A 72089-nucleotide genomic window follows, 5' to 3' on the forward strand; every position below is an offset into this window, starting at 1 on the left:
TATCGAAACAGATTCTAGATGGTGAATCCGCAACGGCGACGGTTCGATTTACACCTTATTATTCTAGAGGCGGACTTTGACTCTTTACAAGGATGGCACCCAAATTTGAATATATGTTGAAGGAGATGATCCAATTTTCTTAATGTTTGGAGATAATGATGAAATTAAGATCACCACATAAAAAATTTTATGGAAAGATCCTCAACAATCATAATGAGTATAGAGCCAACGTGCTGATAATGTGTTATAAACGAGAGAAAATATAGAAGAGAAATAAATTTTATTCATGTGTAAATATCACTATTACATCTTAAAATCGACAATATCATAAGTATATTATTTAATCCTTATATGATGAGATGTTTTTTTTGAACAGCAAGCACAAAATGAAACATTAAAACAAACAGGAAAGGGAGCCTACAACAGGAAGCTGTAGATCACCCAAAGTTATAGCAAAAAAACCTTCACACACAAAGCTAAACTATTACAATAGAAAGAGGAGATTTAATCCAATCAATCCAAGTAAACTCCTTGAGTGTAGATCTGCTCTTTATCCAACTGTAGAGATTTGTTTTAATATCTTCCACCACACTCTCCTTTGACAAACACCTGTTATTGAATCTACACTCATTTCTTTGTTTCCATATGAACCAAAAAGACGCGAAAATAATGGCTTTCAAGAACCTCCTTTCCGAACTGGCCTGCGGCTGATCCGCCACTTCAACGAGCTGCGCAACTGAATTAAGGCCCGTAACATCCTAACCGCATCATAAAAAGACCGCTCTCCAAACCTTCTTTGCTCTTTTACATATAATGAGATATAGTGGGAAAAACATTTGTCTTTAAACAATAAGTTTCATAACAACTTTTTTTATATTATATTTATTTTCTATAAAAGAAGCTTTTAACCGGCTCTACAACCACAGGTTTTTTTTCCCTTGATGCTGCCACCTCGAAAGCACTATTAGTCGGGCAAAACAATATAATTTTCTTATCAATCTAGAAAAGAAATAATATTCTTCTTTTCATTAAAAAAATTTGTTGACCAAGTGATGAAGATAATGTATTACTTGTCTTGTTTCATAGTTTCATAAAATAGGTACTAAAAATGTGTACAATTTTGAATTTGAAGAATCAAAGTCTGGTCAAAATCTTCTAAGACCTTAATATATCCCAACATTCACATTCACCAATTTTGAATTTGAAGAATCAAAGTCTGGTCAAAATCTTCTAAGACCTTAATATATCCCAACATTCACATTCACCGCACCAAATCCAAGCTGAAATTTCATGATTATATATCTAGTAAATATGCTTAGAAGCTTCGTTACGGTTGACTGATGTTATAACATATTTATGATTCTTAGTAATTTAATTTATTAAATGAATATATAAAGCCTCTTTGACCTAAGTGGATAAACACCAAACACGTTGGACCTACCTCTTTTTTAACTAACGCAGTTGAAGTTGTACAACTGTACAAGGTGCACTAAAAATAGGAAATGCTAAAACTTTGGGATTTGTTTCATATACCCATTCTCGTAAATATATGTATTTTTTTTTCTGTAAACTACATTTTACAAAAAAGTAAAAATTTACTTTGCAATGATTTTCTATATTTATTCCATAAGATCGCATGAAAACTAGGACTCTAAAATTATAGATTAGGGTTGTAAATGAATCGAACGAACAAAAACAAGGAATTGTTCATGTTAATTTGTTAAGGGAATAATGTGTTCACAAACGGTTTGCGAACATTTACCGAACGAGATTTTATGTCCGTGTTTATTTATTAAGGAAATGAATGTGTTCACGAACGGTTAACACAAAGGCCTAGTGATTGAAACCGATGTATTCATCAATGTGAATAATGAAAGTCTGTAAATGAATTGAACAAACACAAACAAAGGCATGTTCGTGTTTTATCGTTTAACTTTAAACGAACATGAACATTTAATCAAATAAATATATATGTTCACATTCCTTTATTTTAAAAAAAATGAACATTTGTATTTGTTTATGTTTGTTTGTTTAAATTCTAAACAAGCATAACTAAACAAAGATAAATGAACATATTTATCAACAAATGTAAATGAACACAAACAAACATAAACGAATATAAATGAAAACACTTATATTAACAAATATATAAAGCATTTAAGTAGAAGACTCATCCCGATAATATGTAATTATTTTCTATTAATACATAAACGAACACATATAAACAAACATAAATGAACATAAATAACTAAATAAACATAAACGAATGTTCATGAACATAAATGAACGAACATAACATGTGTTAATGTTCGTTTGTTTAATTAAACAAACATAATATTTTTTTCACGTTCGTTCGTTTATTAAATAAACGAACATAAATGAACTTTTCGTCGAACGGTTCACGTACAGTTTACCGAACGTTCGTTTCGTTTACAAGTCTACTTTAGATACTTTTATAGTTAAAGAAAATCAATTATATACCGAAGTTCATAATATATATATATGGGAATGTTAATGTATAAACAAAAAAACGTGCTAAATGTGCGAATCAAGTAATGTAATTATATATATATATATATGTATGTATGTATGTCACACCCCGACCAAAGGCGGCGGAACATGCCGAGGTGTAACGATTGTCCATAAGCACATGACACTAATTAAAGTGGCAGTATTTAATAAACTCATTTCATTTCACAACATCGAAAATGTCACATAACAATTATCCATAAAATAACCATAAACAAGATATCACAAAATATGGCAAATTGATATTGTTCATTTTTACTAATATCCTAAGGTCTTTGATGTCGTTTTCTTCACAATCATAAATCAACCAAGATGCAAACCTGCAACATTTCATAAAATAAAGTTTGTCAACACAAAGGTCGGTGAGCAATTCATAAGTTTAATCATATTAGTATATAATAAAGATAGCCACAAAACTTGCATACGAAACGATAAATAAAAGTGGTAATTTGGATAAATAGATATCGCTAAACACATTAGCGACACCTAGCTATAAGGGGATGCCAAATAGTCTAGGATTTTATAGTTATCGTTAATTGCATTACGTTAACGACACCATGCTATAATGGGATGCCAAATAGTCTAGGATTTTATAGTTCCACCAACAAAAAGCGATAAACACATAGGCATATAAGCATAGAACACCAAATCGAGCAATTATTTAGGTAAAGTATACAACTACGTTTGTGGTTTAAGATTCAAATATAAAGCATTTTGTTGAATAAGTATGAAATGTCACCCCCAAAATAAAAGATGGAAAATGGGGTATGAAGTACTCACCTTCAAGTCGTAAACTTGAAAGATGATAATTTGGAGATTTGTCGGAACGACGAGTTTAACGCACAATGCCTAAAAAGAAAAGAAGTCTTGAATTTAGAAAGGTTGTCTTGAAGGTCTTTAAACAAAATAAATGTTGAGAAATGTAAATAATTAAAGTTCAAGGTTTAAAATGTGACTATTTAAGAATTTATAATAATAACCCTTTAAAAATGTAAGTTTGCTCGAAACCGGGTTAAAGTATCTAACCTTAATATTTACTCAACCTATGTTAAGTAATAAGGTGGGTAAAATGCAAGAAAAATGCAAATCCCTTTGGAATAAAGATACTAAAACGGGTTTTTTTTATCGAGTGTTCGGGTTGTCGGTTCGGGTCTTGATAATTGGTCAAACCCAAAGTCAACTTTCCAAAATATTGAATGTTATGAGATAACTCAATAAAATTTAATAAGACTTAACCAAGTATGTAGTTCCATTGTTTTAGAACTAACAACGCACGTTAAGCGAGTGTTCGGTTTTGTCGGTCCAAACTTTGTTATGAGATCAAGTTGGATCCAACATTTCCAAGTACTTAAGAAAATATTTAAAAATCAATTTGTAACTATTTTTAAAGAAATATACAAGTCTTGATGGCTAAAAAAAACACACTTGTGTGTCTTAAGCGAGCAAGAATCGGTTTGGTTCGGTTTCCATCTTACAACAAGTTCATAGATGGTTTCCACATGTCCAAACACTAAATAACTTGTATAATAATGTACAAATAAAAAAATACCAAAAGTTAACAATAAAGTCTTTAAACAAAAGTTCGGTTTTCGGTTCGGATCGTGTTTCGGGTTAAGACCGAGGTAAGATTCTACAAACCCATAACCATAGAATTTGTAAAAATGATTTTAGAAACTTAGATCTAACACTAAGTATGTTTAAACAAACAAAACTAGTAACAAAGTTCGGTTTACGGTTTAGAGCTATTTACGGTTAAACCGAAGCATAGACTCTTAAAAACCCATAACCATGGAACTTGTAAACATGACCAACAAACTAAAATAAGCAAGATTAATATGTATGAACAAGTTATATAGATGTATATATATCAAGGACACGAAGTCCTCCATGAAGCCTTGCCTTATGGGGTCCGAAACCTCACCGACCGGAATCGGAGAAGTAACTACAAAAGGTAAACAAGGGGTGTATATTATATATATGTTGCACAACCATAAACAAGTATTAATAAGGCTACATAAACTAATTAAGATGAAAGACCAAAATCCTTCAAGAACACTTAAGAAGGTAACCTTGAATCTTTGATGTTTGAGAGAGTTTTTTTTTTTTGGAGTTGTAGCAAGGGAAAATGAAGAGGAAAGGTGGTGTATATATAGGGTAATGTTGATGGTCAAATATGGGTGTGAGACACAAGAGTTTTCATGCAAAATGGATCAAGACAAAAACACAAAACAACAAAAAAATAAATAAATAAATAAATAAATAAATAATAAATAAATAAAAATAAAAATAAAAATAGGATGTTTTCAAGACCCAACAAGTGTGAAACAATATTGTAACATAAATCCATCATTTTGATTATAACATAAGCTTCGGTTTACAAATCGGGTCGGTTTACATAATAAACAAATACAAAACGAATACAAACAAGACCCGAAATTGACGAATGTCACAGTATCCCCTACTTTAGGAAATTTCGTCCCGAAATTAAGACGAAGACGATGCTGCGAACAAATGTGGATACTTCTCTTTCATTTTGTCTTCTCGCTCCCAAGTGAATTCCGCGCCACGCCGTGATTCCCATCGAACTTTGACTAACCGAATACGGCTACGCTTGGTTCTCTTCTCGTTGCGATCCATGATCTCAATGGGTCGTTCAACCAAGACCATCGACTCATCGACATGTACTTCGTCGAGAGGTATATGGAGATTACCCTCGGCTAAGCACTTTTTAAGATTTGAAACATGAAATGTCGGATGAACACCGATAAGTTCTTCCGGTAGTTCGAGTCGATAAGCTACTTTTCCAACACGCTCAAGGATTTTAAAAGTACCAACGAAACGAGGAGCTAGTTTACTCTTCTTTCCGAAACGGGCTACCCCCTTCTAAAGGGATACTTTTAGAAGGACAAGATCGCTAACATTAAATTCGATCGGTTTTCGCCGTTTGTCGGCGTAACTCTTTTGACGACTTCTAGCGGCTAGGAGGTTCTTACGGATTCGATCAATAACGTCGGTGGCTTCTTGAACCATTTCGGGTCCCGTGATTTGAGCTTCATCGACTTCGTTCCAACTTATCGGAGAACGACATTTACGACCGTAAAGAGCTTCGAAAGGAGCCATCTCAATGCTCGAATGGTAGCTATTGTTATAAGAAAACTCAATGAACGGAATGTGAGAATCCCACTTCCCACCGAAATCAAGAACACATGCTCGTAGCATATCCTCGAGAGTTTGTATTGTACGTTCGGATTGACTGTCCGTTTGAGGATGATAAGCGGTGCTAAGATCGAGACGTGTTCCCAAAACTTCTTGAAGTGAACGCCAAAAATGAGAGGTATAACGAGCATCACGGTCAGAGATAATAGTCAACGGTAAACCGTGTCGGCACACGATTTCTCGAACATAGATTTGAGCAAGCTGCTCGACAGAATACTTCTCGCGGATCGGAATGAAATGAGCAGATTTGGTCAAACGATCGATGATTACCCAAATGCTATCGTTGCCCTTTTGGGTGTTGGGTAATTTAGTGATAAAGTCCATAGCAATGTCTTCCCATTTCCAAACGGGAATCGGTGGTTGCTCGAGTAGACCAAAAGGTCTTTGATGTTCGGCTTTAACTTTTGAGCAAGTAAGACATTTAGATACGAATAACGCTACGTCCTTTTTCATACCTGGCCACCAAAAGGTAGCACGAAGATCAAAATACATCTTATCCGCACCGGGATGAACGGAATACCGCGAATTGTGAGCTTCGTCGAGTATACAAGTACGAAGGTCATCGTGATTTGGAATCCACAAATGATTGAGAAAGTACAAAAGACCATCGGTTTGGTTTCGAGTTGAAGTTCGGCTCCACATGACATTTTGTCATACATGTTACCTTCTTCAACGGAGGTACGTTGAGCTTGGAAGATTCGAATTTGAAGATCGGTTTGAATGACAACGCTTAGAAGCAGAACGGATTTAACATTAACCTTTCGACTTAGGGCGTCGGCGACAACATTCGCTTTACCGGGATGGTAACGAATTTCGCAATCGTAATCACTAAGTAATTCGGCCCATCGTCGTTGTCTCATATTGAGATCTTTTTGGTCAAAAATGTGTTGAAGGCTTTTATGATCGGTAAAAACCACACATTTCGTACCATAAAGGTAATGTCTCCAGATTTTGAGAGCGAAAACAACGGCACCAAGTTCGAGATCATGAGTCACCTAAAGTTGCCTTGATGCGTAAGCGATGACTTGACCTCGTTGCATGAGGACACAACCAAGACCTTGATGAGAGGCATCGCAAAATATCACGAAATCGCCGTTTCCATCGGGAAGGGTTAAAATGGGAGCATTGCAAAGCATGTCCTTGAGAGTACAAAAGGCTTTTTCTTGCTTCGAACCCCAATCAAATTGTTTTCCTTTATGAGTGAGGGAGGTAAGAGGCAAAGAGATCTTGGAAAAGTTTCGAATGAAACATCGATAATATCCGGCTAAACCGAGGAAGGATCGAATTTCCGTGGGAGTCATTGGAGTTTTCCAATCCTTAACGGCCTCAATTTTAGCGGGATCAACATGAATACCTTTGTTGTTTACGATATGTCCCAAAAATTGAACTTGCTCCAGCCAAAATTCGCATTTGGAGAACTTGGCATAAAGTCGTACGTTTCTAAGAAGTTCGAGAATGGAACGCAAATGATGCTCATGTTCGGCTTTGGATTTGGAAAAGATGAGAATGTCATCAATAAAGACAATAACGAATTTATCGAGGAATGGTTTGCAAACGCGGTTCATGAGGTCCATAAACACCGCAGGTGCATTTGTTAACCCGAAGGGCATAACCAAAAATTCGAAATGTCCATATCGAGTACGGAAAGCGGTTTTTGGAATGTCTTCTTCGCGAACACGCAATTGATGATAACCTGATTGAAGATCGATTTTGGAGAAGCAAGTTGCGCCTTGAAGTTGGTCGAATAGGTCGTCGATTCGTGGCAAGGGATAACGATTTTTAATGGTGAGTTTGTTAAGTTCCCTATAATCGATGCACATACGAAACGAACCATCCTTCTTTTTCACGAAGATAACAGGAGCGCCCCAAGGAGAAGAGTTAGGACGAATGAAACCTTTATTGGAAAGTTCTTCGAGTTGGTTTGATAATTCTTGCATTTCTGATGGGGCTAAACGGTAAGGAGCCTTGGCCACAGGCATCGCGCTGGGCACAAGATCGATTCGAAATTCAATCGGACGAACGGGTGGAAGGCCGGTGACATCGTCGGGAAAGACATCGAGGAAATCACAAACAATAGAAATATCTTGGATTTTCCTTTCCTTTTTGTCTTTTTTCGCCAAGAGAGCCAGGAGCGGAGCATACTTTTGGCGTAAGTATTTTTGCGATTGAGAGCACGACATGAGATTAAGCCTTCTCGAAGTAGCTTTTCCGAAGACCTTAAGGATTTTACCGTTAACAAGCGGAATGCGAATGAATTTATCGAAGCAAACAACTTCGGCACGGTGCAAAGATAACCAATCCATGCCTACTATGACATCGAAACTTCCCATTTGCATCGAGATGAGATCGATGGAGAATTTATGGTTAGCAAGAACGAGAGTACAATTGCAGACGACGGAATTTATGGTGATGGAGTTCCCATTGGCGACTTCAACAGAAAACGACCGAGAAAGCTTGGTTCGAGACACGGTAATTTTTGACTCAAATTTCAAAGAAATGAAACTTCTATCAGCACCCGTATAAAATAAAATGGAAGCCAAATGTTGGTTCACTAAAAACATACCGTTCACAACATCGTTTGCCGCTTGAGCTTGATTAACATTCATCATGAAAGCTCGTCCTTGATTGCCTTGGTTGACTTGAGGTGCTTGCGGTGGTGGAGGAGGTGGTGCTTGTATGGCTTGGATGGGTTGGATGAGTGGTGCATTGTGTTGGGAAAGTTGAGGTTGGTAGGTTTGAACTTGGTAAGCTTGAGTTTGGTAGTAAGGTGCGGTCATGGTTTGGTTAGTAAGGATGAGGCGAGGACAATTGTTGCGGAAATGGTTAGGGTCACCGCAATTGTAGCAAGCTCGGGGTTGTTGAGGTTGGTTTGGTGGGTAATGTGCATATCGGTGTTGAGTATTTTGGGGAAAAGTTCTTGGTTGGTTTGGTTGGTTTGGTTGGTTAGGTTGGGTTCGTTGTGCGGATCGGCATGTGGTGTTGAGATGACCAAGTCGGTTACAAATGGTACAATGGCGACAAGGCATGTTTGGTGGGTGATGGAGTTGGCAAATGTTGCATAGTGGGGCGGTATCGGTATAGGGTTTTCGGGTTTGGGGTGGAATTTGGGTTTGTTGTTGAGGTTGGGGTTGGGTAACGGCATAGTTTCGGTAGTTGGTTTTGGGTTTCTTGTTTTTGTTATTGTTGTGACGGGAAGAGTTGGAGTAGTTAATGGCTTGTGGTACGGGTTCAACCTTGGCTTGTGGTGCGGGCTCAGGTTTGGCTTTTTCGTTTGGTTTCTTGAGGGTTAGGGTACCCGCTTTCACATGATTCTCCGATAGCGCACCGGCTAGAGTAATGGCATCCTCAAGATTCACGGGTTTGCTACTCATGACTGAGTCCCGGATTTGCATAGGTAAACCCCCAATATATTTGTCAAGCTCACGCTCAGCCCGGGTAACCAAATGAGGGACGAGAATGCTCAATTCGTGGAAATGGAGTGAGTAAGCGGCGTTATCACCACTATATTGCTTGAGGTTCCAAAATTCCTCCTCAAGCTTTTGATGTTCGTGTTTGGGACAAAACTTCTTCATCATGAGTGCCTTGAGGTCGGACCATGGAAGATCCATAGCCGTTTCCGACCCTTGGAGATGCATGACACTACCCCACCATGTTAGAGCGGTTTTTCTAAACATGCTTGAAGCGAATTTTGTCTTTTTCGCTTCGGGGCACTCGCTATATCTAAACACATTCTCCATAGACTCGAACCATTGCAACAAGGTAGTCGCACAGTTCGTACCCCAGAATTCGGTTGGGTTGGCACTAGTAAATTGCTTATATGGGTAGGATACGGGTTTGGGTTCAACGGGTGCAACAACGGGTGGAGGAGGTTGGGTAGCTTGGAATTGAGTTACAAGTTCGGGAATCACAGCGGCCATTTGCTTGATGATAAAAGCAGCCATACGTCGGTTGGTGCTCTTGCGCGGTCTTAGTGGAGGCATGCTAAAAGATTATAAAGAAATGGAATAAGTTTTAGGTAAAAAAGAAATGGATATGAGAGTGTATAAAATAAGAATAAGGTGAAGTTAATTTTCTTTTTGATTGTGAATCCTAGAGTTAGTGAGGAGTAGATGTTAGTGTTAGATAAAATATAAATCTTTGTATATAAACAACAAACTGGAAACAATCGTAAATGATTTTGAGATTTTGAGGGGTTAAAGCTTAAAAATTTGAGATTTTGAGGTTTATAGAGTCGGAAAATCGTACATGAACCACCATGATTTGATATTCCAACTCAAAAAAAAAAATTTATAAAACACAACGTTGGAGTCTAAACATGTGCACGAATCACCGCAATTTTTTTTTCATGTTTTCGACTCAAATAACGATAATAACACCATAAATCAGGATACAACGTCATGTCAAAGCACTAGTCCACGAATCACCGTAGTTCTATTGTTTTGACACCGAAAAATTAGGATGGCGACCGGAACGCTCGCATTCGACTACTTAAAGTATTGACATGTATAACATGATTTGTGGCCTAGAAAACGAGCACTATAATCCCACCATTCCAGGTAAGTAAATCACCTTCGATTCTTGGAATCTTTTTGTTAAATGGTCGTTTTATAATGTCTCGCTTCCTATGAGGGCTACGAACCCGATATAAATGCAACCTTTAAGGGATTATAAACAACGGGATCCAAGTTGATCTTGTAATCCATAAAACACAATGAAAATCTACTTTTTGCGTTTTAAGGTAAGGATACCTTGGAAGTACTAGGAAAGTGTGTGTATGTGAACATTTGGGATATTGGTGAATTTTAAACAAGTTTATAAAGAATATGCGATATGAACAATCAAAATAGAGTAAACACGTATGAGCACACGTATAGGACCCTAAGCATAACAATACTAGGTCATTACGTCTAACCACCTATCCTATTGTAATGGCTCTGATACCAATCTGTCACACCCCGACCAAAAGCGGCGGAACATGCCGAGGTGTAACGATTGTCCATAAGCACATGACACTAATTAAAGTGGCAGTATTTAATAAACTCATTTCATTTCACAACATCGAAAATGTCACATAACAATTATCCATAAAATAACCATAAACAAGATATCACAAAATATGGCAAATTGATATTGTTCATTTTTACTAATATCCTAAGGTCTTTGATGTCGTTTTCTTCACAATCATAAATCAACCAAGATGCAAACCTGCAACATTTCATAAAATAAAGTTTGTCAACACAAAGGTCGGTGAGCAATTCATAAGTTTAATCATATTAGTATATAATAAAGATAGCCACAAAACTTGCATACGAAACGATAAATAAAAGTGGTAATTTGGATAAATAGATATCGCTAAACACATTAGCGACACCTAGCTATAAGGGGATGCCAAATAGTCTAGGATTTTATAGTTATCGTTAATTGCATTACGTTAACGACACCTTGCTATAAGGGGATGCCAAATAGTCTAGGATTTTATAGTTCCACCAACAAAAAGCGATAAACACATAGGCATATAAGCATAGAACACCAAATCGAGCAATTATTTAGGTAAAGTATACAACTACGTTTGTGGTTTAAGATTCAAATATAAAGCATTTTGTTGAATAAGTATGAAATGTCACCCCCAAAATAAAAGATGGAAAATGGGGTATGAAGTACTCACCTTCAAGTCGTAAACTTGAAAGATGATAATTTGGAGATTTGTCGGAACGACGAGTTTAACGCACAATGCCTAAAAAGAAAAGAAGTCTTGAATTTAGAAAGGTTGTCTTGAAGGTCTTTAAACAAAATAAATGTTGAGAAATGTAAATAATTAAAGTTCAAGGTTTAAAATGTGACTATTTAAGAATTTATAATAATAACCCTTTAAAATGTAAGTTTGCTCGAAACCGGGTTAAAGTATCTAACCTTAATATTTACTCAACCTATGTTAAGTAATAAGGTGGGTAAAATGCAAGAAAAATGCAAATCCCTTTGGAATAAAGATACTAAAACGGGTTTTTTTTATCGAGTGTTCGGGTTGTCGGTTCGGGTCTTGATAATTGGTCAAACCCAAAGTCAACTTTCCAAAATATTGAATGTTATGAGATAACTCAATAAAATTTAATAAGACTTGACCAAGTATGTAGTTCCATTGTTTTAGAACTAACAACGCACGTTAAGCGAGTGTTCGGTTTTGTCGGTCCAAACTTTGTTATGAGATCAAGTTGGATCCAACATTTCCAAGTACTTAAGAAAATATTTAAAAATCAATTTGTAACTATTTTTAAAGAAATATACAAGTCTTGATGGCTAAAAAAAACACACTTGTGTGTCTTAAGCGAGCAAGAATCGGTTTGGTTCGGTTTCCATCTTACAACAAGTTCATAGATGGTTTCCACATGTCCAAACACTAAATAACTTGTATAATAATGTACAAATAAAAAAAATACCAAAAGTTAACAATAAAGTCTTTAAACAAAAGTTCGGTTTTCGGTTCGGATCGTGTTTCGGGTTAAGACCGAGGTAAGATTCTACAAACCCATAACCATAGAATTTGTAAAAATGATTTTAGAAACTTAGATCTAACACTAAGTATGTTTAAACAAACAAAACTAGTAACAAAGTTCGGTTTACGGTTTAGAGCTATTTACGGTTAAACCGAAGCATAGACTCTTAAAAACCCATAACCATGGAACTTGTAAACATGACCAACAAACTAAAATAAGCAAGATTAATATGTATGAACAAGTTATGTAGATGTATATATATCAAGGACACGAAGTCCTCCATGAAGCCTTGCCTTATGGGGTCCGAAACCTCACCGACCGGAATCGGAGAAGTAACTACCAAAGGTAAACAAGGGGTGTATATTATATATATGTTGCACAACCATAAACAAGTATTAATAAGGCTACATAAACTAATTAAGATGAAAGACCAAAATCCTTCAAGAACACTTAAGAAGATAACCTTGAATCTTTGATGTTTGAGAGAGTTTTTTTTTTTTTTTTTTGGAGTTGTAGCAAGGGAAAATGAAGAGGAAAGGTGGTGTATATATAGGGTAATGTTGGTGGCCAAATATGGGTGTGAGACACAAGAGTTTTCATGCAAAATTGATCAAGACAAAAACACAAAACAACAAAAAAATAAATAAATAAATAAATAAATAAAAATAAAAATAGGATGTTTTCAAGACCCAACAAGTGTGAAACAATATTGTAACATAAATCCATCATTTTGATTATAACATAAGCTTCGGTTTACAAACCGGGTCGGTTTACATAATAAACAAATACAAAAACGAATATAAAAAAGACCCGAAATTGACGAATGTCACAATATATGTATGTATGTATGTATTAAAGTAGTGTAATTATACTATGTTGTATATATAATTACACTACTTGATTTACACAGTTAACACGCTAATTTAATTTGTATTTTATCCAAACCAAATATATATATATATATATATATATATATATATATATATTAGATTAAAATAAATACCTATTTGAGTTGTGAAAACTATAGAAACTCATTCTCAACCACATGTTTTAAATTAAAGTTTGAATCTTGTGTTTCACAATTAAAGTTAATAAAAAATATAAAAATAAATATAACTTTCTCTCTCTCCTGAAAGCATATATAAAAGTTAGTAAAAAATATTAAAAAATAGCAAAATAATTTTTTTTATTTTTTGATATTTTTTATTAAATGTAACAACATATATTACAAGTGTAAAAAAAAACAATGTCACGTGGGGTTTTTAATAGGTTTTCATTATATACTTCTCCTATGCATGTATATATATATATATAGGTGTGTGTGTATGTGTTTGTGGTGTAAGAGAGAGATCAAATGAAACTTTCCTTAAACAGAAAACTTAAAAAGTCTTAAAAAAATATTTTTAAATTTTTTTCAAAATTTTTTTGTAGTTTCTTTTTTTTTTTCATTATTCTTATATGTTGATATTGTTCAAAAAAAAAACTTCGTCGGTGTTGTGTGTCAAACCACAACCTAAGGCGGAAATGTCGGGGCGTGATCCGATTGCTCACAGCTCGAAGATACCATCATAATATAAATGTGACAATATCTAATTAATTATTTTATTTCAATTATAAACATAATATCCAAATACAATAAACAATTTAATTGGACAAATATAAGCTTAAATAAATGTTAACTTGATTGCATCATAAGGTCTTGTCTACATGTCCAAACTTCAATTTTCAATGCAAACAACTTGCATATGCGTATAAAATGAAGTTTTGTCAATATAAAGTTGAGTGAGAATATCACCAGTTTTAACACAGCAATATAAATAAGCATGACATGATAAGTGCAGTAAATATAATCAAAACACAAACAAGTATGTAGACCGTTGCCAAGCGTATCGGGCGTTGGTCACCAGCAGGAACACCCGCTATATGATTGATTGAATAGTAATCCCAATATACGAATGATTGAATGGTAACACTAAGTAAGCAAGTAGCACGTATGTTTTATTAAGTCACTCACAATAACACGTATGCATTTGTTTGAATATATATATATATAGTATGAAATACGGATAGGTACGCATATGCCCCCAAAACGTTTAGAAAAGTTGTAAAATAGGGGAATGATAAAACTCACCTGATCGAATAAGCCAAACGAGAATGAATACGACAAGTAAGTAATAAGTACACTCTTCGAGAGTTACCGACAAGAATCCTAATTAAATGATATTATGAGTGAATTATAATGATATAATATGTATAACGAATTTAGGATTTCGATGTGGATAGAGTTACAATTGTGATTGATACATTATGGATTGAACGATTGATCCTACAGATTATTATTATTACAAAAACAATATTATTAGTTACCATTCAACTATAAGAATCATTGTTTGTCATAAACTCGGATTTACGAATAATCAGTTTAAATAAATATGAGTTAAGATATTTTATAATGACAAACGTTTAATTATATATTTATCATGAAATTTATATTCTTGTAAATTTTAATGAAGATCTAATGATATAAATATAGATAACACGTTCAATACGTTTGTTATACTCACACATATATATATATATATATATATATATATAATAAATTTATGAAAACGTTTAACGACGAGAAACATCAATATTGGTGTTAGATTTTAATAAAATAATTGTTGGTTTATTATTAATAAGATACACACACACACACACATATATATACACGAAAACTTGTAACGAAATTATTTGACACGAAACTTTTAACTTTAGGATGTCGGTTTAAATAAAATATTGTTTATTTAGTATTAAATATTAATTATAATATATTATAAATAATTAAAACAAGTTAAAACCATCAAATAAAAAAATACCAAAAAATTTGGCCGGCTGGGACTCGAACCTGCGCCTATTGTCGATTCAACGTATTACACACACACACTAGCCAACTGTGCTAGGGTGTTAGTTGGTTAAGTTTTGTAAGCTGTTTTATATATACAGTAATTAATTAAACCCAAATCTGATTATGAACCCTAGATTATCAATTGACCAATCCATCATCCGTTTGTTGAATTAATGTTAGGGTTATTGATCAGCACATCAAGACGAATTCAAAGATATAATTAATTACCTAGTTTAAAGATTAATCACGGGTTTAATCGCACCCACAGTGTCGGCCTATACGATGACGAACGAGGTATTAACAGAATTCAAGGATCCAATTAACCATAGGGGTTCGATTTGCAATGGGATTAGAGAGGTACAGATGTGATGAATTGAATTATTATCAATCCTAGGTTATATAATCGGTTTTAGTATAGGTCGGTTCATAGAATATGTCAATACGCATTATGTTTGATCTTGTTTCCTAATTAACGATGACGGTTAGGCCGCAAATAGTAAGAATAATCCCAAACATGATTCGATTCCTAGTTTAGGTCGATAATTGTGGCTCAAGTAATCTAAACGGGTCACGGTTATGGTTAAACAAGTCATGGGTTAACGAGTTACGATCTGGTTAAATGAGTTATAAAAAGGATATGTAAAAATTGCATTTTAGTTCTTGGAGATTTGTGGTGGAAACAATAAGGGATTATAATTAGTTTTGGGCTATAAATGTATATTTTCCAAAGTTATATATATATATATATATATTAAATAAATATAAATTGTATAGAAATTACTCGATAAACGTGAAAATTTTCAGTGTTAAAATTTCCCGAATCATAAAATGAGTCGGGTAAAAGCTATAAATTCGTTCGTGGAAAACTAAGTTGTTACATTGTGCATGTGTGCAATAACATGTATTGCATATATGTATATATGTAAGAGTGTACAACACTTTTGCATATATTTGATACACACAATTGTATATATGCAATATAAGATTAATGCACATATCAAATAGACACTACTACGCATGTGTAATACAACACTAATGCACATGTGCAATACATCGACTTTGAATTTTTTTTTAATATTTGTTTGCATATTATACAACACTACTGTACATATGCAATACATAAATATTGAATTTATATAATTAAACACTATTGAACATAAAACCACACAATATTGCATATGTGTAATACAAAAATCTTGCATAGTAATACATAAGTGCACTACATTTTTTCATTTTTTTTTCATTTTTTTTATGAAGAGTAATAAAATATAAGAAGAATGGAAGAAACAAAAATTTGAAAATATTTTTTATTTTTAATTAAAAATAATTATTTAGGAGTTTTAGGTTTTCTCTTTAAGGAAGAATTTTCTCTTGATCCTCTCTCTCTCTCTCTCTCTATGTATGTGTGTGTATATATATATATATATGAGGTGGTTGATGCGAGAAGTGATTTTATAGCGAGAAGTGCTAGAAATGAATCTGAGTCATTGATTATGTTTAATATATGGTGCATAATGATAATGGCATTCTTGTAATAAATAAGCAGCTCATTTATAAAACTTTTAATAAAAAGGATAGTTTGGTTATATTCTACCAAAATAAACGTCTCAATTACTGAGTTCCCTAAACGTTTGCTGATAACGATTTAGCCTTAAATTAACATAATATTCCTGTCCTAATATTTGAATACCAAGATTTGACTTCATTTTCTTATTTTTTATTTTGTTTCAAATAATAAAATACATAGTAATATACAGGTTTAGATTATTTACATATTGAAATACATAGTACTATGTAGATTCAAATCATTTTGTTGTTTTTTCTTTTGGTTCAAATCATTTTCTTGTTTTTTCTTTTGATTCAAATTATTTACGTAGTTCGAGACAATTTTCATATTGAAGACACCTACGGGTTTCAAATTATATTATATACAGAATATTGTATGGGTTCATATATGATATGTTCTATGTAGGTGATATCACGAATGTGTATGTGAAAATTTTACAAGTGTAGCTTATAAGCATTATCCGTTATTTATTATGTGTAGTTTAATGTAAAAAATATAAAAACTTATTTTGTACTATGTGGGTTCATATATTACTGTGCACGTGGTATTTCGAATTGTGTATGTGCGAATTATATCGTGTGTGGGTTCATATATGTACTGTGTAGGTGGCATTTAGATTTTGGGTATGTGTAAATTTTATTGTATGTAGCATCATTTATGTACTGTGTAAGTTCATATATGTACTGTGTAGATGGTATTTTGAATTGTGTATATGTAAATTTTATCGTGTGTAGGTTCATAGATGTACTTTGTAGGTGGTATTTCGAACGATTTATGTGTAAATGTTAGCGTGTGTAGGTTCATACATATACCGTGTAGGTTTTACAAATTATTTATGTGTAAATTTTATCGTATATAGGATCATTTATGTACTGTGCAGATGGTTTCACAAATTCGGTTTAAAGTTGAAAATCTAACTAGATTTGGCAATTTTAGAAATTTATGATGAATGAATTAATCATAGATTAAAACTAAAAAGAACAAACAATTTAAAAGAAAACGTAGTTAGTTATTTAGTTATATTTCTAGATTAATTGGAATTGGAATAGATCAATTACTTTATATTAAATTGAACTAGTTAAATTATAAAAATAATTATATTAAAAACAAAAATTTGTGTAACTTATCCCAAATATTTGTTACTTGCAATATATGGAAAACACTTTGCACTGAAATACCCATTCAATAAAAATAAATCATAAATAAAAGAAAAATTATGATTTGTTGTAATGAGTTCTTGCACTTCTCGAACTAAGAAACACTTCTGAAATGAATCTAGTCATATATATATATATGTGTGTGTGTGTGTATGTATTAAAGAGATATGACCCAAACTTGTTCCAATAAGCCCACAAGACCCACTTGATCTGATAGAGCCGGGTAAATTCTGTTTGTATTATGTTTTGCTATGTGGCAAGTCTTGTACAATATGACAAAGGGAACGCTCTATTCCCTCGGTTTGTTAAACCTGAATCGGAACCACACCATGACGTGATAGTAACACCAAACCCTAATATGCATGCATAAGATCATCATGAAGTTATGCATTCATTCACTCACTCATATTGTCACTCTAACTTTTACTTATACTTTTCTGATTTCGTTCCCTCTTAGAGAACTCACACGTACTTATGTTCCGCAGGAGGGTAGCTAGAATGCGAATTCCCTTCTTATAGATAGGTTAATGGTGATTGATATGCGGAGTTAGCTGATCAAGTGTTTTCGTTTAGAAATTAACCTGAAGAACGTCATTGGTGGAGGTGATTACAAGAATATCATCCTATTAATTGGTAATTCCCTCTTCATTGGTGCCGTCTATGTTTGAACAGGCTAAGAAATTTTTCATCTCTTCAAGGTATTAATCATGAGGCCAACACAAATCAATCTAATTAAAATCACAAACATCCCGACGACTCAAATCCTTTTAGTCATGGTAATCACTACAACTTTGCATCAAGTTTTCACACTAATACTACCACACAACACCTCAAGTCGGCATGTGCCATTATTGGAAAAATAAGTTGAAAAATTATAGCCACTGCCACCATCACTTCAACAAAATATGTTGGTAATTTTCATCAATATAGGTCCGTCACTTGTTGGTGACCAGGTTGGAGTTATGGAATTCATTAATGATATAACTGGTTTATGGGGTTGCAATTAAGGTTTTTTGTATTTGGTAATTACTTGTTGGCTAAGATTGGGTCCTCTATAAATACATAACCATGATAGGGTTATTGTAATTGAGTTTTGAGCTAATTTCTTGATTATAATAATATAAGAGATTTACCCTAAATATCATGTGTTCGTTTGTGTCTCTATTATCAATTCGTTCTTCAATTGGTATCAAGAGCTAATTCCAATACACACACACACACACACACACACACACATATATATATATATGGGAGATTTCAAATGAGAACCACTTTGAGTTTTAAGAACTCGAAAGAACTTAATGCAACAATTTTTTTTGAATTTTTTTTACACATGCGTAATATATATAGGTTACATATACGTAAACAAAATTACATATTTTTTTACGCACCGAGTTGACTTTTTACAAATGTGTAACGGACGTAAAAATTAGTGTAATAACTTACATCTTTATTCTCTCTTTTACTTTGACTTTTTAATCAGATTTAATCTCAATCACATAATCCAATCCATTTAATTAAATGTGTGGCCAAGAATTGAGTTCTCAAGTTCTTAAAACTCAACATGGTTCTCAAAATATCCCTCCCCTATATATATATATATATATAAACCCCACCGTTGATCTCAAAACTGTTGGGTTTGAAGACGTGGTGGGACGCTTAAAAGTATACGAGGAGCGAATTCGAGAAGAAGACATGCATTCAAAACCCAAGGAAAGCTTTTGCTTCATAGGTCTGAATCCTCAAGTAGTCTGTATAATGATCGTGAGTCCACTCATGGAGGTCGTGGACGCGGAGGAGGGCGATGACGAGGTGGTCGCGGGTCGGGTCAAAACTGCGGTCATCACGTAAACTCCACGAACCCGAAAAACCCATGAACAAAAGGGCAAAAATAGGAACCTCTCAAAGGTTCAATGTTATTGATGTGATGAGACACGTTGTCCACATGTGCCTCAACCGAAAATAGAAAGTTCAAGCCAAAGCAAAGTTAGCTGAAGAGTCCGAGACAAGAGATCCTGCACTGTTTATAATGAAGAGTGTTCAGGAAACGATTTTCTTAAATGAAAAGATTGTTACACCCAGAAACTACGAGTCTAAAGATGGTGATGAATGGTACTTGGACAACAGCGCGAGTAACCACATGACGGGTAACAAGTCTTTCTTTTTTGAACTTAACAATCGTGTCATGGGAAAGGTTAAATTTGGAGACGACTCCTATGTTGATATAAGCAGGAATAGGTCGATTTTATTTGAGGCTAAAAGTGGTGAACATCGCTTTCTTACGGAGGTTTATTTTATACTGAGTCTTCGAAGCAATATTATTAGTCCCAGTCAAGCCTCAGAACACGGATGTGATATTCATATAAAATAAAACTACCTTATGATGCATGATCGACAAGGTAGGTTGTTGATGAAGGTGAATCATTCCCCTAATCGGCTATACTGGATATAATTAAAGATTGGTAAACCGGTTAGTTTACTAATTAGCCAAATTAAAGAAACAAGTTGGTTGTGGCATACTAGGCTTGGCCACTTGAACTTTGTGTAAGACCCCGAAACTTGGGAGTCCCATAGTTGATCATCATACCAAAAGATTCTTATGTAAAGGTCAAAATCGGTTTCAATTTATTAAAACAAGTATAGAGTTACATGCAACGGAAAACATTCAAGTATAAAAACCCCAAAACCGGGAAACACGCACAAAATCAAATTCGTAATTCTTGCAATAAAAGAAAAAAATAAAATTGTTTATTTTATTAATTTCTTCGACTAGATTCCTTTGACCATTCGGGTAGCCTCGAGCACGCCCAAGCGGTATCCCCCGACTCCTCAACCTGAAAATCAATTTAACATACACACAAATTCAGCTTAAGCTGAGTGAGTTCATGTTTTTATAAACAACATTTATAAATTAGTTTAAATTTATAAATATAAAAATAGTGGAGAAAATAATAAATAGATAAACAATTCTCCTCGGTCAAACACACAAATACGAGCCTCCTCACCATGAGTCTTCCTCGAGTAATATATTTGACCCGGTCGCGGTAAGACAAGCATAAACACGTAACACGAACCTCGTTACCCCAAGTCGAAACTCAAATAATATATTTGACTCAGTCACAGTTTAACAAAACCTAAACACGTGATACGGGCCTCCTCACCACGAGTCTACCTCGAGTAATATATTTGACTCGATTATGGTTCAGCAAGACGGTGGGCCTCCTCACCCCGAGTCACGAAACACAAAGTTAAGTACTCAAGTAATATATTTGACCGCCTTAAAATAAACATGCAACACGGGCCTCCTCACCACGAGTCTTCCTCGAGTAATATATTTGACGCGGTCACACTTTATCAAAAACATGCACATCAATAGACACGTCTACATACATCTTAACCAATCAATCAACTAAAAAACATCATTAAGCATAGCCTTTAGTATATAATTTCGAGAATATATAATTATAGAAGAGTCTAATAATACCCTCAAGCATAGGCTATCAATAATAGATAGTTTTCAGAAATATATAATTATAGACGAGTCTAATAATGTCCTCAAGCATAGGCTATCAATAATATATAGTTTTCAGAAATATATAATTATAGACGAGTCTAATAATGTCCTCAAACATAGGCTATCAGTAATATATAGTTTTCAGAAATATATAATTATAGACGAGTCTAAAAATGTCCTCAAGTATAGGCTATCAATAATATATAGTTTTCAGAAATATATAATTATAAACGAGTCTAATGATATCCTCAAGCATAGACTATAAATAATCTATAATTTTTAGAAATATATAATTATAGACAAGTCTAAATAATAATCTCAAACATAGACTATAAATAATATATTATTTTAGAAATATACAATTATAAGTAAGTTTATGCAATATTATCCAAATAGTTAAACGAGTAAAATCGTAGTAAGGTGTGTATGCTAGCCCAAAAGGTAAAAGATTAAAAAGGGGCATCATGAAAATCACCTGACACACGTCGCACAAGTACCAACGAGCCAGAGAATCTCTAAGTAATTCCACAAATCAAAAGCCTGTCGGGTTACACACAACAATTACCAACTAAATCGTACCAACTCGTTTATTCTACGGGACGTTCTAGCATGTTTTAATTGACCCGAAGCCTCACCCATATTAATTTCAATCACATCAGCACCGAGGCCTTTAATTTACCAAAACCACCCTTAAATAAAACCGGGTTCAAAAAGGGTTTCCGAACTACACATGGTTTACGTTAATTGTGTGGAATTCGTGCGTTATCAAGCCGTTTAAGTAATTACCAACCAAATCAGACCAGCTTAGATAAAATTTGCTGTTATTATAGTTCGTAAGTCCACACGACACTACACAAGCTGAATGGGCCGGTAATTCCCTTGTATAACGCACAAATTACCGATAGAATTCGCGTTCTACCGAACCGTTTGAGCAATTACCAACCAACTCAGCCCCGTATAGATAAAATATAATATTATTACAGCCAATAAGTCCCTACGACACTACACGAGCTGAATGGGTCGGATATTCCCTTGCACAACGCACGAATTACCGTTTAAGTGAGAATTCGCGCTCTACCGAACCGTTCGAGCAATCACCAACCAATTCAGCCATGTTTTATTAAAAGTTAATATTTTCATAGCCGTTTATCATATTAATACTACACAATCTGAATTAGTTGTTAATTCCCTCAAACAACATGTAAAACGCAACAATTAACAATTTAAACGATCGAAATCCTAGTTTCCGAACTATTAACAATTGACCAACCTAACCAATTCCAATGACCATGAAATTTTAGTATGTTGTAAGTGACATACCTAGGGAGTTATTAGAACAAGAAACTTCAATTATTAAGCCCAGGGAATAGCCTAAACATTTAGCCACCGGTTTTTGACCTAGACAAAGAATTGATCAATAACGAGCAATAGCAACGAGTTATAGATAAAAAAGACGTTCCTCAGGGTAGTATAAACCTGGAATTGATTGAAAATAGCTTGGGGATGGCTGGACTAATGAAAAAAATGTGATGGGAGGGCTGCTTCTGAATTCCGATCGCAGACAAGAGGTAGGCGGCCATGGATTATAACAAGTTTGGGGAATTTGCACAATCAACCCTCATATTTTCTAAATGATATAAATTGTTCCTAAAGTTTATTAAATGGGCTTTTAAAAAGTACCAAGAGGCCCTTCAAGTTGGAAGATCAAATCCGGAATATTTTACAAACTCTACAAACGTGCATGCCGTTAAACGAAAATTAGCGGGTGTTACATACTAATCTAGTCCTTCAAATTCTCAGAGGTGATGTCTAGAGCAAAAAAAAAAAATAAAAAAAGGATAAATGGACTTTTAAAATGCACTACAAGGCCCCTAAATTAAAAAGATGAAACCCCGTCCTTTAAACAAACTTTTATAAACACTCAAGCTGATTACTGAAATTTCCGGGCGTTACACTTTGAGGTAATGAAGCTAATGGCTAGGAGGGAGATGGTTGAAGGGATGCAACTGATGGCTAGGCGGTCAGAATTTTTGCAACGCTTATTTTCGGTGGCTAGACGGTCGGTGTTTTTGTAACCGGTGGCTAGGTAGTCGGAGTTTTTACAACCTTTTATTTCCGGTGGGTGGTCGGAATTTTTACTCTATTTATTTTCAGTGGCTAGCTTGAGGTGAGACCGTCTTAGCGGTGGCAAATGGTAGTTTTGAAATTTGCGACGGTATTAGTGGTGACAATAGGTTATTAGTGATTGCACGAATGCAGGTAATTATATCGGTGGACATTAACTATTTGTTCTTTATTTTATTTTAATCGGATAATTAATCAATTTTGTTTTTCAGCCTAAACGGGAATCTGTAAAACCTTACTTTTCAATCTATCATTCACATCTCGATCGCAGAACACTCACTTTGCCACTGTATTACTAGGAGCTCTAATTCTGCGACTTATTAACCCCAGCGATCCTGCGATCAGATCTTCCGTTAATTAACTGTATCTTCGAATTCTCAGTCAGATCTTCGTCTTCTCAACTCCAGTAATCAATTGTCTTCAATTTGTTGATTTCACTCTAACATTTCATTTATGTGACCTAATTTCATTTCGAAGTTGCCTGTGAAGGACCTTCGGTCGACGATTTATCTCCGGTGTGGGACCTCCGGCCGACGACTGTTGCCCTATCTACTTCGGCTCCTTATCTGCGGACCTTACGGCCAATGGTACTGCCGTATGCTATTATCCGTTTATATTGCAATGTGTTTTGGTAAATTCAAACCTAGGTGGTTCATTTGCGTGCTTGAGTAGAAATTAGGTAAACATTTGGATGATTTTGATTGATTTGGTGTTATGCAGATGACATTTGTTGATTAAATGCTTATTACATCACTAATTGTGATAATGGTGCATCTAATCTCCTATAACATACCTAATTATTTAAAACTTTTTTATGTCACTTTAATTGCTTTGTAGAACTGTTCTTCCTTTTTGCACTTTCTTCTTCTTGATCTCTTTTCTTCAAATTGATGTTCAATTTAAAGGATCTTAAAGAGAAATATGTTATGTACATATGAAAGTTTAGAGGAAAAGGGGCGAGAAAATAGGCTGCAAAGACTTCAATTTATAGGCATAACACAACATCCGAACAAGCGTAGGACCTTCCACGGTTGCTTGGATGGTCGATCTATCGACCATGCAGGCTCAGTCTACCTTTATTGGATAATGTGTTTTGTGAGCGTTGTACTTAGTCTTGTCCACTTTTGCAAGACATATTGTAGGGATCTAGACTTGTATTTGAGTTTCCATTGAAATCAAATAATCTGATTGCTTTTCACAAAATTTTATAATCATTTATGTGGGTGTACACTTTTCTGGGTTACGTAGGTGTGTTATTTCCTGTTTGGTCAAAGCCTACTTTTGTTTTCGATGATATGTATACAACTCTACAATACATGTGTTTTTTTCTTTTGAATATCAAATCTTTGAGATTTTTTGATAACTCATTTAATTAATTAAAAACTCTGGCTAAGACATATTAAAAATCTTTTTATGTTTTTATAATACTTAAGTTATTTTAATTTTCATAAAAAAAATCTCTAAGATCGATCGCAATACTTATGTTGTTCATTCATTTTATGTAGTTCTTGCATTTCTTGATCTTTATGTGAACACTTGAATGTGATGATCATTTCTTTTTTATGTAGTAATTGTCTTCGTTTGTTGTTTTAACTTAAGTTGTTTCTTTAATTGTTTAGCTAGGGACATATATTCAACAATAAACGTGTAACATTACAAATCATTTTAATCTAGATCGTTATCAAACCCAAAGGATTAATTGAAGTTTAAAAAATTGTTCTTCAAATACTAACAATGATCTACGCTCCATATTAATTAATTGTTCGTATAATCCCTGCCTAAATTGTTCGTATAATCCCTGCCTAAACAACAATCGACTATATTTTAAGTATATGCATGGAGGTTGTCATTTAGAATTATAATACCAACTAAGTAGCAACCCATCACGTTGCAGCGATGGACACAAATTTTGGTATTAGCTAGGTTCGTACCGTACATACATTAAACCCAAAACACAAATTGGTAAACACCTAGAATAGTAGTGATAGTCGTATAACATATGATATAAAAATTTTACATATATAAAACAACGCTTATTTGGTCGGTAAAACACAATCGTTGCATTTGGTCAGTATCAGCTATGCTTGTTACGTTTCGGAGCTAAACCCAAAAAATAGTTCTGTCAAGTTAATATTTTTAAAACAAAAACATTGGCGTTACGACGACAACTTGATGCGAATTCTATCAGTATCAATTAGGTTTATTACGTGTACGAGAACTAAATCTAAAAATAATTTTGTCATATTAAAAAAAATAAACAAATAAAACATCATTAAAAACCTAATTAAAAAAAGCTAATACATAGATGGATAACTAAAAAAATAGCCAAAAAAAGAAAAAAAAAAAGAAAGAAACAACTGCTACAAAATAGGGATTTGAACTTAGGTTGATTAATTAGTACATTAAGAATTAGGAAGCATTCCATCAACTATCAAGCCAAGTTATCAATTTGAATAAATCTTGAAAGTAATTACATAAATAGTCAAAACCATAGCCATAAAAAACTTAGTGGCACCAAAGTTTTCAATTATACTAATTTACGGTGGTTGATTCTATGTCCAGTTTCTTTAATAGAATGTATTAATGATGGATTTTTTATGATAATGGCCATACTCCGACAAACACATGAAAATCCTAGGTACTGATAATTCCATCCTTGGTCGTAGACGCATTAACGATGACATCCATGGCCCCTGCCGACAATCATCTCGCATGAGTGGGTGAGAATTCATTTATGATAATGGCCATACTCCGACAAATACATGAAAATCCTAGGTACTGATAATTCCATTCTAGATCGTAGACGTATTAACGATGAAATCCATGGCCCCCGTCGACAATCATATGAAAAAATTGAGTGAGAATCTAACCGGAAATCTAATTCAATATTAGAAATGCATTACCAAGAAAACGTCCTCCAGTAATGCTTTTGCATCAAACTTCCAACATTTAGAAATATAGTGTTGTTTTTGAAAATATTTTTTTTAGCTTTTCGTTTTTAATTGCCAGTGGAATTGTGTCAAAAACTGACCGTTGGTGATACTCATTATTTAGTAAACTAGGGTCGAATTTTTTAAGGTAAGAATATTTTGAGATTTCTATGGTGACAGTTAAAATACAGAGTCACAAATTGTGAAAAGTAAGAGTGATTTCTAGCCTTTAAATTGTTGAGATAAAAAAAACCAGTGTTTTGAAATCCGGACCGGACCGGCCGGTCGGACCGGGACCCGCTAAGCATACCGGGCCGGTTGCACTATTTGACCCGTTTTCTAATAGCCCGGCCGGTTTTTGCGGTTAGCGGCCGGACCGGACCCGGTGGCCCGCCGGGTAAACCTGTAAATACAGTTTTTTTTTTTTGTTTTTATCAAAATCCATGTGAAATCCAGCCAAACTATTCGATATCTTAATCGTTGTCTACCTTCGGTCGGACCCTCTGGCCGGCCATGACTCTGTTATGATAATGGCATGCACCGCATGCATATTTTTTAGGATTGACCCTCGAAAATGCGATAGTTAAGAGTAGGTATACAGAATAAGCGATGGTTTTAAAACTTGAATGGTTGAGTGCAACTGGTAAACTGTTGTGGCTAGCCTGAAAATTATGCGGCTGCTGTTGTGTAACTGTAAAGAAACAGTAACCATAGTGGTAGGGTTATAGCATGGGTTAATAAGCATTTCATTTAGTTAGGTTGGGTGGGCTTTTGTTGGCCCAAATAGCATTGTCTAGAACATGAGTAAAAAAGAAAAGTAAAACTCTAATATTACTCTTACTATTAAATAGAATATTTAATTATATATATTAATTATTTATGACGTCATCCGGGTCAAATACCGGTCCGCCCTCCCGGGTCGGTCCGACCTTTGACCCGGTCAGGAGTCCGGGTCGACGTCCGGGCCGGGTCTGAAAACATTGAAAATAACCCTTAAAAATTTCAAAAAAAATAATAACTCAAAAAATAAATTAAAAATAACAACTTGAAATATAAATTAAAAATGAAGAAAAAAATAAAATGTATACTTAACTTTAGAGTTTAGTTTAAATTTTAGGTTTTAGATTTTTTATTGATAGGTTATGATCATTTATAAGATTACTCCAACTCGTATTTTTATTTCTTATAAAGGTGGCATATATAAATCTCTCTTCCCATTCATTTGAATTTCTTCCATATTAAAAAAAACTTGTAATAATTTTCAAAGTTGACAAATTATTAATTAATAAAAGTCATTTAGAACAATCACATAGTTTTACCTTTACTTTTCCTATTAAGTTGGTCAAACACTTTTCACGCTCGCTTTTGTCAAGTTTTGAAACTTCAAAAAACATATTTCTAAAGATGTTTTATAATATAAAATTAAGTTAATTAACCATGTTAATCAAATATATTGCGTTAACAAATTATTTTGAAAATGATTTTTAGACGTGTTTTACCTGCCAATGCAATAATACAATTGGCATCCAAACTTCTTATAAATAGCTTTGAATATCTCATCTCTTTGGCATATTCATACATTCACGCAAAACAAGAAACTTTAAACAATCTCAAGTTGTTGATAAACAAATTGATAAGTGTGTTAAATCATCGTGTAACAACTTAACATGATAGTCTATAGATCATGGAGAATGATCACGACTGCTGTCATTACCTGTTTTCTCTTACTTGATGTAGGTTTCGCCCAAATAGGTATATATGCACGACAATCTGTGTTCCCAATCAAACGGATTTTTTCATTATCAATCTGCTGTCAATTTGAACTAGTTGGTTATTAGAGCGGATTTTAAAATTATTTTTATCTTTTGTTTTTCTTCCAAAATCTCAATTGCTAAATCATCTACTTATTTCAATCTTCATACTTTGTTATATATATATATATATATATATATATATATATATATATATATATATATATATATATATATATAGACAACCCAATCATGGCTGGTTGGATTACCGCTACTTTAGATAATAAAACAACAATATACAGCATTCAATATTGGTGTTCATGTTTTCTTTTAAAATACTACTTAGTTTCATTTGTACCTTTCTAAGATCAAGAAGAAATTATTAACTTAATTTTGTGTTTGCTTATATCATACAGCTCCAAACTATACCTTCATGCATGAAGCAACAGAAGCCCCTAGGGTTTCATTCTTTGACTACATCGTCATCGGAGGAGGTACTGCTGGAATCCCAATCGCCACCGCCCTATCCGCCAACTACTCAGTTTTATTACTAGAGCGCGGTGGCTCACCTTACAACGATGCCAACATCACCAATCTAATGAATTTCGGTCGCTACTTCTTTGACACATCTCCAGATTCACCTTCTGTACAGTTCATAGTTGAAGGTGTTGTGAATGCACTACCTCGTGTCTTGGGTGGCGGCACATCGATTAATGCTGGGTTTTACTCTCGTGGTGAAGACCAGTTCAACACAGAGGCGAAACTAACTGATGCAGATTTAATTGAAGACTCTTACCAATGGGTAGAAAATAGTATAGTACATGATTTGCCTTTGGACAATTGGCAATCGGCTTTAAAAGCTGGTCTTTTGGAAGCTGAGGTCACACCGGACAATGGGAATAGTTATGATCACATCATTGGTACTAAAGAGGGTGGTTCTATTTTCGACCAAAATGGAACGCGGCATACGGCTGCTGATCTGCTGCAATATGCAAATCCAGAAAGGTTGTCTCTTTACCTACACGCAAATGTTCACAAAGTCTTATTTAAGCATAAAGGTACACATTAGATCATGTCGTGGTATCTATACAAATAGCTCGTGGCTAGAATATTAATTGTTGTAATGTAACATTATAAATAATTACTCATTTCTTACTTGTTAACCTTGTATAGGAAGCGCAAAACCAAAGGCTTATGGGGTAGTGTTTGAAGATAGGTTGGGGAAAAAGCATGTGGCATATCTGAAAGGCAGAAAGCAAGACGAAATCATACTTGCTGCAGGGGCTCTCGGAAGCCCACAACTTCTAATGTTAAGTGGCATTGGTCCGAAAGACCAGCTTGATGCCCTTAACATCAGAGTTGTTCTTGAACAACCTTTTGTTGGCCAAGATATGGCGGATAATCCACAAAATTCACTTTTCATCCCATCTCCAATTGCTGTTTCGCCATCTATAATCCAAGTTGTGGGTATTACTCCATTTGGTAGCTATATTGAGGAAGCGGGTGGCTTTAATTTCATCTTCGCTAATCTTTCCGACTACCAGGGCTTTACGTATGAGGTATCATTATTAATTTGAATATATAGAGTAAATAGAACATGTCTGGAAAGTGAAAACTATAATAAAAAAAATAATCATTTGTAGAACTCATGACAAAGTGGACTTTTTTACCTATTTCTTGCAGAAAGGGGGATTTATATTTGAAAAAATTAACGGCCCTTTATCAAAGGGTGATTTAAAGATTGTAACTCGTAATCCATCTGACCTCCCATCATTAACATTCAACTACTTTAGCGAACCCGAAGACTTGGAGAAATGCGTCGGTGGGCTCGAAACCATTCTAAAAGCAGTTGATTCAGAAGCATTTTCAAACTACAAGTTTGCCAATATGACTGACCAAGATATTCTTGATCTTAACATGAAACTACCCTATAACTTGATTCCACATGGTAATACAAGTATCTCCTTAGAACAACACTGCAAGGACACTATAAGAACTATATGGCATTATCATGGTGGATGCCTTATCGGGCAGGTAGTTGACGATGACTATAAGGTTATTGGGGTCGATTCTCTTCGTGTCATTGATGGATCAACTTTACTCAACTCTCCCGGAACTAATCCTCAAGCTAGTCTATTGATGCTTGGGAGGTGTGTTATTTTGAAAATTGAAACATATATTATTGATACAATGTTTCTTAATTACCAAACTATTACATTATCGTTATCTGGTTTTTATTTAACGCAGGTACATGGGAGTTACAATACTAGGCCAAAGACTCGCAAGGGAAAAGCCATATGCGGATTGGTGATCTATTTATGAGTTATTTGGTGTTTATGGTTTTCATATAGTTTTTTGCCAGTGTTAATGTATTCTCATTCCTTTGATCAGAGTTGTTTTAGATTTCAATAATGTAACATAAAGATTAATAAAGTTATATGGAATAAATGTTGATGTTTATAAATTTATAATTGAGATAATGGGGTTAGTACCTAACTAATTTTGAGTACTGAGTAGAACCTTGTTAATAGAAGATGTTTAATTTAGTATAACTTGGAAGTGCTTTATAATTAATAAATGCTATTTATAGATCATATACAAAACAAACCTCTACTTTTTATTAAAAAGTGGAAGTTTGTTTAAGGCGTTGAATAACGCAATTGGTCCGGGTAAGAGTACATCATGATAACGTTAAGCCATGACCCATGGAAAAGAACAAATTATGGTCACCATTACAAATAAAAAACTATTTAATGGCATACAGCAAGTGTCACAAGAATCCAAATAAGTGCCACTAAAAAACTTTATTGGAATGAGTGACACACAAAAAATTGTCAATATAAGCGCTATCACTAAAGCCTTTTAGTGACATTTTTTTCGTCTGCCACACAAACTTTTGAGCTTTTAGTGACAGTTTTTTTGTGTGACATTAAAAAATTTTGGACTTTTAGTGGCATTTTTTTCGTCTACCACTACAAATCTTTAGACTTTTAGTGGCATTTTTTTCACCTGACACTAAAAACCTTTGGACTTTTGTGACACTTTTTTCGTCTGCCACTAAAACCTTTGACTTCTAGGGACAATTTTTTTTCTGCTGCCACTGAAATCTTTATGAATATAGAAATCACAATATCTTCATCAAAATTAAACGTTTGATCGCATTCCCAACACATATCAAATATCTAATAACTTTCAAATCAAGAAAATATCAAAACACATAAAAAGAAAAGTAACAAATATTTGAATAAAAACTGAAAAGTTCACCACGCTCGTTAACCTTTTTCACCATCTTCAATCTTCATTCAAAGTACCTAATAAGAAAAATAAACACTTTTCAATATAAATATACAATATGAACACTAACTTGTGTAGCCGGCTTAAAATGTGAGTTTATTTTTCATGCAGCAATGACCTCTATTTATAAGATAAAAGACAAGAAAAGGGAACCCAATTAAACTAGAAAACTAAAAAACTCAAATCGTTATCATTTAAATAAATCAAATCAAAAGCTGAAAATAAGGCATACCAATGTATCAAAATCCTGTTCCTTTGGTGACTTCTCATCTGTTACTGGAATGCTTCATGTATACCTACAATAGATAAGAAACATTATACATAATATATTTATATGAAATTGCCAATTTTTTTTAGATACGAAACTTACTGGAATGCTTCATGTATACCTAAAATAGATAAGAAACATTATACATAATATATTTATATGAAATTGCCAATTTGTTTAGGTAGAGTGACAGGGAAAAGGTGATATTAATAAACCTGTAGTGGTGTTTTCACAGACTCAGGTGTAACGGGCTCCCATTGGTCCACCACTTGACCATCTGGCAGTTCATCAGTTACTAAGATCTTGTTTCCATATCTGTTTAGTCAGTCAGTTAAGCATTCATATAACCTATGATGACAAGTCATGAAAGACAGCTATACATAATAATATAATATACATACACAAAAAAACAAATTAAAAAATAATACCGGTCTTCCATTTGCTCCACTCGAGCTTCGCTATATATATAATGCTGTGAAAAAATAATTAAGTAATATAAACTTATAATTGAAAAAAATATATTAATTAACAAATTGTAAACCGAGCCAAACTTGAGTTTCAAAAACTACTCACGAGCCAAGCTCGAGCTTTAGAAATAGAGATCGAAACGAGCCGAGCTCGAGCTCTGTGTATTTTAAACAAGCCGAGCTCAAGCCTAGTCGAGTTCAGGCTAGGCTTGACTCGTTTGCACCCCTAGCCTTATTAACCAATGTTCGGTAATTAACCAGTTTTGATTAACTGGTTTCTTTGTGAAAAATGCCTAACCAGTTCCTAACCATTGGCTACAATTGGAAAGTAATTGGTTTCTCCAAACACGGTTATTAACCATTTTCAAGTCCATTTCGGTTTCGGTTCAGTTAACCGGTTAGTATTTGCACCTCAACCTTTAAATTACCTATCATGCTGTTAAAAGAAATATTCTAGATGTTCTATCTTTGGCATATATATTTAACTTTATTGGTAGCTTAATTCTTTCCTTCCATCTAGCCTAATTAGTTGCTACGGCTTGTTAATATATAGCTTTTCCTTTTCTTTGTAAATATATGATTTTGATTCTAATACAGAGCCGACTCTTGATCCATAATATTTAATATGGTATCAGAGAAGTGTTAGATCAAAGAAGAAACCGCTCAATCAAAACACAAACCCTACCAACCTAAATTAAACAGCCGTCACCATGACGGGGAATGATTCAGAGAAACTCAAGAACCAAGAGGGCGTCATTGATCACAACTCGCCTTATTACATCCAAGCTTCCGACTATCCAAGGCAAATGCATGTTCGTGACGCCCTTACCGACAACAACTACATCAGCTGGGCTCAGGAGATGATGAGTTTTCTGTTTGCCAAAAACAAAACTGGATTCATTGATGGTAGCTTGAAGAAACCAGAACCGACATCGACCGAATACACGCCCTGGATGAGGTGTGACGCGATGATCAAAGGATGGTTAAATTCATCCATGGAGAAAGAGATCAGAAACAGCGTAAACTACGCGAGCATGGCGGAAGAAATATGGTCGGATTTGAAGGAGAGGTTTGGGAGCAAAGGCGCTCCTTGAGCGTTCGAATTGAAACAGAATCTCACCAATATCCGTCAAGACGGGGCGTCAATCTCAGCCTACTACACTAAACTATGGGTGTTGTGGGATGAGATCCAATCCGTTTTACCGGTTCCAAACTGCTCATGTAACAGTTGTACCTGCAATATTGGTGAACGCCTAATAGAAATGAAAGAAAAAGAAAGGCTTTATGAGTTTTTGCTTGGACTTGATGGCGAGTTTGCTGCGATAAGAACCCAGATTATTGCCATGAGACCGACTCCATCACTCAACACCGCGTATCATCTAACTTATGATGATGAACAACAGCGTATGATTGCTGCTATAAACAAACTTGTAACCGATACTACTACCTTTCAAGAAAGCTTTAAGGCGGCATGTGTTGAAGACGACACAAGTCCGATACAGGGGCTTACAAATGATCAGTATCAACAGTTTATAAATTTTTTTTCGGATGAGACTAGCAAGCCTAAGCACATGACACCACCGGTAGCCAATATAATAGGTAAACCGGATCGAAGAAATAAATGGGTTATAGACTCGGGTGCCACCGATCACATAACCTGTGAGGCTTCGATTCTTGAAAATCATTCTAAAAACTCTCATGAACTTCCAGTCACCATTCCAAAATGGTGACTGTATTTCTGTAGAAGGAAGAGGAGATCACATTTTATCAAATGGAACCAAGATCAAAGGAGTTTTATATGTACCTAATTTTAAATGCAACCTATTATCAGTCAGTAAACTGTCAAGAGACCTTCAATGTGCAGTGATGTTTTTTCCAGATTTTTGTGTTATGCAGGGGTTGCGTTCGAAGACATTGATCGGAGTGGGTAAATGGAGTGGTGGTCTTTATCAGATGGGGATGGTGGATACCAAGAGACAAGCGATGATAGCTAAAGTTGATTTATGGCATAAACGTTTGGGTCATGCTTCACATTCCAAACTATCTAATGTTGATTTCCTCAAAGATGCTTCAATAAAGTCTAAGAACTTGGTTTGTGATTCATGTTCAAAGGCTAAGCATAAGAGACTGCCCTTTCCGGTTAGTACTATTAAAACAAAAGCTTGCTTTGATTTATTACATTGTGATATATGGGGAAGATATCGAACACCCTCTTTTATGGAGGCAAACTATTTCTTAACCATAGTAGACGATTATAGTCGAGCCGTTTGGGTTTTTCTTTTAAGACATAAACATGAAGCAAGTAAACGTTTGATAGACTTCCATAAAATGGTAAAGACGCAATTTGAAAGGAATATTAAGAGGATAAGGTGTGATAACGGAGGAGAATTTACATCAAATCTTATGCATGATTTTTATGTCAGTGAGAACCACTTGTCCGCACACACCCCAACAAAATGGGGTGGTCGAGCGCAAGCATAGGCACTTGCTCGAAATGGCACGTGCTCTTAAATTTGAAGTAAACATACCCATGAGGTTTTGGGGAGAATGCGTTTTAACCGCCACTTATATCATAAATCGCATTCCCTCTGAAGCAATTAATAACCAAACCCCAAACGAAATCATATATGATCAAAAACCTGATTTTGATCTTTTAAAGGTTTTTGGTTGTTTAGCCTATTATAGGAGCACCAAAACAAAAGGAGACAAGTTTGAAGTAAGGGGGAGACCAGGTGTTTTTCTGGGTTACCCACCTGGAACAAAAGGCTACAAGATATATGATTTAATGCATAATAAAATGGTTATCTCACGTGATGTAAAGTTTGTGGAAAATGTTTTTCCTTTCTCCACCACTGAAAATTTTGATAACAGTGATGAACTAGAAAATTTCAAAAATGATTATATTAGAAAATATGTGATGAGTGAAAATTATGATATTGTTGGAGTTCAAAACTCCACTGATTCCTTCCATGCCCAAAATTCCATAGGTGAAACATCACCTACTAACCACTCATCGATACAAGACTAGGTTAATCACTCATTGGCTCAGAACCCCATTAATTAAAATTTGGACCATCCAGTTCTTAATGAAACTTCTTAATGACACTTCTGATATGGAACAACCGGTTCTAGAAACCCAAAATACATCTCTTGAAAATGTTAGCCAACCCACACAAGAAGAAAATGAAAATGAAAGTGTTGACGACATAGAACCGATTAGAGAGCAAAGACAAAGATCTCGACCAAAGCATCTCGAAGATTATGTCGTCAAGCTTCCCCCGTCTATGGACCACACACAACCTACTGCAAATCATGAGTCTTCAACGGTACACCCTTTAGCCAATTATGTTGCTTACGATAAATTTTCTAATTCTCATAAAGCTTTTCTAGCGGCCATCAGTTCAAATGATGAGCCAAAATTATTTAGTCAGGCTATACAGGATGCTAACTGGATAGAAGCAATGAAAAGAGAGATACATGCACTTGAAGATCCCTTGAAGAATTACCAAAGGGAAAACGTGCCATTGATTCAAAGTGGGTTTATAAAATAAATATAAACCGAACGGCGAAGTAGAAAGGTACAAGGCACGTCTCATTGCAAAGGGGTTTACACAAATGGAAGGTATAGATTTTCATGACACATTTGCGCCAGTTGCTAAACTCGTAACTATCAGAAGTCTCCTCATCATTGCAACAAAAAGGGGTTGGACCATTCACCAGCTAGATGTGAATAACGCTTTTCTTCATGGTGATTTGGACGAGGAAGTTTACATAAAGATACCTCAAGGTTTTAACAAAGTGGGAGGAACCAAGGTTTGCAAACTAAGGAAGTCTCTTTATGATTTAAAACAAGCCTCAAGAAATTGGTATCACAAATTCACGGTATCACAAATTCACGGGTGCTCTTCACAACATAGATTTCAAACAATCAAATGGGGGATCATTCACTTTTTATATACAAGAAAGGTGACACATATGTTGTGGCTCTTATCTATGTCGACGATGACGTGATCATTGTGGGAAATGACTCAAAACAAAATTCAACAAACCAAAGACTACCTCGACAAGGAATTTAGTATAAAAGATCTGGGTCCTCTAAAATACTTTTTAGGCATCGAAGTGGCACGTACAAAAGACGGTTTGGTGTTAAGTCAAAGGAAGTACACATTTGACATCCTCGAAGATTCTGGCATGCAAGGATGCCGACCTAGTTCGTTTCCAATGGAACAAAATCTGAAGTTACGAAGGATTGATGAAGATGACCGTGTCAATGCTAGCCAATATCGAAGACTTGTGGGTAGACTTCTCTACCTTCAGGCTACGAGACCCGATATTACCTATTCCGTGAATGTCCTAAGCCAGTTTGTTAGCGATCCACAACAAAGCCATATGGATGTAGTAACACGGATCTTACGGTATCTTAAAGCTACTCTGGGACAAGGTATTCTTTTGCCAAAGGAAGGAGGTATGAATCTTACTGCTTATTCCGCTCAGATTGGCTTGGGTGTCAGTTTACGAGGCGATCGAGAACAGGATATATATTACTTTTAGGTGGTGCACTGGTATCGTGGAAGTCAAAGAAACAATCTGTTGTTTCTCGCTCCTCCGCCGAAGCAGAATTTCGTGCCATGGCGAGTACCGTTAGTGAGATACTATGGATAAGATGGCTTCTCAAAGAACTAGGGGCACCTCCTGATGCGCCAACACCCCTATTCTGTGACAATCTAGTAGCATACCACATAGCAAATAATCCCGTGTTTCACGAACGTACTAAACATGTGGAAATGGATTGCTTCTTTGTAAGAGAAAGAGTAGAATCAAAGAAATTCTGCCTACACACATAGCCACGAAGATGCAAGTCACAGACGTCCTTACAAAAGCTCTTGGAACTAAACAATTTCGATCTCTAATTGACAAGTTGGACATTTGTGACCTTCATGCTCCAACTTGAGGGGGAGTAGAATAATATTCTAGATGTTCTATCTTTGGCATATATATTTAACTTTATTGGTAGCTTAATTCTTTCCTTCCATCTAGCCTAATTAGTTGCTACGGCTTGTTAATATATAGCTTTTCCTTTTCTTTGTAAATATATGATTTTGATTCTAATACAGAACCGACTCTTGATCCATAATATTTAATAGCTGTAGCTTGAGCCTTTAAATTTACTTGGTGTCTTTGTTTGGGACATCCTGAAACTGTTGGCCCAACATTCATATTAAATAAGTGACAAAATAAATATGGGATACTTTGGGCCGACTAAGTGCCTCGGCCTCATTCACCTGCCAAGACTACAGCTGCATGAAAATTTGAAGTACGTCGGTAACAGAACAAAAGCATGAATGATTTTTATCTGCATAAAAAGACACCAAATGAAAAATTAGGCATATAAACATAAATAAAACAAACAAAAAAAATTAATATGATGTAATGCTTACCTTTGCAACAACATAATGTAAAAAAAAAAAAAAAACAAATGAACCGGACTAAATTAGCCATCCTTCTTAGATCCCCTGAAAATATGGTACAAGATTATTAAAAAAACACAAAAATATTATTGTTTTCAATATAAATAAGTTGTGAATCACTAACTTCTGTTTTTATGCCTAGAGCCAAAGAAGCAGCAGCAACCATCAAGATAATCAAAGTCGTATCACAACAGGCATCCAGTAGAAACCGCTATCAAACATAAACCATACAATTATTCAAATTACCAAATATTAACCAAACATCAAAAGAATCAATTAATTCAACTCATCCCAAAAACAATATCAAGTACCCAAAAAATTCGCCCCTTTTTTCGCGGGTATGCGTTTGACCCAAAATCATTATTCCTATCCAAGATGTTCGGCTTGTCTTCAAGCATTCCCTAATCGGGATTGGTCTTCAACTTTGCTGCCGACCCTTTAACCTGTTGCGTTCATTGCATGGAAACAATGAACAATATCCGTCATAGGATGATGACCAAAGGAAAGGTCATATTTACTATTTAATAACAGTCATTGCTTAGTAAACGTGTAAAATAACCACACAGGAAATGCTTACAAGATTCTAACAGGCATCCTTAGCTTCGTTTGCCATTAGGAATGACTATATGATTATAGTCTCACTACAGCTAACTACTTCAAACACATCAGAATGTATAAGGCACATCACCATCTGATGTGGAATCAAAGTATGATAAAACAAATTGCAACAAATAGAACCTCCAAATCATATAATAGCAACAAAGAGAAAACAGAAAGTATTAAAAAAAAAAACTAAGAACTGAATTAAATAGAACAGGTGAATAAAATCAACAATTACATGCTAATCACTTACTTGGAATTGATTGAAGGATAGTAGAACCGATAGAAGACTAACGGGATAGATGATGATTTAACGATACTATCATAATTATAAATGACAATATCTAATTAATTATTTTAATTCAAATATTCACACACATTTACAAATATTACAAAACAATTCAAATAAATGATGATTTAACGATCGTCTTCATTATAACCTATGGTCTTGACTAAATATCCATACTTCAATATAAGCAACCTGCATATGCGTAGAAAATGGAGTTTGTCAACAACACATGTTGAGTGAGATGATCACCAACTTTGAAACATTAAATAATAGCATATATATGTATATAGTTGATAAATGATAAATACGCAAACCAACCATGTGATAATAATCAATTAAATCATAACCAAACATGTATATAACCAAATCGTGTGTGCCAATGAAATTGTTGCTAAGCGAATCGGGCATTGATTACAATGACTAAGGTTGTCGGTTTACCTTTGCCAAGCGAATCGGGCTCCGGTTACTAAGACGGTCGTATGATCATACTAATGAGAACCCTCTACAAGGGGATATGTTGGACCTCTCCGAACGTTATCAAATGAACAATTAAACATGTAGCAAATAGCAAATAGCATTCAACTGATATTCACACAATGATTATATTTGCGATTTTGTGTATATATATATAGATAGAAAATATGAATAAGTACGCATATGTCCCCAAAACATTTGAAAACAGAGTATAAAAAGGGGAATGATCAAACTCACCTGGTCGATTAAGCTAAACGAAAATGATTATGACAAGAAACGACAATCACGATCTTCGAGAATTATAGACAAGAATCCTAATTAAATGATATGATGAGTGAATTATAGATGATATAATACATAAAATAAATTTAGGATTCGATATGATTTGAGTTACAACTATGTTTGGTACGTTATGGATTGAACGATTGATCTCTACGGATTATTGTTATCGTTTTAATTATAAAATCATTGTTTGTCATAAAGAAATCGGGTTTACGAATAATTAGTTAAATAAATATGAGTTAAGACCTATTATAATAATAAACGTTTAGATATATAATTATCATAAAAATTTATAATTTAGATTTCTTAACGAAATTCGACGGTAAAAATATAATTAATACCTTTAATATATTTAATACGTTTATTACGGTTTTGTTTTAATGATACATATGTGTGTGTGTGTGTATATACATATATATGTCTAATAAATACGAAAAAATTCTTAAAGATGTTTTAACGACAAAACATTAATATTGATCTCAAATTTTAATAAAATAACATTGGTTTATTATTAATAATATATATATATATACACACACACATATATATACACAAAAAAAACTCGTAACGAAACTAATTGACACGAACGTTAACTTATGATGTCGGTTTAACAAAAATATTGTTATTTAATATTTACTATGAATTATAATATTATAAATAATTAAAAACAAGTTTAATCAATGAAAACAACAAAAAGAGGTTGCTGGGTCTTGAACCCGCGACCTGAAGCCAGACCAGACTCAAGCACACACACGAGCTATTCGAGCTGGTGTGTCAACTGTTGCATATTTGTAAACTGATGTTTATATAGAAACAAACCAGATTAACTCAAGAACCCTAGATCTGCAATCGTCCAATTCATTCAGAGTTCGTTTAATTGACATTAGGATTTTCAATTATTGATGATAGACGAGCAGATTGCATAACTTAATTACCTTAATCGATGATTAATCACTGTTTAATTGTAAGTAGCAGCGACGGCAAAGGAGGTCGACGAACAGGGGGTTACGGCTAGCATTAATGCAATTAAGCTTAGGGTTTTGGTTCGTCGGGTCATATAGAAGGTGTAGACAGAATTAATTGAGTTATGATCAAACGTTAGATTATATAACCAATTCTTATGTTAAGGCGGTTCCCTAATTATATCAATACACATCAATTTGGATCAAATAATACAATCTAACGTTAGACAGAATTAATTGAGTTATGATCAACATTAGATTATATAACCAATTCTTATGTTAAGGCGGTTCCCTAATTATATCACTGTAATACCAAATGGAGTAAGAAAAAGAAAAGTTAATAATCAAATAATACAATCACTTCACTAGCAGAATATAACTAGTTTTATACCCGTCCAGCTAAATGCCAAAGTGTAACTATCATTCTTTGCATTTTGAAAGAACATAATATTTGTTTAAAAGAAACATGAGATGAATCTGACCTGATCCATGACGATGTTCCCGGGTCTTCGGGATGAACGAGCTGCGCCTTGATCTTCTTCTCCGGCTAGCTTGAGATCTGCAATGGCTTTTTGGGGGTGTGGAGGTGACTGCTAAGAAATCTCGAGGACCTCTTGTTTACAGACACAAAAATGATATGATGGCAGCTCTTACTGAGCATGACCCCTTAATAAGAAGGTGGAGACCTCCTTATATAGAAAGCCTCATGGCCACCATCATGGTACCCTAACGGGCCTAGCCCAGTTAGGGTTACCTCCACAAAACCCCCTCAGCCCAATAATATTGTATTAGTCCATATAATAAAATAAGCCAAACATAATAAATTAAGGTCGTAAGCCGGGTTTAGTACCATACCCCTACAAGCCCCCCAAGTCCAGTGTTGCTCCTAAGCGTGCAAGCGTTTAGGTGGAGCGCTGGACTTCATAAGGTGTGTTAGGATATGAGGCGGTTTTCTCCCCTTTCTTTGGCCTTGTTTTTATTGTCTTTGAGTTTTGAGAGGTTTTCTCCATGATGGTGACATGTTGTGATCCTTATGATAATGATGGTGCACTGGCATGAATAAGATATAGCACGCATCATAACAATAGTGGCGAGGGGCCTGATAAAAGATAGAGTGCGCATCTCGATAATAATGTAATGCGACTTGCGCGCGAGGCAGCTTACGAGCTATAAAAATAATGAAGCTTGCGCGCGAGGCAGCTTACGAGCTATAAAATAATGAAGCTTGCGCGCGAGGCGACTTACGAGCTATAAAATAATGAAGCTTGCGCGTGAGGCGACTTACGAGCTATAAAATAATGAAGTCGTTATACACTGATGTGAAGCAAAGACTAGAAGCTAATGATTTCTCTACACTGCCTGAGGCACATGCATGTACAGCAGGGATGAAATCATTGACATGAAGCGAATGATTTCTCTATAAATTAATGATGGTGTACTGGCATGAATAAGATATAGCACGCATCATAACAATAGTGGCGAGGGGCCTGATAAAAGATAGAGTGCGCATCTCGATAATAATGTAATGCGACTTGCGCGCGAGGCAGCTTACGAGCTATAAAAATAATGAAGCTTGCGCGCGAGGCAGCTTACGAGCTATAAAAATAATGAAGCTTGCGGCTTTTTAGCTATAATATGATGATAATGACTGGCCCACAGGGGTCTCTGCTACGCGGGATGACTATCCCGGCTTGTTTTCAAAATAATAATGGAGGCACAAACGGCCAGATAATAATAATAATGTCATAGGTGCTTGTGCGGCTCGTAGCCGAACCTGCAAAAACATATAAAATTGGCGCGTGGCCGTTTGGGTTTATGAGGATTCCCAACCTTTAAGTATGGCGTGTAGCCGTATGGGTTTATGAGGATTCCCAACCTATGATTAGGATGTCTTCCATCCTTAGGCAAATTATGAGGTGTGCCCAACCTAGTGTTTGGTGCATAGCTGTGTGTTCTGCATTAATATAAGCACAATTTTTTGTGCCATTTCATGCAAATCTTATATACTCATACTTTTCGTTTTGTTTTATTTTGATTGTTAAACCAAAATCAATATAGGCAAAAAGTTTTAGGTTTTGTAAAAAACTTGTGAAGTAATTCACTTACTTGAGGAATTTGTAACCAAGCATGTGCTATTGTTAGCGTTCTGGGATTTGGCCGCGAGGATTGTTTTTGCTTTGCCATGAGAATTCCACGCTTCCGACATGAGTGTTCCGTGCCTCTGACTCGAGAATTCTTCAGATCGAGGAAGGTTTTCTTGTTATACGTGTCGGAGCAGAATAAGACCTCCGCCCCAGTTTGCCGATTTTAAAAAGTTGCGTTGCGAAGATGTATGCGTTCTTTAGTGATCGGTCTTGGTCTAACGAAGTGTTAATCTGCGGTGCGCGCATACATGGGGGCGGAGTGGTGATCCAAGGTCGCGTATGCATGGCGGCGGAGTGGTGATCCGCGGGCGCGCATGCATGGCGGCTGAAAGTTGAGCGCACATGCATGGCGGCGAGTTGAGCGCGCATGCATGGCGTTAGTCTTGACCCTCAGCACTGCGCATGCATGGCGTTAGTCTTGACCCTCAGCACTGCGCATGCATGGCGTCGGGTTGTTCTTCCGATGCGGCACATGCATGGCCGGGAGAGTTCGTCCGCAGCGCACTTGTATGGCGTCGGAGTGATCCGTGGGTGCATGCATGGCGGCGGAGTGATGACTCGCGGGCGCGCGTGCATGGCAGTGGAGCCTTTGCATAGAACCAAGGTATGGAGTCATCCTCCCACTTGAACAGTGATGCGGATGTAAGAAACCAAACTTTTGGAGGCGCCCATCCATTATGACGCGGTGTTGTTCCGCGACGACGCCCACGCATGTGGCAGTGTTCTTTTGTGACGTGATTGCGTAGTGGTGATCCGCAAGTATGATGGCGGTGTGCTGTGTAAATGAGTAAAGGACTTAGAATATATTTTCTTGCCTGGCTCCACCTGTGGAGGTGGTGTGGTATTTATAGTATTAGGGTTTCCAATGATTGGGCTCAGACCCAATTAGGGCCTTTTTGGCCTCCTCCTATCGCTTCGCGCCACGTGTACTTGGGACACCTGGTGCTTTTTCATTGATTATTCTCTGACCAAGGTATTTCACCTGACCCATGTGCCATCGCGTGGTGGCACATGGGCTTTGCTGAGTTGTCCACCCTTCATTGGCAGCTGTCAACATCAGCATATTCTTTATTCCTTAAAAGATACCTTCTGGAAGGTTGTCTGATGAGCACAATCATGGTTGTCCTTATCCTGATTTGTATAGGGACGTGGTTGGTTGTGTGCATATGTGATATGCGCTTATCCTGGGGATGCGCGAGGTCCTCTTTATTCTCACGCGCAGATGTGATATGCGTGAGCATATGTGATGCGTGAGCATATGTGATGCGTGAGCATATATGATATGTGTGAGCATATGTGATGCGTGAGCATATATGATATGCGCCACGCACAGATGTGTTATGCGCGAGCATATGTGATATGCACCACGCGCATAGGTTTTGGCTTTGTCTTGACATCCTGATTTCAAGCATGTGATGCGTGAGCATATGTGATATGCGTGCCACGCGCAGATGTGATACGCGTGAGCATGTGATGCCTGAGCATATGTGACGCGTGAACATGTGATGTGCCACGCACAGATGCGATGCGTGAGCATGTGATATGCACCACGCGCATAGGTTTTGGCTTTGTGTCTTCATGACATCCTGATTTCAAGCCTCTTATCTATATCTTGTAGGTTGACCCGCCCCGTTCGATGTTAAGGCGGGTGTATACCCCTTCAAGCCCCCCCAGTCTAATGTGTGTCTTGTCTCGCGCGAGCGAGGTAAGATAGATATTAGACTTAATAGTTTGCTTTTTCAATAGGGCTTGTTTTTTTTTTCTTTTTCTCTTCTTGTACGCGCGTTGCGCGAAATTCCATCCCTTTGGTTAAAATGAAATCGTCAATGCATGTGGTTGGTTGGTGTTGACATGCATCAGAGACGTTCAGACCTTTCGTGTGCTCGGCGCCAGCGCGCATACGTGATGGCGCGCTGCTGCTTCATAGCGGTGAAACTCATGCATGGTGGCATGCATCATGGCGGCCAGATGGTTACCCGCGGTGGCGTGTACGCGTGGTGGCGCGATGACATTACGCGGTGGCGAGGTTCACTTGTCGTGGCACGTGTGAATGTTGACGGAATGTTAATCCGCGACTGTGCGCATGTAAGGTGGCGGAGTATTGACCCGCGACGGCGCATCGTGATCCGCGGCGACGCGCTGCTGCTTCATGGCGATGTACTGAACCGCGGTGGCGCATGCGTGGTGGCGAAGTATTGAATCTTGGTGGCGCATGCGTGATGGCGGTGTATCGAACCGCGGGGGCGCATGCGTGATGGCGGTGTATCGAACCGTGGTGGCGCATGCGTGATGGCGCGCGCGTGTGCTATAAGGTATGCTTACACATTGAAATTTGAACAAGGTTGTGAGGAAATTATTTTTACTTACTCCTTAACAGTTGTCATATTTCAAGTTATTTTGCGATATTTTGAATATGCTGACACGTGCCTTGGCATTTCAATATTCCTCTTTTGCGCGACGTTATCGCGCATTTATTATAGGGAATTATGAATGAGTTTTTTAGCCTTTACGTGTCAGTATGTGTTACTCTGCCTATATCCATTATAATCCCATGCGCGGCCCCGACCTGAAACCTTAACAACTATGCTTTGGCATGTGCTTTGCCTTAGTTGTGCTTAGGTATTTTATGGTCCAGCTGCGCAATACGTAGGATGGATGCTATGAGTAATTTGAGCTAAGGCTCATATTATCGGGCTAAGGCCCTGACGTTTTAGAGTTAAAACTCGTCAACGTGTCTGAGCTTGAAGCTCGCGCATGTATGTTTTACTTCGTTTTATTTTTAGTTTGATGTCAATACAATGTTGTCATATTGCTCAAATTAATAAAGGGAAGTGTGAAACATGTATGCAAAATTAAAATCAGGCTCGCACATGCATGGCGGCGGAGTCGTGACTCGCGGGCGTGCATGCATGGTGGCGAAGCTTGATCCTTGGCAGTGCGCATACACGGCGGCGGAGTGGTGACTCGCGGGCGCGCGTGCATGGTGGAGAGTTGCGTGCGCATGCATGGCGGCGAGTTGCGCACAAGCATAGTAGAGGGTTGCGCACACATGCATGGCGTTGGAGTCTTCTACGTAAAGCCAAAAGCATGGAGTCGTCTTTCAAACTCACATGGTGGTTTCCGCGGGCGCGCATGCATGGCTGCGGAGTGAGGATCCGCGGGCGCGCGTGCATGGCGGCGGAATGGTGACCCGCTGGCGAACATGCACGGTGGCAGTCTTTGCGCAAAACCCACATGGTGGTTTCCGCGGTGGTTTCCGCGGGCGCTCACGCATGTCGGCGGAATGGTGACCCGCTGGCGAGCATGCATGGTGGCGGTCTTCTGCGCAAAACCCACATGATGGCAGTCTTTTGCGCAAAACCCACATGGTGGTTTCCGCGGTGGCGGAGTTTCTCCGAGACTGTTAACTTTAGTTGCTCTAGTGGTGATGGAGGAGCACCGATGTACACAGCCTGTTATTCTTCTGTGCAATCCTTTTTGCTCCCAATTTTTGCTTTGTGGCCATAGATCTAGAACTTATTCCAGCATTGAACACTGAAAAATCAGATTTGGATCCGACACCCATTGCGTGTGAACGCAGATCTGCGTTACTTCAGAAACACAGATCTGGAAGCATCTTTTAGATCTATGGATCTTTTTGAGCTTTAATAGAACAAGTCTTGAAGCATCTTTCTGTAAACTTCCAGATCTGGATTTTTCTTGGGAGAAAATGGATGAACAGATCTGAATAATGGGTGAACAGATCCGAGAACCGAGACGAAAATCGAAGGGTAGCTCGTTGCCCTCCCACGGATGGCGCCAATGTAGAAATATGAGATGAATCTGACCTGATCCATGACGATGTTCCCGGGTCTTCGGGATGAACGAGCTGCGCCTTGATCTTCTTCTCCGGCTAGCTTGAGATCTGCAATGGCTTTTTGGGGGTGTGGAGGTGACTGCTAAGAAATCTCGAGGATCTCTTGTTTACAGACACAAAAATGATATGATGGCAGCTCTTACTGAGCATGACCCCTTAATAAGGAGGAGACCTCCTTATATAGAGAGCCTCATGGCCACCATCATGGTACCCTAATGGGCCTAGCCCAGTTAGGGTTACCTCCACAAAACCCCCTCAGCCCAATAATATTGTATTAGTCCATATAATAAAATAAGCCAAACATAATAAATTAAGGTCGTAAGCCGGGTTTAGTACCATACCCCTACAAAACCAATTTGATTAAAATAAACGGTTAGTCTTCTCATGTGTGAGTAAAAAAAACCGACTAATAAAAAAAACACATAGCAATGGAAATCAGAATAATCATAATAGTAGTGGTAATAATATTTTAATAATAATATAAAAATGATCATAACAGTATTATTAGCATTGACAATTCTGTTCTGAACAACTAATAGCATTGACATTGATTGCTTGAGAAGGCGACTCATTAGCATGCCTTTCCATCTTCATATCTACATCTTCAGAGTAATTTCCATAAAACTCATGTCAGTTGACTCAGTTCAACAAAACCTTTGGCACAATCAGATACAGAAGTATCATGAACAACTAACTGCCATAAACTAAAAATTAGTACTATACCTCCATCAATTTCCCAATGTCAAATTTGGGAGCCTTCAAAATCTTAACTTTTCACTTGAAAACATTCTGCAATGGATGGATGCTAGATGTCGGTTTGATGCTTTCTCAATATCTCAACTGAATCAGGAACGCACTTTAAAACCAACTCCTTAGGATTACAAGATTGGGATCGGGTCACCATATTGTCCCTCGTCTTCCTTCAAATCTTTAACAATATCAAACATAAAAATCAAATAGCAACAAAGTGCTTCATCATTGTTGTCAAGTAGAAAGCTCATATACAAACTTCATACCGGTTTGATTTGGGTAGATTGTGCGCATCAGGTCCTTTTCACATGATCGGCACTGCTTCTTATTGAAGCAAATGCAACTCAACTAAAAGAAACCGTTTTAACAAATCCGTGAGCCAAACCATTAGTAACAGGTTTTGATCTTTCTACAGCGAAACCCAACTGTTAAAATCTGAAAATGAACCAAACCGTAGTGAGCGGTCTTGCTTCGGTTGGCTTCATGGTTTTAGAATATATACAAAAAAAATCATAGTGAAAACATTACAAATTTCAATCACTAACCAAACTGACTATTCGCGGGTTAACCCGAACACAACCCATTTGACCCGATTTTTTTTTATTTTACATTTTCACAGCAACAAAAATATAAATTGATATAAAGCAATGACATTGTTACAAAATCTTATGTTTTATTTTCAGTTTTAAGATTTGGCATAAGACGGTTAACAATTTAAGTTCTTACAAAAAAAACATACATTTTAGAAAATTATATAAAAAAACCAATGGGTTAAATGGGCCAGCCTGTGAAGTGATCAAAACAGGGTCGTTTGACCCAAAATTAACCCGAAAGATCCATATTTTGACTAATGGAACTTACGAGATGATACCTGATTGTTCCCTTTTATGATTTCTACTGCACGGGCCACCAGCCCACCAATGGTCCCAAGTTCCCTGCATTTGCCTCCAGGGCTGGAATTGCAGCCCATAAGAGGGCTAAGGTTCTCTAAATTCTTTCATGTCATTTCCGTCTGCATATGCAAAAAAGAAAAAAAAAATTAGTTTTTAATAGTTCAGCACATTATCTGGATATCTAATTTCTCGTTTAATCATAATATCATTTTAATCTACCAGAAATATGAAATTTCTCACGTAAAGAAAATACATAAAGCAGCTATTTTTTTAGTTGGTCCATTGGACCATAATGCCTGTTTGTGTAATCTCTTGTGAGCCAAAGTATTTAAGATCCAGTGCAGTGATGGTCAAACCGTTCCATGGTGTTTGCAAGTAGGACAGTGCTTGGAGCGAGAGCCTTATTATCAGAGCAAAGAGTCTTTAGCATCAATATGATAAATCAATATTGTATGAAGAATGCAGGTATGGTATGCTTTGTTACATTTATGTGGGCAAGACTTGTTTTATCAATTAAATAAAAAAAGAATACCTCGGCACTCAGCATTGCTTGTAATCCCTCCAGAAGTTGTCACATAACCGTGGTCAGTGGTCCATCCTCAAAGCCCAAAAACAGCAATGACCTTAAGAAGATTAGAAGCTGAAAATAAATGACCCATATCCTCATGTGGTTATGAATAATTCAAAGAGAATTTTAATTTACCACCAAAATGAAGAGAATTGATGAAGACTAACATGCAAACAACTAACTGCTGTGACAAGCATTAGACTGCATTACTATCAAATAAATATTTCTTCGTTAGGTGTATGACAAATGACCAAATGAATTGTTGTTATTAAATTTAAAGGTTTAGGGGTTACCTCACTTCTACTTCAATTTTCAATTTGTTATCTTCTAACACCTGGGACTGAGTACCGTCACTTTTACCCAATTCTCCATTTTCATTTCCTTTCAATCGCAGATTAGCTTTAACAGAGTCGATGGCCAATTTGAACAAATAATAATCTTCCGATTCCGAAGAAGAATCCATGTAAAGGAAAACAGACGCTAGTAAAGCTATTGATTTAGCAATTAGCATATGGAGATTAAAGAAAGAAAGAAAGAAAGATCGAGATGATGATACCTGGAGCGAGAATCAGACATCGATTTTGATGATGTTGAGGAGCAGAGCAGAGCATCAATGATTTCGATTAGGGAGAGCAGTGGGTGGTTATAGCGTGGGAACGACGTGGGTTGGAAACTGAATAACTTAAGGAAACCACCGTAAACTGACGCTTCTAGAAGAAATCCAAGGACTTTCATCGGATAAGATTAAAAGATTTGGACTTTAGGATTCACCCAAAATTCAGTTTCTACATCCAGAAACAATATAATATATAATCAGTTTTTTTAAAGGCTTAAATGACGGTTCATAGCATAAAACCCCTTAGTGTTTATATTTTAAACCAAAGTTTGCTTAAAACTTACAAATGAACCGCCTAAAACAAAAATATTTTCAACCTACAAATTTAAGTTTTCTAGGCATTTTTGGTGGTGCCTTATAATATAAAACCGCCTTAAAACAATAGTTTTTCTTTATTTTATTTTTTCGTATTATTTGATTCGATAGCCTTAATAGAAAAATATTTTAGACTAACCAACTAATTTCAATTCTTTAATTTTTAGCCTACGTACTCCATATAAAAGTTATTAAAAATAATATATAAAAGTCACTAAAAGTAGGATGTCGGTTCCGGAGTAGCCTTTACGTTTTCAATTAATTAACTTTAACATTAACAGAGAGGTGTTTGATTCCAATATTAAGGTCGCATGTATTAGGTGTTTGATTCAATATTGAGGTCGCATGTATTATTCTTAAATCTTTTCCAACTATCTCTTCGCATCTTTTTTAGGTTAGTTGTTTACGTAGGGATAAAAGTGATGATTAGCCAAACCTTGAGATTTTGTCCCACCGGTAAGTACAACATATGCAATTCAAATGACAGTGTGTTCGAATCTTCCCCACTACAGTCCTTATTCATACTTTTGCTTTTATTTATTTATTTCTTTTTAATTTGATTCTTTTATTGTTTGAAACTTTTGGTTTTCTTTCACATGAAGCTCTGAAACTACTTAGCCGAGTCCAATGTACCACGTATAATAATGTTATGTGTAACATCCCGAAATTTCTAAGGTAATATTAGTTATATTACTTATTAATAGATGGAAAGTTTACTTGGGTTATCAGGAAATAAATAATATAATAGGAGTTGGTATGGGTCGGGCTAGTGTTGGGTAATGGATGTGGGTTGTGGACTTGGGTTAATTGAGATGGGTTAAATGAGAATGGGATTTTAGGGATATAAATACCCCCAAAATCCCAAAATATCTCATTTCTCACCAACTCCCCAACACACACTCCATACACACTCAAAACACACACATTCTAACCGATCAAGATTCGAAGCCGAGACCCGAGATTTGTTGATAGATCTGAGTTGGTAAGGTAAGAACTAATCCCGCAAAGCTAATATTACTGAAAATGGTTAGGATTTGACGGGTTAACCGGACCCGAAACCTTACTGCCCAAATCGGACCCCTAAAACGTCGATTTTAGGCCGATTTGATGGTTGGGGTTTGTAGGCGCTGATCATACGATTCCGTGGGTACCAAAATCGAGTTATTTGGCTAAGAAACGAAGGAGTTATGGGCAAACAGATCTGCAGCGCGATAACTTCGCCTGCAAGATTAAGTTCGCCTGATGAACTTCGCCTTCAAGCGTAACTTCGCCTTCAAGCGTAACTTCGCCTAAGGATAACTTCGCCTGAAGCCAAGTTCGCCTAAGGTTTAACTTCGCCTGAAGCCAAGTTCGCCTAAGGATAACTTCGCCTGAAGCCAAGTTCGCCTAAGGTTTAACTTCGCCTGAAGCCAAGTTCGCCTAAGGTTTAACTTCGCCTGAAGCCAAGTTCGCCTAAGGTTTAACTTCGCCTGAAGCCAAGTTCGCCCGAGGGTTAACTTCGCCTGAAGCCAAGTTCGCCTAAGGTTTAACTTCGCCTGAAGTGAAGTTCGTTTAGAAAATAAATTAAAAACCTAATGGGAAATGTGTTAAGACAGTTAATGGAAATAAAATTTTTCCAAGCTGACCTGGCAGCTCGACCCCAGCCAGGGGCTCTGCCCCTTGGACCCTGCTAGGGGCTGCCGCCCCTAGACCCCGCTGCCAGGGGCGCTGCTGTGACATCTGCCCTGATCCGACCCGACCCAGGTACCCGTTTCTCTGACCCGATCTCTCTTTTATGATTTAATATTTATTTATACTTATATTTTACTTTTAATAATAATATATATATTTTCCTTCCGTCCCTCTCCTTTTCTCTCTTTCCGCCTTCTTGTCGCTGTCCCGCCCTTAAGCCTTGTTTCCCTCTTTTCTTCTAACTCTTTGCTTGTCCTTTGTTCCTTCCCGCCTAAGGTTGTCTGCGCAGCTCCACGCGCCAGACCCCTTACAAGGAATCCTGCGTGAAGACCACCTGTTTCAGCGATACGCGAGACGAACTCTTCTCGCAGCGCGCTAAGAATTGTAAGTCTTCTCGCAGCGCGCTAGGAACGGTAGTTCTTCCCGCGACGCGCTAAGGATTGTAGTTCTTCTCGCGGCGCGCTAAGAATCGTAGTTCATCCCTCGACGCGCGAAGAATTATAGTTCTTCCCGCGGCGCGCTAGGAATTTTAGTTCCTCCCGCGGCGCGCTAAGAAATGTGATTCTTCCCGCGGCGCGCTTAGAAATGGTAGTTCTTTCCGCGACGCGTTAAGGTTGGTTCTGTCTGCCTTCGCGCTCGCGCTCTCATGACCTTCTGTGTCTGCCTTCGCGCCTTAGCCTTCTCGCGCTAAACCCTTTGAGTTTTCTTCTGTTTAATCTAGCCGTTTGCTTTTGTGTTGTCTTATCTTTTGAGCTGTTGACCTAATCTGCTTTATGTCTGAAAAGTTACTTTCGGCGCAACATGCGCGCCAACCCCATTGGTTGGCAGATAAAGTGACTGACATAATCTTTTGAGATCTGCTTTTTCCATGCTTGACCAGTACCTTTATCTGACCCGCCCATGCTTTTTACTGTTCCCTGTCAGCTTTTCCTTTGCCCCCTGCAGCTGCCATATCTTTCCATATCTTTTGCTTTTGGAATCTTTTACTTTTTGAGATCTTTTCCCCTTTTTCTAGGGATTGTGTTCCCTAGGGTTTCTCTATAAATAATAGTATTATTTTTTCCTAACACATCACACACAAAACACTTAATCTCTCCTGTTCTCTTGCTCCTTGCTCTCTCTGCCGTCTTCCTCTCTGCCTCCGTCTTCCTCCTTGTTCTTCCTGCTTTTCCGGTAATATATATTATAATTTACTTATTAATTATGCTAACTTATAATCAAGACTTAAAACCAATCGTTAAAACAATAATCTTATTTATAGGTTAACTTGTGCTTGTTTAAAGTTGGTTCTTGCTTTATCTATCACCGCATCGTTTATCATGTGAGTTACCTCGTATCTAATCCCTTTTTATTTTTAAATGCTTTGGGATGTTCATGTGTTCATACAAAACTGAGTCTTAAACTGTTTATGAAATTTTAGTCGCGCAGTATCCCATGTGTTGAGGACGTTTACTTGGCTGTTTATTTGTATGTGTGTATCATTAACCGCTTTGTTCGGCCTATTCCGCAGTTCCGTTGGTACCATTAGTTGAACACGGGAGACCTATCGTTTACGGTTTTCTTTGTTTACACTTGCACAGATGTTTTCTCGTTTTTATGCTCAATTGGGAGCATGGATTGAACTATGATCTATGAACTATCTTAGGCTTGATCACAATCTGATTTCACCCTTGTTAAACTCTAGACATACACGTGTTGCGCGCAGATTTACTGTGATTATCTATGATTATCTATTAAACTTGATTTCTCACCAACACGCAAGTGTTTGACGTTTATTTTAACACATGTTCAGGTTTGCAGTAGCTGTTTTGGAGCTTGTGGACACGTAGGACGTTTTTACTTTTGGACCTAGAATTAAAATGTATCAAGACAAGTTCATGTTGTTTGAATGTTATAATTTATAATATATTGATTTATGTTTGATTTATGTTCTTTATTTCTCCCGCTGCGCGTGCGCGATAAAATGTGTATTAATAAATATTGACACCAATAGTGTCGCGAGTAATGAAGCAATATGTGGCGCCCCGATGTATAATCCGCCTTTGGTCGGGGTGTTACAGATTGGTATCAGAGCTCGTTGACTTTAGGATAGGTGGTTAGACGTAACGGCCTAGAATACCTAAGAGTCCCTTCTCGCGCATGAGAGAAATCTCATGTTTGCGCGCTTATTGTTAATTACTCGTTATTTATGAATATGCTCGCACTTGCGCAGTATATGATTTTATGTTCTATTTCGCGATATTTCGATTTTGGTTGAATTTCGATTTTTATTGATTTTACTTACATATTCGTTTGTTGGGGTTGAAAATCCGAAAAGTCATGGTGATACATGAATAGTTGATTTTCAATTTCCATTTACGATTATGTTCTGAGGTTGGAGACTTGAAAAGTCATGGTGATACATGAATTGTCAACCTCCAATACTCATTTTCTTGTATATTTTATATTGAGGATTGAAAAGTCATGGTGATACATGAATCGTCAATCTCCAATACTCGTTTGCTCGTATATTTTAAATCAGGAATTCAGAAAGTCATGGTGATACGTGAATTGTCGGTTCTTGATTCGAATTTGTTACCTTTATTAAGTCTGCATTTAGGATCATTTATTTTACTTTAACTTTTGATAGTATCTAACTCCGTGAAACCAAGCTTTATAAGATTAAAACTTTGCGCTAAAACCAAGATATTAACTAAAATTAAAATTTTTATAGAATGCCTCCGCTATCTCGCCGATTTCAGAGAAGAGAAGCCTCGCGCATGCGTAGACAGCAACGTTCCCAGGAAATGGCCGCCGCAATAGCCCAAGCTTTGAGCCAAAACAATACCAACACCACCAGTTATAACATTAAGTCCTTTAATGCGGGTAACCCTCCGAAGTTCACAGGTCTTGAAGGAGCCACCGTGATGCTCCAATGGCTTGAGAAGATTGAAAACACTTTCCTTCACACCCAATGCCCCTCAGACAGACGAACCCTATATGCTTCCAGTGTCCTGGAATCCAGAGCGCTTACATGGTGGAATGGAGTAGCTCATGCGCGTGGCGCAGAGGCTGCTTCTAGCATGACATGGGAGGAATTCAAGGAAATTCTTACGCGAGAATTCTGCCCTCCCAACGAAGTTAAGCGCCTGGAGGAAGAATTCTGGAACTTGAAGCAATACAGCGGTGAAGCGCGCGAGTACGCGACGCGCTTCCACGAGCTAAGCCTGCTTGTCCCTCACCTTGTTACCCCTACCCGCCGAGCCATCGAGAAATTCCTTGGGGGTCTCCCCATGGAAATTCAAGATTCTGTATGGGCCAGAAACCCAGTTACCCTCTCTGACGCCATCGAATTGGCCGCTGTGCTCAGCGACAACCATGTCAGAGCAGGAACCCTGTTCCTGCGGGGAACTGAGAAGACCAAACCCACCAAGACTGTCCCTGAACCAACAGAAACCAAACCAGAACCCTCAAACCATAACCAGAAACGTAGGCGCAGACAAGCCTATGCGCTTACCAACCCGCCCATTGTCCAGCAACCAATTTATCAACCAGTTTACGCGCCTAACCCACTGTCAACCTACCCAGCACCTCCTGTAGTCCACAACTATGCCTTAACCAATCCAGCACTTCCTGCCCCGCCAACTAAGAAACCTTACACAGGAAACCAACCCTTTTGCCCAACCTGTAGACTTCATCACCCACCTCAAGTCCCGTGTCGACAATGTAACCGATGTGGCCGCGTAGGTCACTCCGTTGAGTACTGTAGAACCCCTCCCTCCAATCCGATTGCGCCAACACCACCAGCCTACCCGCAGAACCCACAGCCAACTTACCAAAACCCACGACCCAGATCGTGCTTTAACTGCGGTGATCCAAGTCATTTCCGGAACGCGTGCCCAAGGCTACAAGTTCAGATTACTCAAGCGAATCCGGTGAACCAAATTTCGAACCAAGTGACGCGTGGCCGAGCTTTTAACATAACCGCGCACCAAGCGCAAGCGAATAACGACGTAGTTAATGGTACATTTTTGCTTAACGGATTTTATGCATCTATGCTTTTTGATACTGGCGCCGATAGAAGTTTTATCTCTCGCGCCTTTGAGCGGAAGCTTGCGCGACCGCGCGATAACTTAAAAGAAGATTTTTCAGTTGAATTGGCTAATGGCGAAACTGTTTTAATAAACTCGGTAATTAAAGATTGCACGCTTAACCTTAACGAAAACGATTTTCTGATCGACCTCATCCCTATGCCTCTTGGAAGCTTTGATGTTATCATTGGTATGGACTGGCTCTCGAAGAATCGCGCCGAAGTTATTTGCGCCAAGAAGTTGATTCGCATACCTCGGGAAAATGGTGATCTTCATATCTACGGCGAAAAACCCTCCAGTGGTCTTAAACTTATGTCTTGCGCCGAAGCCCAAAGACTCATGCGGAAGAAGTGTATTGCATTTCTAGCCCATGTGGTTAAACCCGATGAAGGAAAGAAGCTTCGCGATATCCCCGTCGTGCGTGATTTCCCTGAAGTTTTTCCTGATGATCTTCCTGGTATCCCTCCCGCTCGTGAAGTCGAGTTTCGTGTTGATCTTGTCCCTGGTGCTTCACCCGTAGCTAAATCTCCTTACCGTCTTGCACCCGCTGAGATGCAAGAATTGGCCAGCCAACTTCAAGAGTTGACTGCTAAAGGATTCATTCGCCCTAGCTCTTCGCCCTGGGGTGCTCCGGTGTTGTTCGTTAAAAAGAAAGATGGATCGTTTCGCATGTGTATTGATTACCGCGAGTTGAACAAACTCACCATTAAGAACCGGTATCCCTTACCACGTATTGACGACCTCTTTGATCAACTCCAAGGTGCCTCCTGTTTCTCGAAGATTGATCTCCGCTCTGGCTATCACCAGTTGCGCATCCGCGATGAAGATGTTCCGAAGACTGCTTTTCGAACTCGTTATGGCCATTTTGAATTCTTGGTCATGTCCTTCGGTCTAACCAACGCACCCGCCGTTTTCATGGATCTAATGAATCGGGTGTGTAGGCCTTTCTTGGATAAATTCGTGATCGTGTTTATCGATGATGTTCTGGTGTATTCTAAGACCAAGGCCGAGCATGAGCAACATCTTCGGTTGGTGTTGCAGAAGCTTCGAACCGAGCAGCTCTATGCTAAGCTTTCCAAGTGTGAATTCTGGTCTGATGAAGTACAGTTTCTTGGTCATGTTGTAAACAAGATGGGTATTCATGTCGACCCATCCAAGATTGAAGCAATCAAGAACTGGATTACGCCATCCTCTCCTTCTGAGATCCGTTCCTTTCTGGGCTTAGCTGGTTATTACCGGCGTTTCATTTCGAACTTCTCAAAGATCGCTTTGCCTTTAACAGCTCTGACGCACAAAGGTAAACCGTATATTTGGGGCTCGAAGCAAGAAGAAGCCTTTCTGACGCTTAAGCGATTGTTGTGTGAAGCTCCTGTTCTTGCGCTACCTGAGGGTAATGATGATTTTGTCGTGTACTGCGATGCATCCAACCAAGGTCTCGGTTGTGTTCTTATGCAACGAGGCAAGGTTATCGCTTACGCATCGAGGCAACTCAAGGTTCATGAAAGGAATTATACAACTCACGATCTCGAACTTGGTGCAGTTGTTTTTGCCTTGAAGATCTGGAGACACTACCTTTATGGTACTAAGTGTATCCTTTACACTGACCATAAAAGCCTTCAGCACATCTTTGATCAGAAGGAACTTAACATGAGGCAACGCAGATGGAACGAACTCATCAGCGATTACGATTGTGAGATCCGGTATCATCCTGGTAAGGCTAATGTGGTAGCCGATGCGCTCAGCCGAAAACCCTGCCAACTTAACTGTATCTTGCCGCGCACGCATCTTCACTTTGCGCCGATTCAAAGCAACCTTGAATCGCGTATTCGTGACGCGCAGCGCGCATCCATCAGTAATGGTAACCTTCGCGCCGAGTTAGCGTGTGGCGCGGAAGCACTCTTTGTCCCTAATCTGAGTGGAATTCTCTGCTATCTTAATCGCATCTGGATCCCCTTTGATGAGAATCTTCGCGCTGATATCCTGAGTGAAGCGCACAAATCTCGGTATTCTATTCATCCCGGCGCTGATAAGATGTACAAGGATTTGCGCATAACTTATTGGTGGCCCGGTATGAAAAAGGATATTGCTGTGTTCGTAGCTAAATGCCTGACTTGTTCTAAAGTGAAAGCTGAACACCAACGCCCATCTGGTTTGCTCGAACAACCAGAAATTCCTACGTGGAAATGGGAAGGTATAGCGATGGACTTTATTACCAAGTTACCTTTGACAGCAAGCAAACATGATAGCATTTGGGTAATAGTGGATCGATTGACTAAATCTGCTCACTTTCTGCCCATTCGTGAAAACTACCGTGTTGAGCATCTCGCGCAGCTTTATGTCAAGGAAATTGTCTGCCGCCATGGTACTCCTTTGAGCATCATATCCGATCGCGATGGCCGTTTTATATCTCGCTTTTGGAAATCTCTCCAATCTGCGCTAGGAACTCGCTTGGACATGAGTACGGCATATCATCCTCAGACTGACGGTCAGTCTGAGCGAACTATTCAAACTCTTGAGGACATGCTCCGATCTTGTGTTCTTGATTTTGGAGGTAATTGGGATTCACACCTGCCTTTGATCGAGTTTTCTTATAACAACAGCTATCATTCCAGTATCGGTATGGCCCCATTTGAAGCACTTTACGGTCGTAAATGCCGCTCCCCGATTTGTTGGAGCGAAGTGGGTGAAACTCAAATCACAGGACCCGAACTTGTTCAAGAGACAACCGATAAAATCGCCAAGATCCGTGATCATTTGCTGACTGCCAGAAGCCGACAGAAGAGTTACGCAGATCGTAGGCGAAAGCCTCTCGAATTTCAAGTTGGTGATCTTGTTCTCCTCAAAGTGTCGCCTTGGAAAGGTGTTGTCCGCTTTGGGAAGAAAGGTAAGCTTGCTCCTCGTTATGTTGGTCCATTCAAGATTCTCGCGCGTGTGGGAAAAGTTGCCTACAGACTTGACCTGCCGCCCGCTCTCAGTAATGTGCATCCAACGTTCCATGTATCCAATCTCAAGAAGTGTTTAGCTGACGAGAACCTTCACATTCCGCTTGATGAAGTTCAAGTTGATGAAACTATGCATTTCGTTGAGAAGCCTGTTGAGATTATGGATCGCGAGGTTAAGCAAACCAAGCACAGTCGTATCCCTATCGTGAAAGTTCGCTGGGAGTCCAAGCGCGGAGCCGAGTTTACATGGGAAAGGGAAGATCAAATGAAGATCAAGTACCCGCACCTGTTCTCTGCGCAACCTACTTCGAGATAAATTTCGGGACGAAATTTCTTAAAGTAGGGGAGACTGTGACATCTGCCCTGATCCGACCCGACCCAGGTACCCGTTTCTCTGACCCGATCTCTCTTTTATGATTTAATATTTATTTATACTTATATTTTACTTTTAATAATAATATATATATTTTCCTTCCGTCCCTCTCCTTTTCTCTCTTTCCGCCTTCTTGTCGCTGTCCCGCCCTTAAGCCTTGTTTCCCTCTTTTCTTCTAACTCTTTGCTTGTCCTTTGTTCCTTCCCGCCTAAGGTTGTCTGCGCAGCTCCACGCGCCAGACCCCTTACAAGGAATCCTGCGTGAAGACCACCTGTTTCAGCGATACGCGAGACGAACTCTTCTCGCAGCGCGCTAAGAATTGTAAGTCTTCTCGCAGCGCGCTAGGAACGGTAGTTCTTCCCGCGACGCGCTAAGGATTGTAGTTCTTCTCGCGGCGCGCTAAGAATCGTAGTTCATCCCTCGACGCGCGAAGAATTATAGTTCTTCCCGCGGCGCGCTAGGAATTTTAGTTCCTCCCGCGGCGCGCTAAGAAATGTGATTCTTCCCGCGGCGCGCTTAGAAATGGTAGTTCTTTCCGCGACGCGTTAAGGTTGGTTCTGTCTGCCTTCGCGCTCGCGCTCTCATGACCTTCTGTGTCTGCCTTCGCGCCTTAGCCTTCTCGCGCTAAACCCTTTGAGTTTTCTTCTGTTTAATCTAGCCGTTTGCTTTTGTGTTGTCTTATCTTTTGAGCTGTTGACCTAATCTGCTTTATGTCTGAAAAGTTACTTTCGGCGCAACATGCGCGCCAACCCCATTGGTTGGCAGATAAAGTGACTGACATAATCTTTTGAGATCTGCTTTTTCCATGCTTGACCAGTACCTTTATCTGACCCGCCCATGCTTTTTACTGTTCCCTGTCAGCTTTTCCTTTGCCCCCTGCAGCTGCCATATCTTTCCATATCTTTTGCTTTTGGAATCTTTTACTTTTTGAGATCTTTTCCCCTTTTTCTAGGGATTGTGTTCCCTAGGGTTTCTCTATAAATAATAGTATTATTTTTTCCTAACACATCACACACAAAACACTTAATCTCTCCTGTTCTCTTGCTCCTTGCTCTCTCTGCCGTCTTCCTCTCTGCCTCCGTCTTCCTCCTTGTTCTTCCTGCTTTTCCGGTAATATATATTATAATTTACTTATTAATTATGCTAACTTATAATCAAGACTTAAAACCAATCGTTAAAACAATAATCTTATTTATAGGTTAACTTGTGCTTGTTTAAAGTTGGTTCTTGCTTTATCTATCACCGCATCGTTTATCATGTGAGTTACCTCGTATCTAATCCCTTTTTATTTTTAAATGCTTTGGGATGTTCATGTGTTCATACAAAACTGAGTCTTAAACTGTTTATGAAATTTTAGTCGCGCAGTATCCCATGTGTTGAGGACGTTTACTTGGCTGTTTATTTGTATGTGTGTATCATTAACCGCTTTGTTCGGCCTATTCCGCAGTTCCGTTGGTACCATTAGTTGAACACGGGAGACCTATCGTTTACGGTTTTCTTTGTTTACACTTGCACAGATGTTTTCTCGTTTTTATGCTCAATTGGGAGCATGGATTGAACTATGATCTATGAACTATCTTAGGCTTGATCACAATCTGATTTCACCCTTGTTAAACTCTAGACATACACGTGTTGCGCGCAGATTTACTGTGATTATCTATGATTATCTATTAAACTTGATTTCTCACCAACACGCAAGTGTTTGACGTTTATTTTAACACATGTTCAGGTTTGCAGTAGCTGTTTTGGAGCTTGTGGACACGTAGGACGTTTTTACTTTTGGACCTAGAATTAAAATGTATCAAGACAAGTTCATGTTGTTTGAATGTTATAATTTATAATATATTGATTTATGTTTGATTTATGTTCTTTATTTCTCCCGCTGCGCGTGCGCGATAAAATGTGTATTAATAAATATTGACACCAATAGTGTCGCGAGTAATGAAGCAATATGTGGCGCCCCGATGTATAATCCGCCTTTGGTCGGGGTGTTACAGCTGCCCCCGGACCCCCGTTCGTTGTGGGTCATATAAAGATAGAAATACATTATGAGAGGTGATAGTTAATTGATACGTGTAACTTGTTCAGTCAGCCGAGCCCAGTTAAGAGAAGGGATTTACAGCTATCAGAAACAGAAGCAGAGTTCAGGTGAGTTTCTAGCCCCATTTATGTGTTATGTTTTCGGGGCTGTGTGCATACTCAATGTGATAGTTAATACACTTATCCTAAGAGATAAGTGAATGCCTTATATGGATAATGTGAAATATATGAATGATTGCTTGATGGTACGTGAACGATCTTCGGATATTGCACGTACTGTCAGGTTGTAAAGCTATGTATAAGGTAGGAATGTTATGAATGAATGATTGCTTGATGGTACGTGAACGATCTTCGGATATTGCACGTACTGTCAGGTTGTAAAGCTATGTATAAGGTAGGAATGTTATGTATGAAGGATTGCTTGATGGTGCGTGAACGATCTTCGGATACTGCACGTACTGTCAGGTTGTAACGCTATGTGTACGGTAAGTATGATACGTATGCTTATGTGTATGAACGTGATAAAGTAATGAAAGAAAGAAATGATAATGTATGTCGTGTATGGTATATGTGATAAATACGATTGATTGCTTGACGGTACGTGAACGATCTTCGGATATTGCACGTATCGTCGAGGGAAGTGATTAGCTCCTTACATGGATATTAAATAACAACTTATAGATAGGGTTCCTTCAATGGAAAGTATTATGTTCCTTCAATGGAAAGTATAGGGCTCCTTCAATGGAAAGTATAGAGTTCCTTCAATGGAAAGTATAATGTTCCTTCAATGGAAAGTATAGGGCTCCTTCAATGGAAAGTATAGAGTTCCTTCAATGGAAAGTATAATGTTCCTTCAATGGAAAGTATAGGGCTCCTTCAATGAAAAGTATAGAGTTCCTTCAATGGAAATTATATATAGTATGGTAGTGGTAAAGGTTCTTTTAATAGATATTACGTGATGATCCTCCCATGGATATTTATACGAGGTTAAGGTAGAAATGTGTGTCTACGGATACGTTATGGAATGTATGAGAATAAAATTGTATGTTGCCTGATTAACTAGAACTCACTCAGCGTAGCTGACTTTTAGTATGCACGCAGGTGAGCTAATTACAGAGTTAGCATGAGGATGACACACGGCATGGATTGAACGGCTGGCATCTGAAGAAAGAAGTAAAGATGTTTTAAATATAAAGCTTTGTGTTATGGTATCAAAGAAAAGGTTTAACGTTTTGTAACAAATGATTGATGTTTTATATTCCGCGAAAAGTTTTATTAAACTCTGATTTGAAGGACTGTGTTTATGAGTAAATCCGACGCTAAAGTAGGGTCACCGGGTTCGGGGCCTTACATTATAACTCCAAGGTATATCAATGTAGTTTTTAAAAAAATGGGTTTTGCAATTCAAAAGAAGCTTGCGACGCAACTTGTTGCTCGTTTGCTTTCTGTTTTGATGTAAACATTATATTTTATTACGAAACTAAAAACATTATTTAACTAAATACAATACTTTGGGCGGTGAGTTTTTCCCCGAACAGGAGATGGTAGACTTCGATTATCCAATGTTGTTTGCAATCACGGACGTATGAGTCACCTTTTGCCCCTTGATTACAACCGGTCACCAGGCTTTTTTTCATTGATCATTCAAAAAGAATACTTAAATACTTTTCAAATGCTCAATTTAATATTTTTAAATTACGATACCATTCTTGAAATCTTAAACTAGATAATTTTATTTGTTTTTTATAGTTCTTTAATTATTTAATATTTTAATTAATTCTCGATGTTCTTTATAATTTATAGATTTTACGCATAATACTCAAACCAAAACAAGTATCATAGTTGACTTTAAATAGTCAAACGAGTTAATATAAGTTTTGCACGTGTAAATGATGATGCTAAGTTGTTTTTGAAAATTGATATTAAAAAATTACATTGATTATATGTTAATGATTTTGAATTTTAAGACCTATTATTACATAATAAAGTCCATCGTGGTCCGTTAAGAATACAACCAATGCCATGATCGTCACCTACCTCCCACAACCACCGTTACTCACAACCATTTTAATTTTATTTTCTCTTTTTTTTTCTGTCTACAAAACAACGTAAAGTAATGATTCATTTCATTCCCATGTGGTAAGCAAATATCTCATTGAATGATAATAACCCATTTCGTTCATTTGTCTATTCCATTACCACCAGTGGCGGGTCTTCAAAATCTTGTACGGATGGGCCGAAAGTCACGAGACTCAAATTTTTCCTACTTTTAAGTTTTGGTTCAACAATCAGGTTCGTGCTGGGTCGGGTCAAACAATAAAAACTTAATATTCAATCATACAACTAAAACACTAATTCAATCATTCAACTTATTAAACATAAAAAACCAAATTTTTAAACAAACAAAGACAAGATGCGAGGGGAAAGATTTCTTAGGTAAACGGTTTCCAGCTATTCGGATTTAAGGGATTTATTTTAAGTCAAGCGTGACCCAGACACAAATAATATGGATGGGCCGGACACAAATAAAATGGATGAGCCAAACTCAATTCACAATTTTTTTTTACTTTTTGGAAAAAAAATTACCCTACTAAACGAAAAAGTTGGATGGGCCAAGGCCAATCTTAACCCATTATAAGATCCATTCCTGATTACCACGTTTATTCCATTCATTTGTTCATTCCATTATCTTATACAATATTTGATGATAAAGTCCATTATGATCCTTTATTTCCTATTCGGATTTTGCATTATTTACTCAACCTAGTCTCACGTTTCATATCTCAATTACAATTTTCATTTGTTTTTTGTTTTTATTAGAGTGTGAGAGCCTTGTGTTTTATATGTTGCTAGTAAACCATCTAAAATCATCATCATTAGTTAGTTTCTTAACATAAGGACATTATTTGTTATTTTATATAAATAAATATATTTTCTTTGTTTTTGATTAAAATAAAGGTTTGCTATATGGATACTCTCAAAAATCAAATTACATTTAGTTTGATTAAAAAATTATATTCCTCTTCCCTTCACGTAAATTTTTTTTTTCCCAAAATGATTAAAATTCCCTCTTAGTTCATTTATGAAAAGAAAAATAAGGAAAAGAAAATTTTCTTTTCTTATCTCTTCTTTTGGTATCTCCTCTTTTTCTTCAATTTATTTTCCTTTCAAATCTTTCTAAATTGGAAAGATACAAATTCACTTAATTTACTCATTATTTTTCCTTCCCTCCCCTCCTTTTCTTTCTTTAAATGAAACTCGAGAACACCCCTTTTATATTTTCCTTCATTTTCCTTTCTTAAATGAAACTCGGGAACCAACATATTTTTTCCATCCCTTCTCCTTTTCCTTCCCTTTCCTTCTTTAAATTAAATAACTCTGGAATACAGTGAATCTCCCCCCTTCCTCCCTCCTTGTTTGACCTAAATCGCCTTCTCTCTTCAATTCGCCACGGTTCTGAGCATTGCACATCTCGAGCAGCCTTGTGGCGTGCTGATTCTACCAGTTGAAACCCGTCTGGTATTCTTCATCGCAGCTATTTACAGTCGTGCGACCTACAAACGTCGACCTCACGTTTCAATCGACATCTCCTGTAAGTGAGGCAAATTGAGAGGTTTAAATATGCACACCAACTGCTCGATGAAATGCTTTAACTAAACTTACTGCGATTTCTTATGAATTTTTACTAGATTAGTTAATTTCTGGTAATTTGTTTTTGATGAAATTTGTGGAAATATTTTCTGCTATGTAAATTTAACAGATATTAATCATGTAATTGTCTTAAATCTTTGATTAATTTTGTACAAAAAGGATGTCAAAGCACTCAAAAATGTTAAACCAAAATGTTTTGCTGTTATGCTCTAATCGTTGAGACTATTAATTTATTTATTCTAATTACTAGAATATTGAAAATAATACAGTCTGGTTAGTATATTCTGATACGAACCGAATCGTTAATCAAATGGTCTAAGAAAATAAGAAAGAATCCATACTATAAATCATAGTTTTTTGAAAGAGACTTTGATTGCTCAAATCATATTTTTCATTCCTAATCATTGAGAATACTTAGGTGTTGGGTTTTAACAAGATTATCAAAGTGATAAAATCCCTATTTTACCAAAAACGCAGCGGAAATAAGTTTTAAATCTTGTTAATTTGATATGTATAAAACCAATTTTACACATGCAAAACCCAAACCCAGATCCAAATACGAAATACATACTATCAAACACATGCATGTCACAATAAGTACATGCATGTTAAAGCTACCTTTCAAATCCAAGGAAAAGGAAGGAGATGATGATGAAGAAGGCAAGAACTTGAATATGAAGCTCCACAAGCTAGCATACCCCAAGCATTCCAACAAACACCACTTGTAGCTAGGATTTCCACACTTGTGTCTTCTCCTTGGCTGTCCAAAGAGAGGAAGAGAAGAATGGGTGTAAAGGATATTTCCTCTAGTGTACTTGTTCTTACTCTTGGCCCTTCAAGAGAAGAAGAGAGGAATAGAGAGAGTTTTTCTCAAGTATTCTTGTGTTGTATGTGTGTTGTGTGAAAGAAGCTTCAAGGAATGAAAGATAATAATCTTTCAAAATTGGCACCACCCCAAGGAACCAATAAGAAGCTATGCATGTCTCCACTATCTCAAAATTAATAATAAAATAATGAAGAGAAAGAGAGAGAGAGAGAGGGGGGGGGGGGGGGGCCTCTTCTTTCCTTTCTTGTTTTTATTATTTGTTAACTTTCCACAAATACCATTGTGTAAAATAACTTGTATTGTGCCATAACTTGTATTGTGTTATACACAACACTTTGTGTTATACACACATATATTATACACAATTATATTGTGTTATACACAATAACACATTATAGGTAACATGCTTAGTATATTGTTACTTAACCATTTTAAATAACAATATGAAATGCTCTTTCAGAAAGTATAAATCACCCATGTGATTTATTTCACAAGTAAATTTTATTTGGAAACCCATTTGCAAATAACTCACGTGTTAATATTTATTTGTAATGATCATATCATATATAAACAAATATTATTGGTGTTTGTCTAGCTTGTTATTAGGTATGACCCGATTTGGATCATGACTTACTAGCCACATCAATAAAAATATGTGTCTTGGGCATAACGAGTCCAACAATCTCCCACTTGCACAAGATACATAGAAGATTGAAGCAAGTAGCAAATACCGCCTAACTACGGTTTACTACCCCTAATACGCATGACGAAGTGCCATTCAATAACATCATCCCCTTCAAGTCCCTTACTTGAAATGAGTTAGGTACATCTATCATTTATCCTTTTGCCACAGATGTCATGTCAAATCCAGAGACACAGAGTGATCATTCTCTGTTGATTTAACTTTTTAGGCCTTAGACATCTCACTCTCAATGAATAAGAGGGACAAATCCCCTCTTGACTACATACGACTCTCACAATCACCTTGTACCAGACCTGATCTTAGCCTTATGTACTGTCATGTTTCAGAGCAGCGAAGAACTAAGTCAAAGTATAATACTTGGTGAATATCAAGACCCAATATGTATCTCGGGTCGGAGGATACTATGATATTCGCCTTTACTCAAATTTACTTATGATCAATCACAAGGATTCCATGTAGTAACATTTGAGAGCGGGTCAGTCCAATATTTATAACCCATAAATATCTATGAACCTTGGCAGCAACCCGTGATCTATATTCATATCCCATGAATATCCACCAATCCAAGTTCATAATAGTCTTACCTTCATATTTGTTCCCACAAATATGAGCGACTACGGACATTTAGAATAGGTAACTTATTCATGGATTTAAACATGCTAAAATGGAACATAACTCAAAATGTCATAATCATAAACCATAATCATATGAATGAGTCAAAATAACAATTGTTCTGATATCCAAATACAAAATTCGATCATATCCAATCACTAGAATATCGAAGTCCTAAGGCACAAATATGACCCTTATGCGTTGGCCTTTCAAGGAACTTCGTGAGTGGATCCGCAATATTTTGATCGGTGTGAACTTTACGAATACATATCTTTCCCTTTTCAACTTCATCCCTTATGTAGTTGAACCTCCGCTCAATGTGCCTTGTCTTTTGATGTGCACGAGGTTCCTTGATTTGAGCAATCGCACCCTCATTGTCACAAAAGATCTCTAGAGGGTCTTGAATGGTACGGACTACCCCTAGGTCAGCAATGAATTTTCTAATCCACGCAGCTTCTTGAGCTGCCAATGAGGCGGCGATGTATTCCGATTCGGTGGTGGATAAAGCTACCACATCTTGTTTTGAGCTCTTCCAAGAGACCCTTAGTCCTCACCCGAACCGTATATTAGAAACATGTCCTTAGTCCTTCTAAGGTATTTCAATATACTCTTAACCGCCATCCAATGGCTACTTCCCGGATTGTGTTGGAATCTACTTGTCATGCTTAAAGCGCATGACACATCCGATCTAGTGCATACCATTGCATACATGATGGATCCAATAGCCGATGCGTATGGGATTCCATTCATTTTCTCTTGCTCATCCTTTGAGCTTGGACATTGAGACCTACTCAATATCGTTCCTCTTTGAATAGGTATCAAACCTTTCTTAGAGTTCTCAATCTTGAACCTTTTCAAGATTTTGTCAATGTATGCACTTTGGTTTAAACCTATCAACCGCCTTGATCTATCCCTATAGATCTTTATTCCCAAAATATAGGCGGCTTCACCAAGATCCGTGATTAAAAAACTACTTCCAAGCCATGCTTTTACCCCTTCCATGGTTGGAATGTCATTCCCAAATAGTAGTATGTCATCAACATACAATACTAAGAAGGTAATTATGCTCCTACTAGCTTTCTTATACACACAAGCTTCATCACCATTCTTGATGAACCCAAATTTCTTAACTTCTTCATCAAAACAGTGATTCCAACTTCTAGATGCTTGTTTCAATCCATAGATTGATTTCCTTAACTTGCATACTTTGTTAGGATGTTGTGGATCGACAAAACCTTCGGGTTGAACCATATAGACATCTTCCTCAAGATGCCCATTTAGGAAAGCAGTTTTGACATCCATTTTCCATATCTCATAGTCATAATATGCGGCTATGACAAACAATATCCTAATAGACTTTAGCATTGCTACGGGAGAAAAAGTTTCATCATAGTCAATCCCTTGAGTTTGAGTGAAACCTTTTGCTACAAGTCTTGCTTTATAAGTATCCAAGTTTCCATGCATATCGGTTTTCTTCTTGAAAACCCACTAACTTCCAACCAGTTTGGAATTAAGAGGTAGTACAACCAAATCCCATACTTGGTTGTCATGCATGGATTGCATCTCTATGTTCATGGCTTCTAGCCATTTGTCACAATCGGATTGTAACATTGCATCACGGTATGTGGTGGGTTCATCCGAATCTACCACATAGCACCCATCCATGAAAAATCCATATCTTTCGGGTGGATGACTAATTCTACCGGATTTGCGAACGTTTTGTGTGTCTTGATCAACCACTTGATCATTATCAACAACCTCTTGTTGATTGCTAGTGTCAACCAAACGTGTATCGGCTTGTGGTTCTCGATCCTCCTCGAGTTCCACCGTTCTACTAGTACCTTCCATAAGGAACTTATTTTCCATGAACTCGGCCTTTCGAGTAACAAATACCTTTTGCTCGGTTGGGTTGTAGAAAAAATATCCCATTGAGTCCTTAGGATATCCTACAAAGATACACTTAGTGGGTCGACTTTCAAATTTGTTTTGGGTGTTGTTCTTGACATAAGCCTCACAACCCCATACCTTTAAATATGATAATGATGGAACCCTTCCATTTCATATTTCATAAGGTGTTTTTTCCACTTTCTTGGTTGGGGCCATATTTAAAATACGGGCCGCGAAGAGCAAAGCGAAACCCCAAAATGATAGTGGCAATGTGCTTCTAGCCATCATAGATCGAACCATATCCAATAGAGTTCGATTCCTCCTTTCGGACACACCATTATGTTGTGGTGTTCCGGGTAGAGTAAGTTGTGAGATGATCCCACAACTCCTAAGATGATCTCGGAAAACATCACTTAGGTATTCACCTCCTCTATCCGAACGAAGTACTTTGATGGTTTTATCGAGTTGATTTTGTACTTCATTTTGGAAGACTTTGAACATTTCAAAGGCTTCATCTTTGTGTCTTAACAAGTACACATACCCATAACGACTATGATCGTCGATAAAAGTAATGAAGTATCTTTCACCGTTCCTTGTCATTATCTTAAAAGGACCACATACATCCGAACGTATGATACCCAATAAGTCTTTTGCCCCTTCATTTGTTCCACTAAAGTGGTCTTCGGTCATTTTCCCAAGTAAACAAGACTCACACTTATCAAATGAATCATCTTCACTTGATTCCAAAAGACCATTCTTTTGAAGTGTATGTACGCGGTCTTTGTTTATGTGACCAAGGCGACAATGCCAAAGATAAGTCTTACTCAAATCCATTTTGAGTTTCTTGGCTTGATTGGTACAACATATTATCATAGGATGTGTTATCATGAACTAATTCATAAATGCCATTAGACGGCATTGCTTTAAAATAAAAGACATTATTCATGAAAACACAAATACCATTGTCCGTAAACTTAAAATCATAACCATATTGTCTCAACAAAGAAACGGAGATAATGTTCCTAGTCAAATTAGGAGCATACAAAATATCTTTCAAAATAACTTCCAAACCATTTGGAAGCTTCAATGTGTAGTCTCCTCGGGCTTCGACAACAACCTTTGCTCCGTTGCCTATGAAGAGACTAATATCTCCTTTCTTGAATCCTTTATTTCCCTTGAACCCCTGCAGTGAATTGCAAATATGAGTTCCACATCCGGTATCCAATACCCATGTGTTAGAGGAAATAAGATTAAGATCAATATGAATCATGAAAGTTGTACCCGAGGTTTGCCCCGCATCCCTCTTAGCTTTCAACTCTTTGAGACGGGTTGGACAATTCCTCATCCAATGCCTAATCTCCCCACATCCAAAGCACGGATCCTCCAAGCTAACCTTTAGCTTTTTTTGTTTGGGTGGTTCCGCTTTAGCCTTTCCCTTGAACTTTCCCTTGACTTGTCCCTTACCTTTGGCAACCTTTGCCTTGGGTTCCGGGTTATGCCTTTTCTTATTGCCTCCCTCATTGATCGTGAGAACGGGTAAAACCTTTTTACCCATTCCCGTCTCGGCCGTTTTAAGCATTGCATGAAGCTCACCAATGCTCTTGTCCCGTCCATTCATGTTATAATTCATAACAAATGTCTCAAACCTTTTAGTTAAGCCATTTAGGATCAAATCCGTGGCTAACTCGTTTGAGATGCGACAATTAAGGCGCTCGAGACGATCAATGTGGCTTTTCATCTTAAGTACATAAGATGAGACCGATTGGGTTTCCTCCATACGACATGCATGAAGTGCTCGAACCGTTTCGAAGCGTTCCACCCTAGCTTGTGTAAGGAACATTTTCTTAAGTTGGGTGATCATGTCGTATGCCCCATGAAGTTCAAAATCCTTTTGAATCTCGAGAATCATAGTTCCCAACATAAGGCAAGAAACTTGCACCGAATCCTCATTGTGCTTAACCCAATTGTTATGGTCTTCAGCATCGTCAATGCTAGGTTCATCGGGAATTGGATCTTCTAATACATAGTATTTCTTTTCTTGCTTGAGAATGATTCTCAAGTTTCGATACCAATCCAAAAAGTTGGTATAGTTAAGACGATCCTTGTCAAGAATAGATCTTAGTGATAGGTTATTAACGGGTGGAATAATAACGTTAGGTGGACTGTTGATTGCAGCCATTTATAAATATAACAAAGCTCAATTTTAGTATTTTCGATATCAATTATTTTAATCGTTAATACCCTTTTATGTCTCCAAGACAATTGATGATTAAAATCTAGAACCCAACTTTACATTCAAATAGTAGTTAGGTGACCTTTATCCCACTATTTAAATTAACAAGGTAGTCAACGTTTGACGATTGCAACCCTTTGCAACTTCTAGTTTTATAGGATCGGTTAAACATCTCATGCTTAGTTGGCATGTTTAATCCCATCAACACCATTGTACGCCATGCTTCGGTGACCCTATTCACATGGTTTCCAATTTAAGTCGTCCTACTTACACACACGTGTGAATTTACACATACAAGTGGTTAGGTGACCTTTATCCCACAAATATGTCAAACCCACCTCAACTCACAAGTTTCCTCTAATGCGGTTAGGTGACCTTTATCCCACACCGAGTTCCCAAGTGATTCGAGTGTCATATAAAAGGATGGTGTTCAACTTATTTTATAAAAGGGATTTTAGTTTTCAAAATTCTAGATTGGAAAACTTTTTATGTACCTTTCATTTGCATGCATTCAAATGTATGGTACTTATTTGAAAAACCATTTTTCAAAGTTCCTATTAATAAAACCCATTTTATTATGAAATCATTAGCCTTTAATAAAACCCATTTTTATTACCTAACGATGTCTAAGGAACCAATTTTATGCTAGTTGTTGATTTTAAGTTGTTTAGCAAACCACATTGCAATAACACAATACAAAGTCTTTGTAGTCTACCTTTGATTGATGATGTAGATGTGTTGTGACCCAACCTTCCAATGATTCATCATATTCTCCTCGACCCAGAGCTTTGCAAAGATAATTGATGTCAAGCTCTGGCAGCGATTTTAGCTCGTGATAAGAGCGATATATGAGATCTCCGCTGTATCTTCGAATGGCCCAACAACTGTTTTCCTTATTGTACTTCGCATAGACGATCAGCGAATCATCATGATAAGGGTAGTTGAGCATGCAGGCACAAGCACGACTTGACACTACATGAGTTTTTTGTTTCTTCTTCAGTGTTGCATGTGTCAAGTCGGCAGTTGGATCGGAGACGGGATCTGTTGCAGGAGCCTCTGAAGCTTGAGCATGGAGACTCTGGAATTCGTTGCTTCCTTCTCAACATCCCACTTGGATGTAGCATCTTCAATCTTTTTGAACAAACTAGCTTCAAGGGCAGTAGCAGCAGGTAAGCTCCTTTCTAATGTCTGCACTTGATCCCCAAGCTTTGAGTGTTCAGCTCTTAGATTTGCATTCTTCAAAGATTCGTTATTTAGAAGCTCTTGTTGATTTTGAATGCGTTTCTGGAGCTGATTTATCAGGAGGCGTTGACTTTCAATTTTAGCCTCATTTAACTCCTTCTGCTCCTCCAATATTGGCCTGTACCTTGCCTTCAACTTTCCTTTCTCTTTTTCATCATCAAGCTCCTTTTTCTTCATGTCTTTGATAAACGTTAGGAGCACAATCTCGCATTCTGCCCTCTTGGCGTTTGATTCCTCCAGTGCGACGATCCTATTGAGGATAGGATCGGCGTACACCGGAGGTGTCGAAGACTTTCCTTTTGTGATGGGTTTGGGTGAAAGGATAGTGGATGGAGGAGTAACGGACATGATGGGTGAGACTACAGGTGGGTCAGAGGGTTTACCTTTAGAGGAAAGCTTGACAACAAGCTTAGGAGGCTTCTTCGAG

The 72089-nt window shown here is 37.3% G+C and overlaps 2 protein-coding genes across 2 annotated transcripts; both read left to right on the forward strand.

Moving 5' to 3' along the window:
• Positions 1-28079: 28079 nt before the first annotated feature.
• On the forward strand, positions 28080-30502 carry LOC143537077 (protein HOTHEAD-like). Its single transcript, XM_077030931.1, has 5 exons — positions 28080-28167; positions 28583-29224; positions 29340-29725; positions 29850-30316; positions 30414-30502. The coding sequence occupies exons 1-5, from the start codon at positions 28083-28085 to the stop codon at positions 30475-30477; spliced, it is 1644 nt and encodes a 547-aa protein (XP_076887046.1). The 5' UTR covers positions 28080-28082; the 3' UTR covers positions 30478-30502.
• A 2403-nt stretch (positions 30503-32905) lies between these two features.
• Positions 32906-33289, forward strand: LOC143537059 (uncharacterized). The gene has a single exon (XM_077030920.1). The coding sequence runs from the start codon at positions 32906-32908 to the stop codon at positions 33287-33289; it is 384 nt and encodes a 127-aa protein (XP_076887035.1).
• Positions 33290-72089: the final 38800 nt, after the last annotated feature.

This window comes from Bidens hawaiensis, unplaced genomic scaffold (assembly GCF_021521415.1).
Source record: "Bidens hawaiensis isolate Kalapana, Puna unplaced genomic scaffold, B.hawaiensis_p1.1 tig00011078_1, whole genome shotgun sequence".
In the NCBI taxonomy this organism is placed as follows: domain Eukaryota; kingdom Viridiplantae; phylum Streptophyta; class Magnoliopsida; order Asterales; family Asteraceae; genus Bidens; species Bidens hawaiensis.

What these genes read in the sequence shown, in the direction of transcription:
- LOC143537059 (XM_077030920.1), top strand. Translation starts at nt 32,906, where the DNA reads ATGACGGGGAATGATTCAGAGAAACTCAAGAACCAAGAGGGCGTCATT.
- LOC143537077 (XM_077030931.1), top strand. Translation starts at nt 28,083, where the DNA reads ATGATAGTCTATAGATCATGGAGAATGATCACGACTGCTGTCATTACC. An exon ending in TGTAGGTTTCGCCCAAATAG is followed by an intron (nt 28,168 to 28,582) that starts GTATATATGCAC and finishes TATATCATACAG; the next exon opens with CTCCAAACTATACCTTCATG. An exon ending in AGTCTATTGATGCTTGGGAG is followed by an intron (nt 30,317 to 30,413) that starts GTGTGTTATTTT and finishes TATTTAACGCAG; the next exon opens with GTACATGGGAGTTACAATAC.